Here is a 72,089-nt window from a genome sequence, read left to right on the forward strand (position 1 = left end):
AATAAAACTACATGAGTGTATAACATAATTCCATGGGCTTTTTAAAAAATTTCTTTATTGGGGAATTAATGTTTTACATTCAACAGTAAATACAATAGTTTGTACATGCATAACATTTCTCAGTTTTCCATATAACAATACAACCCCCACAAGGTCCTCTGTCATCCTTCTTGGACCTGTATTCTCCACACACCCTACCCCAGAGTCTTTTACTTTGGTGCAATATGCCAATTCCAGTTCAGGTTCTACTTGTGTTGTCTCCTCTGATCTTGTTTTTCTTTTCTTTTCTTTCCTTTTTTTTTTTTTTTGTAGCACTAGCTTTTCTTTCTTTTCTCTGTTGCCGGATATGATTAGATCTGTTCAGTTTCAGATATCCATCCACTCTCCCTTCCTCTAGTCCTTTACTTGTTTTTCTCCTTTAAGAGATTTATTTCTTTGTTTTAATGAAAGAGAAAGAGGCAGGATGACAGAGACAGTAAAACACTCCTAATCCCTGGCATATGGTGCTGCCAAGGATTGAACCTGGGACCTCCAGGGTCTCAGGTATGACTCCCTGCTGCATAATGTCTATGCATCTCCCCAGCCTTACTTGTTTTCTTACCCTGGCTTTTTATTTTGAGAAGTAGCAAAGCATCATGGGATTCTCTTACAAATCTCAGAATCTTGGAAGTACTATTGGGTTAATTAAAAAATAATTCCTGGGGACTGGGGCGGTAGCGCAGCGGGTTAAGCACACTTGGCACAAAGTGTAAGGACTGGTGTGAGGATACCGGTTAGAGCCCCCAGCTCCTCAACTGCAGGGGAGTCGCTTCACAGGCGGTGAAGCAGGTCTGCAAGTGTCTATCTTTCTCTCCCCCTCTGTCTTCCCCTCCTCTCTCCATTTCTCTCTGTCTTAGCCAACAACGACAACATCAACAACAACAACAATAATAACTACAACAATAACAAAACAACAAGGGCACCAAAAGGGAATAAATAAATAAATATTAAAATGATAATAATAATAATAGTAATAATTCCTTTTGGAAGTACACAAGTATTCCCCCATTTATCAGGATCAGGTGTGTTTGTGGTGTAGTGTGTCAAGCAAATCTGTGGTTGTCATTTCTCCAATAGTATATAGTGACTTTGTCTCTGGGTGACATTTAACTAAGGAATGTATATTTTTGATAATGCTACTTTAATACTTGATTGACTATAGTATAAAGTGACTTAATATACTTAATTGACTGTAGTGTGAATATCACATTTTATCATTTTATCAAGGGGCTAGTGGTTTATAGAACAGTTGTTGCCATATGGGTACAGTTTCTCATCTCCCAGTGGTAGGTGTCTGCAAAACACTCTCACTCCCTAGTCAGGTCTTTGTCCACTGTCATACACCAGAATGCCAGTTCCTTCTTTTTTTTTAATTTATTTTTTATTTAAGAAAGGATAAATTAACAAAACCATAGGGTAGGAGGGGTACAACTCCACACAATTCCCACCACCCAATCTCCATATCCCATCCCCTCCCCTGATAGCTTTCCCATTCTCTATCCCTCTGGGAGCATGGATCCAGGGTCATTGTGGGTTGCAGAAGGTGGAAGGTCTGGCTTCTGTAATTGCTTCCCTGCTTAACATGGATGTTGACTGGTTGATCCATACTCCCAGTCTGCTTCTCTCTTTCCCTAGTAGGGTGGGGCTCTGGAGAAGTGGAGCTTCAGTTCCTTCTTTACCACCTCCCTTCTCCTCCTCCTCCAGAGTCCTTTGCGTTGGTGCAATATACAGCAGGAAACCAAAAACTTGTGTGACTTGCTTTACTGCAATATTTATTTTATTACAGTAGTCTGCAGGTGAATTCACAATGTCTCTAGGCTATGCCTGTGCAAAAGCATGAGTGTGTGCATATAGGCATGTGTGTGTGTGTGTGTGTGACTGTATGCTCTGTTCTTCCAGGTCGGAGCAGTGTCAGTTCCTATCTAATTTCATAAGTAGGTTTCCAATTAATTTTAACTATTTGTTGGCCTCACTGCTCTGGGACTTTCAGGGTTTGTCACCTGAGGCTCAAGATTGTAAACTTAGGAGGGGAGAAACCCAATCTATTTCTGGTGATGGTTGGCTAATGTCTGTACTTTGAAAGCATTGGTGAAGATGTTGGAGATTGGGTTGGCTTGTATGTGCTTTCCAGTTGCTGCTAAGTGGCTTCAGAGCCAGACAGGGTGACTTTTAATCTCCCTCTCAGCCTGCCAACTAGCAGAGAGATACATTTATTAGATAAGATGATGGAACTTGATCTCTATATATTAATGGAGGACTGAATTAAAATAGCATTCTGAGGAAGGGGCTAAAACCAAATCAGGATACAGTCTGACTGGGTCAAATAATCAAGAATAGGATTTATAGGATGAACAATTTTTATATGCAAATTATAATTCAAAGCAGATATTTATAAGCAAAGTATGACACTTATTTTATTCCCATAAATCTAAGGGCTGACTTTGAAATTGCCTCCAGAGTAGATCTATCAGCATTGAGCCTTGAAAATTTGCCTGATAAATCAAAACTATGGTGAAAAGAATCAGACAAATTGTGACACTGACTTGCAGTGTGCAAACACCCGTGACTGTATTACAGAGTGTTCAGCTCAGTGTCTTTCCTAGTGGAGAAAAATGAACTTTGACATTCTCCTGAGACTGAGAGTTCTTCATTCTCCATCTCAAAGATAGAGCGGTAGTCAGTGATGAATGTCTTACTACAATGTTATTTTCTTAGAATCCGAAGTTGCATGGGTGAAAGTTGGACTTTATTGTATTGGTTGGAAACGAACATGCAAACATTTGGATTCCTAAATGTGCAGTGTGGCTGGGAGAGAGCCCTATTGTGCGTAAACAGTGACGAACAATGCTGATGCCATACGTGGCCTTTGCCATGCATTACCAACTTATGCAAATTATTTAAACAAGTTCATTTTTGTTTTTCTTTTCTTCTCCTCCTCCTTTTTCTTCTTCTCCTTTTGCCTCCATAATGCTTGGGCTCTGTGCCTGCACTACGAATCCACTGCTCCTGGTGGCCATCCCCGCCCTCCCCCTATTTTATTGGATAGGACAAAGAGAATTGAGAGAGGAGGGGAAATAGAGAGGGGGAGAGAAAGACACCTGCAAACCTGCGTCACTTCTTGTGAATCGAGCCCCCTGCAGTTGGGGAGCCAGGGGCTTAAACCGGGGTCCTTGCGCGCGGGTTCTTGTGCTTTGTACTATGTGCACTTAACCTGGTGCGCCACTGCCAGATAGCCCAATCCACTGCTCCTGGCGGCCATTTTTTTTCATCTTTATTTTTCCTGCTGCATTAGTCACTCCCTCATTATATGACATCTTACTGTACTTTCTCTTTTTCCTAGCTATTAAATATCCCTTTCAAGTGCTGTGAGTGCAATAATAAAAATAAATAAATCGCCAGTTTATAAGAAGTAGTAGCTTTTATGAATAATCAGTTAAGCACACATTTGTGCAAATATAAGATTTATATTAATCCAGACAATATATTTTGCTGGGGAGACAGTATAATGTTTAGGTAAACAACTTTCAAGCTTGAGACTCTGAGCTCCCAGGCTCAATCCTCAGCACCAACATAAACCAGTGCTTGGGTGGGGTGGGGGTTTAAAAAGTATGTATATATATATTTCACCTAGACATTTATTAATCCTGGCTGGCTCCTTTCTTTTGGAATTAAATGTATGTTTTTTAAAGTAGGTAGATGCATTTAAAATTTATTTATTTATTTATTATTATTGGATAGAGACAGAGAAATTGAGAGAGGAGGGGAAGATAGACAAGGAGAGACACAGAAAGACACCTGCAGCTCTATTTCATCACTTGTGAAGCTTTCCTCCTGCAGGTGGGGACCAGGGGCTTGAACCCGGGTCCTTGTGCACTTAATGTGTGCACTGTAATGTGTGCACTTAACCAGGTGTGCCATCACCTAGCTCGGTAGATGTATTATCTTACACTTTTTGTGTGTGGGGGGGAGGGGGGGAGGCACCATTCCTATTTGCAGCCCATGTATCATACCTTCTGTGGTATTAAGAAAACAGACAGGAACTTCTGTGTTATGGGAAATCTGTTTTTTCATCGAGGATAAAAAACCTTTTCTTATTATGATGCACTTTAATTTTCAATTAAAAATTGCTAGATGAATTTTAATGTCCAACAAATTTAAAAAAAAGATGCAGTCTGTTAGGAAAGGTGGTGAAACATTTAACTGCAGACTTGGAGCTTATTGAAGTTGACAACTATCTAACAGATTTGCACTGTGTTTAGATCATTTTTGCTTTGTCTTCCTCATCTTAGTGTATAGGAGGCTGTTTTGTCACCTGCTTTTTTTTTTTTTTTTCTTGGAAAGTGAAAGACACTGCCTGAGGAACAATACAGAGTATTGGTGAGAGAATATAAAATGTCAAGGCTGCTTTTCTACTGCTTCTCTTAAACAGTAGATGCCACAGAAGTACATTTTAAACAAATGTTCCCTTTCCACGCCATGTTAAAAATACAGACTTACAGAGACCTAAAAAAATACTTGAAAGAATAGTTATACAATAGCAATATGGAAAGCCATCTAAAATATATAAAGTAAGATAGTGTATCTTTTCTCACTTTAAAAACAACTTTTGATACTAAATTCCAAAAAAAAAGTAAGATATCAGAAAACTGGGTAGTCCCTAGGACACTGTAAAAGGCTATTGAAAATTATTCAATAGGTAGGTTAGATAGCATGCTTTCTCTTGTATTTTTTGTTTCCATTTTGAAATTCGCCATCAGAAAACCTCAGTCACCTCTACCTGGCCAACTCAAACTTGGACCTCTGTCTGGAGTCTGGTTATACTGCATTTTGTGAAAGTACTTTTCAGATGTTATTATGTGGCTTGCTACTCTAGGTTCTAAGTTTATTAAGGTAAAAAAAAAACATATCTTAAGAATTTCTTGTATAGTTTTGGTGTAGTGTATTTGGTGATTGTGTTTAACAACTGCTGGGAAACTCACTGTGTACTTCCAGATTAAAAAAGTTAGTAGGAAGGTACTCAACTCTGTTTATATTCAGTATTTATGACCATAACTCTAGAGGACCAGAAGAGAGAAAAACTAGAGGAAACAGTTGCAGATGAAATAGGGGAAATGCAAGAATATTTAATGATGTCTTCACACAAATAAATAAGGACAATAAGAGTCATAAATGCACAGTCTTACATTCTTTTTTAAAAATTTATTTTCCCTTTTGTTGCCCTTGTTTTATTGTTGTTGTAATTATTATTGTTGTTGATATCGTCATTGTTGGATAGGACAGAGAGAAATGGAGAAAGGAGGGGAAGGCAGAGAGGGGGAGAGAAAGAGAGACACTTGCAGACCTGCTTCACCACCTGTGAAGTGATTCCCCTGCAGGTGGAGAGCGGGGCGGGGGGGGGGGCGGTGGGGGGGGGTTGAACCAGCATCCTTATGCAAGTCCTTGAGCTTCGCGCCAGGTGCGCTTAACCCGCTGCGCTACTCTGCAATCTTCCATTTCTATGGCACTTGCTTCTTCTGAAAACACTCAAAATAAAGAGCAGATGATAAATGAAGAAATTGGAATAAATGCAATTAATAATAGGAAAGGAAAACATAAAGAAAAGGTAAATGAATAAAAGAAACACAAAGAAAGTAATAAGAAAGAATAAAATGGAATCATTTATTAATTTGTAACAGTTGTTAGATTTATTGTATGCTGGATTGTCAAATTGATATTTAGCGTTGGTTGGGTATGCTTTGTATAAATCACATGGTCCCTTTTTTTTTTTGCCAGGTAGTGGGAAAGGAATGTCCTAAATTCTTTAGCCCTTATTTTCTCCATTTTTAATTTATTAGGTATTATTACTAATATGGTTACAGATAGTCTATTTGTAGAACATCAAAAATATGAAAGTGTGAGTGATACTCAACTTTAGTAGCTATTTCTCTAATATCACAAAAGCTAATTTAGGTTAGCTTTAGAGAATACTATGGATTTTTACTGTCCTTTTAAAACTATGAGTTTCCTAGTCTTAGGAGGTAGGGCTAAAATTGTAGTCAACAGTTCTGACTGTAGAACTTTGTTATAAAGAAGTTCCATGCAGAAAACATTCCAACTATGCTCTAGCATTCCTCAGTTCTAGCATTGAAATGATACAGGTAAGTTCTGTCTGCTCAATTACTGAATGATCTTACTTATAGGTGGGACTTAATAAATAAGGACAGGAAGGGAGAACACAAAAGGAAATGTGAGCTGTGCAAGGTGTACTATATCAAAGCATGGGGCTCTGGTAAAGGAGGAGAGGAGAGGGGTAGAAGAGAACTATGGGGCCCTGGAACATAAAGAAACTGTACTCATGTGTGTGGTCCAGGAGGTGGCGCAGTGGACTCTCAATCAGGAGGTCCTGAGTTTGATCCCCGGCAGCACATGTACCAGAAGAATATTTGGTTCTTTTTCTCGCTCCTCCTATCTTTCTCATTAATAAACAAACAAAATGTTTTTTTTTTAAAGAAAGAAACTGTACTCACATGTTAGTGACTGCATTGCAAGGCATTGACCCCCTCAGTAAAAAATATTTAAAAAACGAGAAATGTCTGCTGAAAAAAAAAGTTTGACTGATTATATGTAAGAAGCCACAGATGGTCTAAACTGCTCTTTAGTACAGCTTTGGAGGGATGAGGTGCATGTTTTAGATGATATTGAAACAATGTGACCTCCAGCAGCATTCCAGAGATGTCAAGCTTCTTTTATTTTGAAGTCTATTTTATTCAGAAATTATATTAACTTTTGCTGAAAGCCAGGTGTTCCACATTGAAATCTTAGGATTAATGTATTTTTCAAAGCTGGTCTGGACAAATATACCAGTGATGGTCAAGATAAAATTAATTAATTAGAAAGTTTTGCCTATATTTAAAAGAGCTAGACTCTCCTGAATAAAATCTTGTTTACTGTTGAAAAACACTAGGGTAGAGACAGAGTTTTAGTCTAATTGCCTTCTTTTCTGCTGAGAGCATGGACTAGCTGTTTTTAAGATTCATAGATCAACACCTGTGTTTTGGCAAGAATTCTGTTTCTCACACCTTAGGTTTTGAAATAGAGCATAGTACTCTTTCCTTTGGCAGACTGTAGACCTGAGTTCTGGTCTAGCTTTGGCCATTAGTAGCTGAAGTGACTGGTTGGATCATGAAATCTTCAGCCTCAGTTGTCTCGACTCTCAAAGGAGATAACTGTGTCAGCCCTACTTTACCCTGGTAAGATTTTTTTATTTCTAAAAGTCTGTCATGTGTCATGTATTCAGTTGTGATTTTGGCATATGTTATCTTTATCATCAACTCTGAAAAAGACATTATTTATTATTCATTTTATAGCTGTCTTCTTCTTCTAGCGTTTGCGCATTTTATAGCTGTAAGCAGCTGTAAATGGCAAAGCCTTTTGAGTTTACATTTGTGTGTGGTGAAATGATGTAGTAAGTAGTTCAGTTTCATTCTACTGCACATTTCAACCCCATTTCCCCACCTCCATTTGTTGAACATACTTTCTCCATTTAATAGTTTGGGCCCCCTTGTCAAATATTAGATGTCCATAGCTTTCTTTATTACTTACTTATTTTACTTCCAGTGATTTGCTGGGGCTTTGTGTCTGCACAATTCCACTGCTCCTGGTGAACTCTACTTTTTAGAGGTGAAAGGAAGTGAAAGATGGGGGTTGGGGGCAGGTGACAGCTCACTTGACAGAACAGACATATTACAATGCCCCTGGTCCCCACCTGCAAGGGGAAGTTCTATGAGTAGTGAAGCAGTGTTGCATGTGTCTATCTTTCTCTTTCTCCCATCTTTCTCCCTTTACCTTCCCCTTCTGTCATATTGTCATGGCAAGAGACACAGGATACCCAAAAGATTTTTCAGAGAGACTAGAGAGTTCTGTGTTGAACTGAAAGCTTGGAGGTGAACTTTCCTGAAACTGCATTGCCATAGTAGTGAATTCAGGCCAGTAAAAGGCTCTGCTCTTGGATCCATGATATTTTTATTAACAAGGAATAAAAATATCAGGAATTTGAGGTACAGAGGAGTAGGTTTGGGCAGTAAGAAGGATAAACAGTGGGGTATATGATCAAATGGTTTAAAATATAGGGTGAGGTAATTGACTCTAAAGATAGTAGATTTAAACTCAGTATATGAATAACTGCCATTTATCAGAAGCTTACTGATAGCCTCTTTCATATCAAAGGTTATGAAATTAAATGCCTGAGAGCTGCTCCATAGCCCTGCCTCTTAAATTCTATTCCTTAGAGAGAACCAGTTACTAGTTTGATGTCTGTTTTTCTGGACTTCTATGAAAATGCCTATAAAACAAACATGTGCACACACACACACACACACACACACACACACACACAGCATACAGAGAGGGGGGGGAGAGAGAGAATGTTTGAGGAATATGCAGATAATTTATGGAAAAAGAGTCAGGCACTGAATTAGATACATTTGATATAACTGTTCCCCAATGCCCTTCTCTTTCTATCTCTCTCTGTCTCTTTCAATAAATGAATAGTCAGAGAAGGAGAGAGAGATACAGAGAATAGGAGGAGAGACACCACAACATTACTTCACTGCTTGTGAATGGTGATCCCATGTGGTGGTCAGGAGCTTGAATTCTGGTACTTGTGATGGTTAAAAAATGTACACTCTACTGGGTGAATTATCTTCCAGTATTCACCTTCTCCCTTTTGTCCTTGCTCTTACTATTCTCTGTATCACTGGGTCATTGCACATGTGCAGTGTCATTACTCAGGCAATCCTTCTGTTTGGATAGTGAGAGTGAGGAGAAAATGTAGACACTACAGCACCAAAGGTTCCTGTGGGTCTTTAGTACTACCATATGGTGTCGGAGCTTGAATAAGCCACATACATTAGGTAGGTGCCATTCCTGGTGAGCTCTCTTCTGTTTTTTCATATCCTTTCTTGAATAAAGGAAGAAGAAGGTAAGTTGACATTATCTCTGTAGCCATTCAGCTACAATTGGACAGAAACTTGTCCAGTCTCAGCCGCTAAGATGCTGACCAACTATACAGTCTATATCCTTGGTGCACAAATGTCTCAAGAGGAGATGAGAATGCTCTTGTTACCTTGCTTTCTAACACATTTCCTGCTGTAGGAGGCAGAATCTGCAATATATTATATGGGAGACTCAACTTGGATTCTGTCAATGTTCTCTAGTGGAATGAGCTCTTTTCTAGTGATTGAGAGGTTGCCATTTGCTAGTGGATTTCAGACAAGTTATTTTGCATTTATAGGGCCCGGCTTCCTTGGCATGATGTCATCTCTAAACATGAAAATTGTGTCCAAGTGGTGTGTGTGTATGTGTGTACTCGTGCCACCTCCACCCCAACACCTGCCACTTCCCTCCCCGTTCTGGGGATGCTTCTCCCAATTGTTCTTGCCCTCCCCCCTTTTTTCCCCTGTTATCCAAACATCTCTGTACAAAAAAGCAAGAATAAATTTGAATGGATAAGTCAGAGGATGACCTATTTCTGAATCAGATGACTAAAGAGAAGTCTACGGCTTTCGGCTTCCTATTCTTAATACGTAACCCATTTTTCTTCTTGGAACCTGATTTATGGAACTTGCCTACCACCCTAGCAATCTGTTGTTGAAGTTTTCTGGGCTATAGATTGGAAAACTATAGCAGCACAGACAACAAGAAAGCAGCAAGAGGCAGAAGACAACATTTGCAATGAACTGGGAATCATTCTCTAATATAAAGGTAGCAAAAGGGTAGGTCTAATCAGTTTCTGCAAGGATTTCAAATGGCAGATACATAGGAAAAGTTGTTGTAAGTTTCCTAATGATGAAAGAAATACAAGTAAAAATAACACAAGGGGCTGGGTGGTGGTGCACCTGGTTGAGCACATACATTACAGTGCTGAAGGCCCTGGGTTCTTGGAGAACCCGGATGCCTGTGTATCATAACATTATGTCAGCTCCCCCCTCCGTCTGTTTCTCTTTCTTCTCCAAGCCCCTGAACTCCACGTGCAGTGGTGAAGCAAGACTACATGTGTCTCTCTGTCTTTCTCCCTCTCTGTCTCCACCTTCCCTCTTAATTTCTGGCTGTCTCTATCCAATAAATAAAGATAATAATTAAAAAATAAAGAAAAAAAGAAAACAATTACTATAAAAAATAACACATGTCATCATGTCCCCCTACCTCACGGCAGAAATGTAAGTGGTTGCTCATGCCTGCTGTGCCTGTGGGGGTGCAGACATGGACACTCACATGCAGCTTTGTGATACAATATTTTTGAGCATAGTTTGACGTTATGCATGAATATGTAAAATGCATAGTCTCTTTGCTCAACAGATCTTAATCTGGAGCTTGAAACTGTGGAGTAAACTGCACAAGTGTAAAAATATATTTGCAAAAGTTATTCATAGGAAGAACTTGAAATAGCTTCAATGTTCATCAACAGGAAACTGGCAAAGTCAATTACAGCAAATACCTTCCAGGAAATCCTGTGTAGTTAATAAAAATGATGATGCTGAACTTTGCATATGGCATGGAAAATAATTTGATGACACAGAACAGGTTTCAAAACAGAATGTGTATGACACATTTATAGGTAAATGAGGAGTTGCTTATTTAAATCCTTAATAAACAAGGATTTGAGGGTAATTTTTGTGTCCTTAGGAAAACTTATTTTACCTCTTTCACCCTTGCTAAAAATGGAGAATAATAATATTGTTGTAGAGGTTACTGGGGGGAGAAAACAATCGCACACAGGTGAGTCACCTGGGGTAGAATTTGAAGATAATTTTATTTTGCTTGTTATTCAGTTTCTATTTTACTTTCATTATATGAGTAGAAACATCTGTGTTCCTATGTTTACAATTCAAAAAAAGAATACTAAATGGGCCTTGAATAGCTTCCATTGATTTAAATGCAGAAAGAGTCCCAGTTCCAAATATGTAGAACAGTATTTTCCTAAGGCTGCAGTCTGTCTGAAAAAAAGGCCATATTGAGTCATTGTTTTTTGAAGCCAGGAGAGGAGATTGAATGGCTAATGCTGTTGGGAAGCCTAAAATAATATTTCATTCTTGTCATCCTTATGCAGTTTAAGACCAAGTGATTTTGGATAGATCCACAGCTTCCCTCTTGGTTTTGAAGAACAAAGCTCTCGTTATTTTTGCTCTTAAACAACAGAGCTTTGTCATACTCAGGATCATGAAAACTAAACAGAAGATTTCCTGAATGGCCATCACATTTAATGTGAGGAGTGATTATAAATGCTAAGTAGACATAACCTAGCTCCAACCACCTGTGGTGGGCCCACATCATCAGCTGAGGAAGCCATCCAAGACTCACAGAAGCACAAACCAGGTTTGGGATTTACTTCTTCTAGTTTTTAAATTTATTATTATTTTTTAACAGAGCACTGCTCAGCTCTGGCTTATGATCGTGGTACAGGGGATTGAGCCTGGGACAGTTGAGCCTCAAGCATGAGAGTTTTTTTAGAGAACCATTATGTTATTTACCCCTGCCCAGATTGACTTCTTTTTTTTCTTTTCATTTTTTTTTTTTTGCCTCCAGGGTTATTGCTGGGGCTCCGTGCCTGCACCATGAATCCTCTGCTCCTGGAGGCCATTCCCCCCCCCCCCCCGTTTTTGTTGCCTTTGTTTTTATTGTTATTGTTGTTGTTGGATAAGACAGAGAGAATCGAGAGAGGAGGGGAAGACAGAGAGTGGGAGAGAAAGAGAGATACCTGCAGACCTGCTTCACCACTTGTGAAGCAATCCCCTGCAGGTGGGGACCCAGGAGCTCAAACTGGGATCCTTACGCCAGTCCTTGCGCTTTGAGCCATGTGCACTTAACCTGCTGCGCTACTGCCTGGGCCCCCAGATTGACTTCTCTATTGTGCTAAAGTTGGTTAACTCAACCATTTTAAAGTCCTTATTTCTTTGGGGCCTGGTTTTCTTTAGCAATTGAAATAATCTCGTTTGAATTTCTGTATTTGAAGCAGAAAAATGATAATGCTGGTATTTCTTGTGCTATTACTTTGGGGATGTTGGGTTGTTTCAGGTCCTCCTGTATTAGCTTTTCAGAATGGGTGATTCTCTGGAAGGGGAATGAGAACTGAGATGCAAGACTTTACATCAATGGCCAATGGATGCTTAGAAGGACACAGATCAGGCTGACTCTGCCCAGTGTCCTTCTTTCCATTTCTCCTTTTGCACAAAACAGCTCCTGGTTTGCTACCCCATTCCTCTCACGCATGTGAAATTTTGCCAGACTTTGTATTAGTCATTTATATGCATCATCTCCATGTTTTTCAAGGAGTACCCTGTGGATGACTGGCTTCACAAATATCAAGGGTACTAATGAATATGCAGATTTCTGCGCTCCATTCTGGACCCATGGGACCAAGACAGTGTGTATGTGTGTGTGTGCGTGTGTTGTGTGCGTGTGCGTGTGCGTGTGTGTGTTATGGTGGGTGGAAGGGAATCGAGCACTCTAAGGAGCTTTTTCAGTAATTTTGATGCACAAGAATCATTGAATTATTACTTTATCCTAGGCATGCGTCTCAATGCACACTGCTCTCCTTCCATTCCTTTGATTTCTGTGCTTAGACTCTCAGGCAAAAAAGAAAGAAAAAACATTCTAGAACTATGAGACAGCAACATATGTCTTGTTTAGTTGCTGGTGACTACAGATATTTACATTTATTGTATATGGGTTAGGTGAGAAGTATTTCCTTGACTGGTGGTAGCCTGTGCTCTAGACAGGGGAGGGGGAGAGACTTATGAAGCACAGTGGCAGGCCTGATATGAGTGGGTGTAGGTTTGTTCATCAGATGTGTGGCTTTTCATGGAAGAGTGAAAACTTGGCAATCTCTGGGACCCAGGCTTGTGCGCGTAGGACTGGTTTGGAGAGGACAAAGTGGCCCTGCTTGTCTTCTGCATATCTTTGTTGTCATGCTCCAAGGGACCTGAAATGTTTGATGCGGTTCTTTCTTTCTTTTTAGAAACAGTTGAAATGAAGTGCCACTCGAAAGATAACAAAGACATTTAATCATCTTGGCACAGCCTGGTTTAATCTGGCTGTGCTCAAGATGGCATATGAAAGATGTCATTTCAGGAGGGGAGCAGAAGCCTGCTGTGATCCATTTCCTTAGAGGAAGCTGAGCATGCAGGGAAACTATTGGGAGAAGGGGTGGGAGGGAGTGGGAGCCAGAGAGGAGGTGAAAGAGGGAATAAAGACCACTGGTATCACAATTCTGAAGGTTACCCTTCAGCATACCTTGTATTAAAATTCTCCAGCTCCTAATCTCTTCCTGCTTTGTAAATGCCTACTTCTGAGTGCCAGTGTCCTCTGTCACAAGCCTTGATTGCAGTGATACCATAGATGGCAAAATGTACGTGGTAGAGAAACTTCATGTCCAACTGTGTAGTGTGCAAGGGACAGCACAGGGGCTGGGGACAATAGTCACCCACCCTGAATCTGAGACACTGTCTCCCCCTGCCTTCCTTTGCAATAAGGGTGATGACAGCCACCTGACTTACTTAGCACACCCAACTCCCTGCCAGTCTCTCTACAAAGCTTTCACATAGATAGTCATTTTCAGTAACTAAGGTAGGCTTCCTTATATTTCTATTTTTTAGTATTTTAATTTTATTAACGATTTCATATTGAGTTACAAAATTATAAGATAACAGGGGTAGAATTCCACACTGGTCCCACCACCAGAGTTCTGGATCCCTATTCCCTCCACTGGAAGCTATAGCAGTTTTCTCAAGGTTAAAGATGTGAGTTAGCTATTATTTCTACAGTTATCTGTATATTTACAGTTATATACAGTTATCTATATATTTGCTGTGTTGAGAAAGACCTGAGGTGATTCTCTAACTCTAGCAGAGTTAGTTTATTAAATATCAACATTTGAGATATTACAGAAAGTTCTCAATTTTAATGTTTAAAGTTCTTAAAATTTTTTTCTTTTCAATGAGCAGCAGAGTGACTTATTAGAAGTGCCAGGGACTGAACTTGGAACCTTTGGAGCCTCAGGCATGCAATTATGGTGTGCTATCAGCTACAATCTTCCTCTCTTTCTTTTTTTTCATTCTTTTTCTTTATGCCTCTGAGACTTTAAACCTTCATGATTCCTCTACTCCCAACAGAGACTCTTTGCTTAATTTTTCTCTTTTTAAGATAGAGGGTGAGAAACAGGTGAGAGAGGCAGAAAGAGGAAGAGAGCTACTGCACTACTCTATTGATCATGAAGCCTCCCTGTGCAGGTGCTCCCAAGTGATGGTGGCAGGCTCTGAACCTGGGTCCTTGTACTGGCAAAGCATGCACTCTACCTGGTAAGTCATCTCTCAGTCCCCACCAAATACTTTCTATTTTAGCTAGAGATAGAGTGACAGAGGGAAGGAGAAAGAGAGAGAGAGAGAGAAAGAGAGACAGAGACATACCAGTGAAACTTCCTTCAGTGAGGCACATGGCAAAGCAGCACATTATTCAAGTGAATTATCTTACCAGGACCCAATTTCATTTTTAAAACATTTTCTGATAAGCTGAAAATGTTCTCTAATTTTCTCCAATGGTCATTTGTCTTTTAGGACTCATTCCTGTGGTAAGTGGTATCCATTAATTTACCCAGTAAGGAGTAACCACTTTCCATAGAGAGGAAGTGGGTGAGAAGGGTCCTGGAGATGTTTTTTTTTTTTTTTCTTTCTTGGTTTTGGTAGCGTGTCCTTGGGGAGGGGGGGGGGGGGGATAAAGGGGCACATCTACGGTAGCTCAGCCAAGTGTGAGAGTGTGGCTCAGTAGTTCCATGAGGCAGGTAGGTGTTTCTGTGGCAGATAAAGGGCCAAAATATTCAAAGCAAGTGACTGGATGAATGGGTGATTAAGAGAAGAAGTCCTTAGTGCTTCTCCAGGGCAGTTCTCTCACCAAGAAGACTTTGTCTGACCTGCTCCTGTCACTATGCAGGTTGAAGTTTCAGTGTTCTCCTGCTCTGAGAAATCTCCATCACAGGGATGAAAAGAGATAATTAGCTTCAGTGTTCTCTCATATTTAAGCGGAACAGTCAGCATGAGTTTTAGACATGGCTCACATACTTGGTTAATTAGCACAAATGTTCATGATAGGTAACCCTCTTTTCCCCTCCCACTCTACTTTATTTTGGCCAGGACACCATGACTAACAATTAATGACTTCCATTGTTCTTTTGCCTTCATCTGGGAACCTTGAAATTAGACTAAACCTTGCACCAACTATCACATTGTCAGCTTAAATAAAATATTATCACTGTGTGGGGGTAAAGAAGGAACTATTTTATTATCAGAATTGGTGTTGAAAATCACCTGGGAGGAAAGGACAGGACTAATGCAGAACTATTGACTGCTTTCCCCAGTCCTTTTATGGGTTGAAATCTTAACATTGTAGAAGAGAGATTCACATCATGACAGGAGATGTTTGCATCATACTGACAATTGAAAGTAACATTTGCCTGTGAGGCCATATGGTAACATCCTAGTGACATAGTACATGCATGTGTCCTGAATGGCTCACACTCAAGAAAGTCCTATATATTATCTTCTTGGGCAGGACAAACAAAACCACACTAGACCAGAGAAGGTACAAACTAGTAGGCAAAATATTTGGTGACTGTCCCCTATGGCCCCTGAATTTTTGCTGGGGCTCCATACCTGCATAATTTCCAGAGGACCTTTTCCTTCCCTTCCCTTCCCTTCCCTTCCCTTCCCTTCCCTTCCCTTCCCTTCCCTTCCCTTCCCTTCCCTTCCCTTCCCTTCCCTTCCCTTCCCTTCCCTTCCCTTCCCTTCCCTCCCCTCCCCTCCCCTCCCCTCCCCTCCCCTCCCCTCCCCTCCCCTCCCCTCCCCCCTCCCCTCCCCTCCCCTCCCCTTCCCTCTTTACTTTCTCTCCCCTCCCCTCCCATTCCCTCCCCTTCCCATTCCCTCCCCTCCCCCTCCCCTCCCCTCCCCTCCCCTCCCCTCCCCTTCCCTTCCCTTCCTTTCCCTTCCTCTTCCCTCCCCTCCCCTCCTTTTTATTTTTTATTTTTGCCTCCTGGGTTATTGCTAATCTACTACTCCTGCAGGCTGTTTTTCCCATTTTATTGTCCTTGTTGTTGCCCTTGGTGTGGTTGTTATTGTTGTTATAGCTGTTGTTGTTGGACAGGACAGAGAGAAATCAATAGAGGAGGGGAAGACAGAGAGGAGAGAAAGATAGACACCTGTAGACCTGCTTCACCACTTGTGAAGCAACCCCCCTGCAGGTGGGGAGTTGGGGGCTCGAACCCAGATCCTTATGCCGGTCCTTGCACTTTGTGCCATGTGCACTTAACCCACCCACTGCGCTACCACCCGGCCCCCTTCTTTTCTTTTCTTTATATAAGGAGATATAGAGAGGTGAAGGAGTCAAAGACACTGCAGCACTGTTTGACTGCTTGTGGAAACTTCCCTCCAATGCAAGTGTGCCTATGTGGTGGCCAGGGACTCAAATATAGGTCTCAGAAAAGGGTAGAGATGTTTTCTACCAAATGAGTCATCTCCCATTTTTTCTAGCTGATGTGAGAAAAGGCTAGAAATATGTGAGACTCAGCAAATACTTTCTTTTTGGATATCAAATAAGGAAATTTAAAACAAGCATGATTAATATACAGAGGGCTCTAATAGAAAAAGTAGGGGGTTGGGCAGTAGCGCAGTGGGCTGAGTGCACATGGCGCAAAGCGCAAGGACCTTTTAACACGCTTTCCTAATTCAGAACAAAGGAAGTTTATTTACATGGCTACCATTGGAAGAGGAGCCTGACATCATTCTCCTTTCTATCTCCAGCTTTCTTCTACAGGGTGAATCATGTAATTAACCAATAATTAATCAGTTATGTGTCATGTTCTTGGTTAGCGTCCTTGCATGACACACTAAAATGCTGGGTAATATTAGAAGTGACAAGTGTTAACTAGGCATAAAGCTGAAAAGTAAACAGTGACTAGCATACTCGATCAGAGACCTTAAGACAAAAATTTCCTTATAAGTGTTACATGAAATAAGATATATCATTTTTTTTTTTTTTTTTTTTTTTGCCTACAGGGTTATTGCTTGGGCTCAGTGCCTGCACTATGAATCTTCTGCTCCTATGGCCATTATTTTTGATTTTTTTGGATAGGACAGAGAGAAATTGAGAGGGGAAGTGAAAATAGAGAGGAAGAGAGAAAGATAGATACCTGTAGACCTGCTTCACTATTTGTAAAGTGACCCTCCAGCAAGTAGGGAGCCAGGGGCTTGAACCAGGATCCTTATGCAGGTCCTTATGCTTCATTGTATGTGCGCTTAACCTGGTGCGCCACTGCCCGATGCCCAGGACATGTAATGTTAGTAATTATTTTTTGATGTCTGACTAGCAATTTACCTCTGTTTTGGGCATTATATGCATTTACTGCAATAAACTTAATGATAAGAAAAATAAAGGGACAGCTTTCTTTTAAAAAATACTCATCACGTAGAATCTGTTTTAATTTTTTTAAAAATTTTATTTATTTTCCCTTTTGTTGCTCTGTTGTTTTTTAGTGTTGTAGTTATTATTGTTATTGTTATTAATGTTGTCGTTGTTAGATAGGACAGAGAGAAATGGAGAGAGGAGGGGAAGACAGAGACAGCTAGAGAAAGACACCAGCAGATCTGCTTCACTGCCTGTGAAGTGACTCCCCTGCAGGTGGGGAGCTGGGGGGCTCGAACCAGGATCCTTAGCCAGTCCTTGTGCTTTGCACCACCTGTGTTTAACCTGCTGTGCTACTGCCCAACTCCCTGGAATCTCTGTTTTAAACATGTTTTGCCCGTTTAATTTTCACACCAACGCCAGGGGATATTTACTCTGTGGCATTATTTTACACACGAGGGAACTGAGACTCAGAGCTATAAAGTAACTAGTCCAAGGTCCACAGTTTAGAGTCAGAGTGGAATTTGAACCCAGACAGTCTGGTCCAGAGTTTATGATTTTAATCTCCATGTTGTAGTGGTTTTCACATAGCTTGAAACAAAGAGATTATTTTTATTACCAAATATTAGGAAAGTAACCTTCTAGTTCTTTCTTCTACTTAACATAAGTAATTGTCAATTTTTGTTGTATGGTAACATTGAGAAAGAGAAGAATCCAGAAAAATTGATTCTTCTATTCAGGTTTCATTAACAAGAAGAGGAGTTTTGACTGATTGTGAATGTAAAAGGTTGATTTATGTTCATTTTAAGTGTAATGTTTTAGAATCTTATTGCATGCATTAGTAATATATATTATTATACGATATATAAATATGAATGTATTATGTATATATAATATATTATATATATATATTCTTAGGAGAGACAACAACAAAAACAACTAGTGGATCCCTGCCTATCCCCTGCCCTTATGCCAGAGCAATATTGAATTTGGGGTTCACATGCCCAAATAAAATGGTTAATTGTCTGAACCAAGAGTATAAGTTTAATTCCTACAATGACCATGGGCTCACACCTGTATTACCCATGTTTTCACTTAAATGAAAAGCTTTTTTATTCAGACCTTCTTCTGACATTTCTCTAAATATTTCTTTCTCTTTTTGGGTTATGCCATCATAAGATGCTGACTCAAGTGTCAGCATTTGACTGTTAGCAGTTCCCTATCAGTGATCTGGTCCTCCAGTATAGAGTTTCTCTAGTGGGAGTCTAGCATCATGACTACTAAATAATTGGGCAATTTATTCATGTCACCTGGAATGGAATGAACACCCTGCCAGTCTAAACCAATTTTACTTATAGATCTGCTAAGTCTGAACATTACTTATGAGTGATGTCTTTGACTCCATAAACTATAGAGCCAAAAAAAAAAATGTGTATGGGCCTAGAAATGGTTCTTGGCCTAGACTGAGGGGTGATTTTTAGTCAACCATAGCTACTTCGATGCTTGAGTCTCACTGACAACTCCTCATTCAAAAAAGGGTTTGCATTCTTGAGCTATATTTTTCGTATCTGGATCATTTCCACCTCCCTAGGATCATCTTAATACTTGTCTGTCAGGTTGAGATCAAGAGTATGAAGAGGAACTGAATAAACTGTTTAGGTGACTCCTGTAAACCATGAGCTTCAGAGATACTGCCTGATGTGATACCATACAAATATTAATTGATGGTGGTAACAGGTGATGGTCTCTCTAGCCAGAACATGCTAATAATCTGAGTCCTGATGAACTGAAAATGGGGTATGCTATTAGCACACTTCATGTTATACAATTTTAGACATACATCAATAATAGTGTCTGTATTTTGTTTTTATATCTATTTAGATATTTTTATCATCTTTATTTATTTCTGCTTTATTGGGTAGAAAAAGCAAGAAATGGGAAGGGGAATATAAAGAAGGAGAGAGAGAGAGAGAGAGAGAGAGAGAGAGAGAGAACTGCAGTTCTGCTTCACCACTTGTGAAGCTTCCTCCAGCAGGTGGGGACCAGGGGCTCGTACCTGGGTCCTTGAGCATTGTAACATGTATGCTCAACCAGGTGCACCACCACTTGGCCCCGTGTGTGTGTGTGTGTGTGTGTGTGTGTGTGTGTGTGTATTTCACTATTTTTTTTTAATAAAGGAAACAAATGGAAACAGTATAATTAGCCTAGGTCATAATGAGATATACTTTTCTTTGTTTCAATGTGAGATTTTTTTTCCCCTGCTTTGTGACAGCTCCAAGTATTAAATATTTAAATTCTCCTAAATTGCTACGTAGTAGTAACATATTTTAATTTTTATTATTATTATTATTGTAGGAGATCATGGTTATAATATTTTTATTTATATACATATTTTAGAAAGCTCTCTTTATGAGTATTTTTTAAGGCAAGAATGACCTATGAACAGATAATTTAGGTTAAAGGTGAGTCAAAGTAAGTCTATAGTGTGTGTGAGGGTCAGAGATCGAGGGATCACGATATAACTTAGGTATGCTATTTCTTAGTGATTTAGTAATGGTTTATAAGTTTATAAAATTCTAGGGATATAGCTTTTATATCACACCCTCCAAGGAAGTTTATCTTTAAAGTTGTTGAAGACAGTCTTCCTTTGAGAAATTTCTGCACAGAAATACATTTGAAATGATTTTAGCACTCCAGTTTGCGAGGACTGTGTGTTGGAGATTCAGTTCTTACCTTAAGAGTTTATTTTCCATTTTTCATGCTAGATCACTCCTGTTATCTCTGAGTAGAGAGAACAATTTTTAACAACCTGGCTTCCTCGGAAGTTTCTTTTCTTACAAAGTCACCATAGTCAGCAGCACTGTCAAATAAACAAAGGCTTAATTTAAAAAAAAATTTAAACAGAGAAGAAACATTTTTTCCTGACTATTCACAATGGACATTTCAAAGAACAAACCTTGAGAGGAAACTATTAATGGATTATTCTCTCTCTCTCTCTCTCTGCCCTCTGTGTACTGCTATGCTTTCCTTCTTGGTGTTAAATCTCAAGTTGGATTCAATTATTTACAGCAAATAAAAAGTTCCTAAATGTCTCTTCTGTTACTGTTGTTTATATTTCATCACTAAACAAAGCAAGTTTTGTTTCTCAGCTGTTTCCTCTGGGAGCAATAAAGCTGACATAATTTGAATATTGTGTAGGATCTGTTGTCACTTTGAAAGCATAGTGATTGATTTAGTTACTTAAAAGTTTATTGCAAAGATTTTTTTTCTCCTCATTAATGTTACATTTGCTACAAAATTTGTTTATCTAAGGGTGTATGTGATATCGGGGCTACTTGTGTAACAATTGTTTTTTTCTATTTCAGTCCTCTCTTTTGACTTAACAGTGTTTTCCATAGCTTCTTCAATAACTACAAATTTGGTAGTATAATATAACAAGTAGTTGCTATAACTAGCACTGCAAAATGCAATGGGAAGAAATGAAAATAATTATGAAGAAAAATCTGTGTCACCAGAACTCTGTCAGTTCTTATGTTAATCTCTATCCTAACAAGCCCACCTTGGTAAATTTTCATGTCACCTAAGTATCAAGGATCAGAGACCAAGACAGGAACCTATCTTCTCAATTTACTTTCTGAGCTTAGTTGTTTCTTAAGATATGAAAAGCATTTAACTATGCTCATGCCTTCCGACCTCAGACTTCTTTTATTCTTACTTTTGTGCATGACTAAAAAGGCTGCCTATCTGAAAAGGTGATTCTAAGCCTGTTGTGAAAAATTATCTCTTTTTCTACACAAATGATTATTCTGGATTGTTGATTTTAGGTACATTAGTCTCCTTCGACTCATACTTAATAAGGAATGACACACCGAAGATTAAAGTGGAAAACGTAAAAAACTGAAGGTTGCCTTATTGTCTGAGCTACTTTATGCATCTTATTTTTAACTCAGAATCATTTCTACTAAAAGCAAAAAAGATGGAAATTACCTCAGGTTCTTGCTGCTGTGGTTACCCTTCGATTTCCAGAGGCACCCCAAGTCCTTCAATATCGTCAAGGCTGGGATTGCCAAACTAGGGAAAGAGCCTGCTCTACACAGAGTCCTATTTCCCCAAATCATCTGTCCTTCCCTCACACAGTGAAGCTATATTTTTTCTCTGGCCTTTCGAGGGAAAGCACTTCCAGATAAGCAGATCATTGTGCAGAATATCTCATCTTTGTTGTTCTAGTGCAGCCTTTTCAGCTTTCCAGAGCCAGTTAGACTTGTTATGAGAAGCTAAATGATTGGCTGGGACTGTGGCTCAGTTTCATAAATTATAGCCCAGCATACGAAGAACACGAGCAGTAACTATAGTTGCTGTACTTCAGAGGCCTGCCAGTTCCTGCTCTAACGCTTATGTAGTTGTAACTGAGTTCTAACACGGCCTTGGATGTTTCTGTTCTAAATAGCTGACATTGCATCTTCAACACTGTGTGAGTAATCGTACCTTTTTTTTTTTTTTTGAATTCAATAAGTTAATTACATGACCTGAGAGGGAGTGACTATAATTAGTAAGGACTGAATTAGCAAATGATTCACTTTTGAGTTGCTGTTCTATTATGAATCTAGTTCAAGAGTTAATCTTAAAGCTTCTGTGATCTGGATCTGGCAAGGTTATTATTTTTTTTTTGGCTGTTAATCACAGACCAACTGCATTTTGAAGGAAGTTGTTCAATGTATTTTCTAGCCGTTTGCTTTATGGTGTCAGTAAAGTACTAAAGGTCCAACATAAGCAGGTGAAAACAGATTGCTGGTGTCAAAGCAATGACTGAAAAAAAAAAACCAAAAAAAAAAAAAAAAACGCTTGAGTCAGGCAAGTTTCAAGATTCCCCACCCCCAAACCTTTCCAATCTGGGAGGGAGCAGTAAATAATCATCAATCCTTTTAGGACACAGGTACCCAGGAGTCAGAATACAGAAAAAGAAGAAGTGTACAACGATGACAACAATGCTGTACTTCACTGTTACCTGAAGCGAACTTAAGACATTCTAGGGTAACGAGAAAAGCTTTTTATGGGCAAAAGTGCTGCTCATTGGTCCTGTACACGATAGGAAGCTTAATGAGAAACCCCTAGTTTGTTTATAAAAATCTTATAAGAACTACATGAAGTACGCAGAGATACTGCCATAACAGAAGAAAGTATGTGGATTGGAATTCGTGGTTGAATCAGGTCAAATTATTCTAAGGAAGCCGTTGTTAGGTTTGTGTGATTGCTGGGGGGGAGGGGAGAGGTGACTTCTATTGCAAACAAACCTTAAGATAAAGCGGGAGTAGGCTGAAATAAGAAACACCAGCTTTTCATGACCTTCTGTTACATATACTGTGTGATGGAATTAATATTGAGCATAGACTGGTTAGTGTAAGTAATTTTCTCTCAATTTTTAAATCAGTATTGATTTCCCCTGGCCTATCATAAAACAATAGAGCATTTGTCCATGAAACTAGCACTTAGGAATAGCTTTTTTTCAAATATTTAAATGTTTTTTCCCTGTTAGGAAAGTTAGGAAATTTTGTATATTTGGGGTTATTTTCCATTTTGTTCTTAGTATAGTATTTATTTTTTACAGTTATAGATATAAATGCCTATATTTGTGCTGTATTAATGCCTCAAGAATACATCACTTGTACAGTTTTTTTTTTAAATTATAAGTTCTCATGGCAGGGATAAACTTCAAGATCTTTAGTGATTTCTTGCTAACACATAAACATATTATTTTTATACCCATTGGAAGCTTATCTTTGGTTACAACTACTTAAATGACTAATAAGGTTTATTTAATAGGGGAGGAGAAGTATTAGTCTTTTTGGCAAAGTTTTATATTCAGATCTCATTGCAAGGAGAGTTTTGTCTGTTAAAGTTATTTTGAATGATGACCCATTTTAGGTCACACCAAAGGATGGCAGTTTATAATAGGAAAGAAAAATAACCAAAACAAGATTGCTTTTCTGCATCAATCAAATGTAAATAAGATCACTTTTTTAATGAAACAGAACATTCTTTCAGGAACACATTTGCTTTATGGAGAAAAGACATACATTCCTTTATTGAGATGGAAGAGTTCATAAAGGAGTTTCTGTACTGATAGACACTAACGGTAATGGTTGACTCATTGGTTTTTCTAAATTCCTAAGTGACTGTATTAGTGGAAGAAAGTAGCACTTCCATAAAAGGAATGTAATCTCACCTCTGAAGGCTGTTCAGGGTCCATCTGACATAAGCAATGGGAAAGCTGGAAGATGCTTTATCTGAACTAACTTTTGACTTCTAGCTTGTCTCTTCTTTTCATCTTGTAGTCAGTGTAACTTCTTGATACAGTTCTCACAACTCTTCACACCTTTTCCTGTCTTCATTTTGACATTAATTTGCTTGAACCTTTACTGAGATGAATAATAATAATAAAAGACCTATGCTTAATTGTCAAATGTCAGTCAGGTAGCCATACAGCCAGCAGATTGATAGAACAAGGACTCAGGAATTTTTTTTTTCTGGGAGTGTACAAGCAGTATTGACATCTTGCATTGGTGGTTCCTCTAGGATATTCATCTTGTAAGTTGTTCCTGGAATGTCATGGTCCTATCTTTCTTCCTTAGGAAAAGGCAGGACCTTAAGAAAAAGAAATAATAATGGAGTGGTGTCAGGAGCTTTGGAAAAAGGACTGTGGGAAAGATGTTATAGGAAAATAAAATACCTTCAATGAATAGTAGTTGCTTTTCTACCCTCTACTATCCTCTAAAATCAATTTCTTCTGACTGTGGAAGTTCTTTGGCTGATAAGGTTCTGTAGAACTATGTGTAGCTGCCATAGATAGACTGACAAAAGATATACCCCAAAAGGAATGCTTTGCATCATGAATTTGCAGAGCATTTATGATCACACACTGGCATTTGGAAACTGTTGACACTACTTACTAATCTAATGACATATTCAAATTAGAAAAAAAAAACCAAACAAACCTTCTTTCTTGATTGAATTACATTTTCCAGTGTTTTATTTGGTTAATTTTGCTTTTGGAAAGACTTGCTCTTTCCCCAGACATTTTTTTCTAATGTTATATATAGAACTAATCTTACTGTTTAATCTTGCCCAAGAATTTTATTATTACAAGTTGATGTTTTCAGAAGATTGTTGTCTCATCTCAAATATGCTTTACAGAAATCAGAGCAAAATAAGCAAACAAATAAAATACCCTTGAACTTACCCCTCCAAGCCCCTCCACAAACATAGAAAAGAGATGCTTTAGAAATCTTTTCTTTTTAAATTTTTTTAAAAAAATATTTATTATATAGAGACAGAGAGAAATTGAGGTGGGTGGAGTAGAAGGGGAGAAAGACAGAGAGACACCTGCAGCCCAGCTTCACCATTCATGAAAGCTTTCCTTCTGCGGGTGGGGACCAAGGGCTTGAACCCAAGCCCTTGCACACTATAATGTACACCACCGCCTGACCCCCCCCTAGAAGTCTCTTCTTTTGTGAAATGACACTACCTACTGGTGAAAGAGAGCTTTTATTTACTTTAAGAGAAATCACCGATTACATGCCAATTATCTAATGTGTGCAGGTGACATAGTGTCACATTATATCAGTCACTTATCAAAATTGTGTCTCTCTACTTTCAGTCTTCAAGAAGCAGAATGGCATAGTGAATTAATCTTGGAGTCAGTGTGACCATGCTCAGGTCATTAAATTTCTAGGCCCTAGTTGACATTATTATGCTTTTTGGAATAATGACCAAGCTGTGTCCTCTACGTCAGCTCTTTGAGTGAACTGTAGCTAGCTGTTTATTTCCTGATGGCAATATTGGTTAGGCTGAAACAATAGTTTCACTTACAGAATCTTCTGTTGTTGTTTTTTTTAGATGAAATGATAGAAGGTCCTTACCCACCTTTATACCTCACAGTCCACCCAGAAACTCCTGAGGGAGCTTTCTAGAAAAAAAGCAATTGCATTTTTAGTTTGCACACAGCCTTCTGGGACGATTGTGCTGATTTTACAGTGACTGGTGATCGGATAAAAGCACTCTTGAGTAACTTAAACTTATATGAAAAGAGTATTTATCTTTTTAAAACTTCTTTGCTCAGAAAAGTTTTATTGAGATATAGTCGACATGTAATATTGTGTAAGTTTAAGATGTACATGTCTTGACTTCATACACTTATGCAATGCTAAATGGCCACCACCTGGCTGAAGCTTTGGAGCCTCATGTATGAGTGTCTCTTTGCATAACCATTATGCTATTTCCCTTCCCTTATCATTATTTATAAAGATTTCAGTTATCCTCCCCCTTTTTGGTTTCACTTATAAAGGAGATCATATTAGTTTCTTAGTCTGACTACTTTCACTTAAGATAATGCCAGGTTCTATCCATGTTGTTACAAAGATTCCTTCTTTTTATGGCTGAAATAGGTATGCATATATATGCACACGGATATTTATTACCACATACTCTATATCCATTTGTCCATTGGTAAATGTTCAGTATGTTTCCAGTTGTTGGTTATTGTGAATAATCCTGCAGAGAATGTGAGAGTACAGATTATCTCGTAGATAGTGACTTCATTTCCTTCAGGTATTTACTCAGCAGTAGAACTACTGGGTCATATTTCAAAACTTTTTTTGAGGAACTCCCATACTACTCAGAATGACTATGTTAATTTACTAAGTAAATACAACTGATGGACAGACTTCTTTAATTTACTAATGTTTCTATGGCACTCCTCTCATCACATAATCATTACTAGGTTCCAGGTTCTGGTCTTCTGCTAAAGGGGAAAACACCTAGACATTGATTCACACTCTTTTGATTAATGTTTAGTCACGTGGCCCCAGCTAGTCGATGGGAGTCTGGGGTATGTCGTCTTATTTTTGTTGTTGTTAGGGTTTCACTGCTCCAGGATGCCTTTTTTTTTAGATTGAGACGGAGACAGAGAGACAGAGAAGGAAAGAAACCACAGTTCTGAGGCTTCCTCCAATGTCATCATGCAGGTGAGGCTTGAACTTGGGTGATATGCTAAAGGAGCTCACTATCCAAGAGAATTGTTTTCTAATCTATGTAGTTCTACTAGTATGTTTGTGTTTCAGAATAGAAAGTTGGTTTGATGATCAATCAATTTCTACTGTGTTTCTTGTTTTCTTTTCTCCTTCCCTTCCTTTATTTCTTTTTTGTCTTATTCTGCATTATGTCGATATAGAATCTACACCTCTTAATTAACAAGTAAAAATTAAATTAAGACAATGATCATATTTTAAAACTTTTTAATCTTTTTTTTAATTTTCAAGGCTATTAAAATATAACTAAAATTATTGTAGAGATCATTTCTTTAATATGAATGTCACATATTCATGTGTGTTGATTTTGTATCCTGCTTTCTAACTGAATTTATAAATTACCTCCAGTAGTTTTTTGGTGACTTCTTGGGGTTTTCTAAGCATGCTATAGCATCATCAAATAGTAAGTTTCATTTCTTTCTTTTCCCATACACATTCCTTTGGTATCTCTTTCTTGCCTGATTGCATTGATGAAGAACTCCAGAAGCAGTATTGAATAATAGTGGTGATAGTGAACATTTTTTTCTATTTCGAGATTTCAAGTGGGAAGTTTTCATTTTTTCCTCATTGAGAATGATATTAACTGTGGGTTTGCAATATGACCATTATCACACAGGGGAATTTCCCCTCTATTCCCAATTTCTGAGCATTTTAAAATGGATATTGGATCTTGTCAAATACCTTTCCAGATAAATTGATAAGACTGATTTTTAAAATATTTTTGTTGATGTGGTGGAGGTGGATTGCATTCATTTATTTGTGAATGTTGAACCATCCCTGCTTCACAGTGATGAATCTTGGTGAATTATTCTCTCTCTTTTTAAAAAATATTTATTTATTTATTTATTCCCTTTTGTTGCCCTTGTTGTTTTATTGTTGTGGTTATTATTATTGTTGTTGTCATTGTTGGATAGGACAGAGAGAATTGGAGAAAGGAGGGGAAGACAGAGAGGAGGAGAGAAAGATAGACACCTGCAGACAGGCTTCACCGCCTGTGAAGCGACTCCCCTTGCAGGTGGGGAGCCAGGGCTCAAACCTGGATCCTTACTCTGGTCATTGCGCTTTACACCACCTATGTTTAACCACTGCGCTACAGCCTGACTCCCGAATTATTCTCTTAATATATTGTTGAATTTGATTTGCCAAGATTTTATTGAGGATCTCTTCATCGATGTTCATGAGGGATATTGGTCTGTATTTTTCCTTTTTTGGTAGAGTCCTTTCCTGATTTGGGGATCACAGTGTTACATTCTTTGCCTGAGAGTCTATTTTATCTGATAGTAAAATAACTATTTCTGCTCCCCAACTTCAGTTTATGCTACAAAGCAATAGTAATTAAAATGGTGTGGTGTGGGCACTTTAGACCAAGGAAACAGAATCAAGAACCCATAAGTCAACCCATATATATATATATATACCTAGTGTATGACGAAGAGGCCAACACCATTCAGTGGGGGTAAAGAAAGTCTGTGTAACAAGTGGTGCTGATAAAGCATGTAGAAAAGGGAAAATAGATCACAACTTCACACTATGTACCAAAATCAGATCAAAATGGACCAAAGACCTAGATGTTAGACCTGAAACTTTAAAATACATAGAAGAAAACATTGGTAAAACAATGCAGGATATTAACATCAAAGATGTATTTAGAGACTTAACCTCATGGACATGTGGAATGAAAATCAGAGAACAAAAATGGGATTACACCAAATTAAACACCTTCTACATATAGAAAGCAAACTACATGAGAATTACCAGGCAGTCCAGAAATTGGGAGAAGATATTTGGCCAGAAGTTGTTGATATTAAACATCCAAGAAGAAATCATACAGCTCAATAAAAGAAAAAACAAATAACCCAATAAAATGGGCAAAAGAACTGAATAGACAGTTGTTTTTAAAATTTTTTTACTTAAAAAATAAAAAGACCATAGGTGGTGCAGTGGGTTAAGCGCATGTAGCGCAAAGCGCAAGGGCCGGCTTAAGGATCCCGGTTCGAGCCTCCGGTTCCCCACCTGCAGGGGAGTCGCTTCACAGGCGGTGAGGCGGGTCTGCAGGTGTCTATCTTTCTCTCCCCCTCTCTGTCTTCTCTTCCTCTCTCCATTTCTCTCTGTCCTATCCAACAACAAACAACATCAACTATGGTAATAATAATAACCACAACGAGGCTACAACAACAAGGGCAACAAAAGGGGGAAAAATGGCCTCCAGGAGTGGTGGATTCATGGTGCAGGCACCGAGCCCAGCAATAACCCTGGAGGAAAAAAAAAAGACCATAGGATAAGATAAAATAAAATAAAAAGACTACTGACAAGACCATAGGATAAGAAGGGTACAATTCCACACAATTTCCGTCACTGGAACTCCATATTCCATTCCCTCCCCTGATAGATTTCCTATTCTTTAACCCTGTGGGAGCATGGACCCAGGGGACATTATGGGGTACAGAATAGACAGTTTTCTAAAGGAGAGATACATAATACCCAGACACATAAAGAAATGCTCAACTTCACTTATCACTAGAGAAATATAAGTTGAATCTACACTGACACCTATGTGACACCTATGAGAGTAGTATATACATCATCACAAAAGGAAAGGATAGCTTTTAGTGAGGATTTGGAGCAAGGAAACTCTGGTACAATGTTGGTGGGAATGGTGGTGCAGTTGCATTGGAAAACTGTGTGGAGCGTTCTTAGACAAATAAAAGTGGAAATAACTTATTATCCACTGTTAGGCATTTATCTAAAGGATATGAAAACAGTCATTTGAAGAGACAGTTGTATCCCTATGTCCGTAGCTGCAGTATTCACAATTGCCAAAGATGCCTATTGACAGATGCCTGGATAAGGAAGTTATAGGATATATATATATTCCATAGAATACTACTGTGAAATCCAGAAAGATGATGTGTCTTTTGGGACAAATGGATGGATCATAATGATTACGGTGATTATGCTTAGTAAAATAAGTAAGGAAGTGAAAGACAACTATGAAAGGTTTTACTCATATGTGGAATCTAGAGAATTGACACATACGGAATTGTAGGCAAACACACAGCAACAAAACAAAGCAAACAACTAGAAGTAGACAAACTGTCTCTAATACTGTCAGAACTGTGGCGGCTCTCATAGGGAGGGTGGAGGACACAACACTTTGTGGTAGATATGGTGAGGGACTGTATCCTGTAATCTTATAATGCTGTAAACCACTATTAATCACAAATAAAAAATGGCTTGAAAAAAATGTCATATAGTGTAGAAATTTTCAGTGGTAGTTTTTCTTTTTTCATCTCTTTTCATCCTTTACTGCATCAGGTACTGGTACCTTTTGCTTTATCATTTTAGAAAAGAATAGGGAGGAAATGAAAAGAGGCAAAAAAGAAAGGAAAAAAAGAACACCCCCAAAACCAAAAACCAAACAAAAAACACACTAAGGTGTCTCAATTGTTGGGCTCCAAATATTAAACCTTATAATTTCCCAGTATTTGAAATAAAGCAATCTACATGTGGTTATAAATTAATGCCTTGACATAATGTAATAATTTAGAAAATGCTACCTGGTATCTGACTGCTTCATCAACTTAGTAGATTACTCTGGATAAATTATTTAATCTTCCCGAACCTCAATTACCTCATATGGATAATGGAATAGCAACAGTACCTTCCAGGTTCAGTTGTTTTGTATATTCTATAATCTACACAAAAACATGCGATGTACAATTTTATAATTAGTGCTTTATAAATGTCTTTTTTTAATCTATTTGTCATCTCGAGTTGTACCCCTCTTATCCTATGTTTTTTGTCAATGTTTCATTTTTATAAATAACAATTAAAAAAAGATATAAAGTAAAAGGTAGGAGCTGGCTTCTGTAATTGATATCTCATTTTCTTATAGTTGTATATAAAATGAGAGAGTAGACATTTATCCAGGATGTCAGTACTTTCTCAGCTGACAGTAAATAAAAACATGAGTGTATGTTTCACTTCTAGTTAAGAATGGTGTTTTAGGAGATTAGCAAACTGTGGGCAACTGCTTGTGGGCTAAAACTGTGTTTGTAAATAAAGTTTTATTGGCACAATTCACACTCATTATTTATGTATTGTCCTCTATTGTTTTCATACTACAGGGGTAGAAATTAGAGCAAGAGACCACAAGGTCCACACAGTCTATGTATTTTTCAGACCTTTTTAAAACTTTCTTTTTTTATTAATTTATTTATAAAATAAAATGTTGACAAGACCACAAGATAAAGGGATACAATTCCATACAATTCCACATTCTATCTCCCTTGAAAACTTTCCTATTCTTCATCCCTCTGGGAGCATGGGACCAGGATCATTATGGGTTGCAGAAGATGGAAGATCTGTCTTTCTATAATTGTTTCTCCACTGAATATGGGCACTGGCAGGTCGATCCATACTCCTAGCCTGTTTATTTATTTTTAAATTTAATTAATTAATTAATTAATAAAATGTAAGTATTGACAAGACCATAGGGTAAGAGGGGTACAATTCCATATAATTCCCACCATCAGAACTCCATATCCAATCCCCTCCCTTGAAAGCTTTCCTATTCTTTGTCCCTCTTGGAGTATGGACCCAGGGTCATTATGGGGTCCAGAAGGTGGAAGGTCTGACTTCTGTAATTGCTTCCCCAATGAACATGGGCATTGATAGTTCAGTTATACTCCTAGCCTGTCTCTCTCTTTCTCTAGTGGTACAGGGGTCTGGGGAAGTGGGGCTCCAGGACACATTGGTGGGGTCATCTGCCCAGGGAAGTAAGGCTGTCATCATGATAGCGTCTGGAACCTGGTGGCTGAAAAAAGAGTTAAGATATAAATCAGAACAAGTTGTTGACTAATCATGAACCTAAAGACAAGAATATTGCACATGAAGATTTGGGGCCTCTGTTTTGGAAAAAGCTAGTAGGTCTATTTTAGGTATATTCGAAGGGGCTCATGACCTTACGAATTTTTGTCAGAGCCTGACATCTGTCATGCAGGTGACCAAAGCTGTTATCTGGGGAGATGGTGTCATAGTTGGAAAAAAGCACTAGAAAGCTGGATTAGGGAAAAAAGTAGCTCCCAAATATGGGGAAAGTATATGAATATTGTTAACTGTAAACCCCATAGATTTGAGGCCCATAGTCAGCACCTTTTTAAAAAAAATTTTTATTTATAAAAAGGAAACATTGACAAAACCATAAGATAAGAGGGGTACAACTTCACACAATTCCCACCACCAGAACTCTGTATCCCATCCCCTCCCCCTTGTAGCTTTCCTATTCTTTAACCCTCTGGGAGTATGGACCCAAGGTCATTGTGGGATGCAGAAGGTGGAAGGTCTGGCTTTTGTAATTGCTTCCCCGATGAACATGGGCCTTGATAGGTCGATCCATACTCCTAGCCTGCCTCTCTCCTTCTCTAGTGGGGAAGGGCTCTGGGGAAGCAGAGCTCCAGGATGTATTGGTGGAGTTGTCTGTCCAGGGATGTCTGGTCAGCATCATGCTAGCATCTGGAACCTGATGGTTGACAAGAGAGTTAACATAAGCCAAACAAATTGTTGACCAATCATGGACCTAAGGGCTGGAATAGTGCAGATGAAGAGCTGGGGGGGTCCTCCATTTTGTAGATAGCTAGTAGGCATATTTTAGTTAAATTCCAAAGGGCCTGTGGCTATACTAGTTTTTTTCTTTTTTCTTTTTTCCCTGAGCCTGAAATCTGATATGCAGGTGGATCCAAGTTATTGCCTGGGAAGATGATGTCATGGCTGGAAAAAGGAACAGAAAGCTGCATCAGGGAAGAGAGTAGCTCCCTAATATGGGAAAGGGGTATAAATATTGTTGACTGCAAACCCCATTGATTTGATGTGATTTGGGGCCCATAATTAGCTTAGGAGCTTGTGTGGCCTCTGCATTCCTCTAGATCTGAGCTCACATTCTGTGGTCATGAGTAGGAACATTCCATAGTCAGCACCTTTTATAGACCTTTTTACAGAAAATGCTTGCCATACTTTGGTTTAGAACTTTAAAGTTGGTTTATTCTTTTCTTATATTTTTGCTACTATAATGAGTGGGGTATATTTCTGGATTTCTTCTGACTTGTATGAGCAGAAAATGCTACTGATTGTTATCAGTTACTTATATAGCTTACAACCTTACTTTATTGCTTAACATAATTTCCAGGAGTTTATTACTGGATTCTTTTGAAGTTTCTATGTATACTGAAAACAGTGTCAGTTTTACTGGTTCTCTTGATTTGTATCCGCTTTGTTCTTCTCTTGTGCATAATTGCAATGGCTAGAACTTCCAACACAGTTATATAGTAACAGGACAGCAGGCAACCTGGTGAAAGAGGAAAAAAATTCAGTTTCTTACCATTGAATGTAGTGTTGGCTATAGTTTGCTGTATCATAGATTCAACTACATTGAGGAATTTTTACTCTATCCCTGCTTTTTTTTTGAATATTTCAACTATGAAAGGATGGTGGAAACTTATTAAAAGCTATCTCTGCACCTATTGAAATGATCATGTGTTATCTGGTTTCCATTCGTCGATGTAGTTGATCTCATTTATTGATTTATGTATATGACTTGTATACTAAAAACTATGAGTCATGATTCAAAGAAATAAAAAAGATACAAACAAATGGAAAGATAGACCATGTTCATAAATTGGAAGAATTAACATCATCAGAATGACTTTTCCACTCTGAGCTACATATGGATTTAGTGCAACCCACATCCAGGGCCTACCAAATTCCTCCTCCTCCTCTTCCTCCTTCTACTTCTTCTCTTCTTCTTTTTCTTCCCATTTTGAATTGTGATTAATAATGAATTCCAAGATTATAAGAATACAGGCATAATTCCAGGCTACACCACACTTACCACCAGAATTCTGTGTCCTCTGTCATCCCAAAGATAACTAGCATAGTCTCACAGATTCTTAGAAACAGTTGGTTGGCTTATTTTTGTCCTCACAAGTTCATTTATTTAGTTCCCTAGATTTCATGAGTGAAAAAAATCCAGCAGTTGTCTTTCATCTCTACATATTTCATAAAGCACAATCACCTGTAGTTCCATTTATTTTGTTTCAGAAGACATGATATTGTCTTTTTTGATTAAAGAGTAGTATTCCATGATGTTTAAATGCCATAACTTCTTTTAAAACAATTTTTACTGGGGGGATTAATGGTTTACAGCAAACAGTAAATGCAGTTGTTGGTACATGTGTAAAGTTTCTCTCTAAACCCCAGCCTAGACCTTCCTCCACCATCATGCACCAGGACCTGAAAGTCTCCTTCCTTAACACATAGTTCTTTGACTTTGGTGCAATCTTCTTCTAGCATTTGCTCTTCTTCTGTAGCCAGTCAACAGCGTCAGGTTAAGCCTGATGTAAAGTTTCGAGACCTCCTTTGAATCTGGAGAGGTGGCAGTCATTGACTATGTGGGTCATAGTCTGTCTGTAGCCGCAGGGGCAGTTCCGGTCGTCTCTGGCTCCCCAGCGATGGAACATAGCGGCGCACCGGCCATGGCCTGTTCGATAGCGATTGAGGAGGGCCCAATCATAACATGCTAGGTCAAAGCCGGGTTGACGCTTGCAGGGGTCTGTGATGAGGTGTTTGTTCTTTACCTCAGCTGACTGCCAACTCTGTTTCCAAGAGACTGGAACAGAGAAGTTCAGTGTAGGCGTAGGGGACCAGATTGGGTGATGAGATGTCAAGCGTTGAACAGGGTGGGCGAAGATATCCGCGTATATTGGCAGGTCCGGTCGAGTGTAGACGTGGGAAATGAACTTAGATGATGCCGCATCCCGACGAATATCTGGCGGGGCGATGTTGCTAAGAACTGCCAGCCATGGAACCGGGGTGGAATGGATGGTTCCAGAAATGATCCTCATGGAGGAATATAATTTGGAATCGACCAAGTGGACATGGGGGCTGCGGAACCATACTGGGGCACAGTATTCTGCAGTGGAATAGCATAATGCCAGAGAGGATGATCGTAGTGTGGAAACGCTCACGCCCCATGAGGAGCTGGCCAGTCTTGCAATGATGTTATTCTTCGCACCCACCTTTGCTGCAGTTTTTATGAGATGTTTGTGAAATGACAGAGTGTGATCGAGAGTAACGCCAAGATAGACTGGCTGGGCCTCATGCCGGATTCTCGTATCGCCAAGCTGCACATTAAGCTCACGCGAGGCCGACACATGGTGTAGATGGAAAACAGATGATACCGTTTTTGCAGTGCTAGGGATTAGTCGCCATTTTTTACAGTAGTCAGATATCAGAGACATGTCTTTCGTGAGTGTTTCCTCGAGGATGTCGAACTTGGATGCCTGAGTTGCACAGCAGATGTCATCGGCGTAGATGAACTTCCTTGAAGAAGTTTCTGGTGCAATACAACAAACCTAGTCCAAGTTCTGCTTTGTGTTTCCATTTCTGCTCTTATTTCTCAACTTCTGTCTGTGAGTGAGATCATCACATACTCATCCTTCTCTTTCTGGCGTATCTCACTTAACATGGTTCCTTCAAGCTCCATCCAAAATAAGATGAGGAGAGTGAACTCATAATTCTTTTTTTTTTTTTCAATTTTTAAAAATTTCTTTAATGGGGGATTAAATGGTTTACAGTCAACTGTAAAATATAGTAGTTTGTACATGCATAATATTTCACATGACAATATAACCCCCACTAGGTCCTCCTCTGCCATCATGTTTCAGGACCTGAACCCTCCCCCCAACCTCGGAGTTTTTGACTTTGGTGCAATACACCAACTCCAGTCCAGGTTCTGTTTAGAGTTTTGCCTTCTGATCTTGTTTTACAACTTATGTCTATGAGTGAGATCATCCCATATTCATCCTTCTGTTTCTGATTTATCTCAGTTAACATGGTATCTTCATGCTCCATCCAAGATGGGGTAAAGAATGTGAATTCAATACCCTCCTCACTTACTTCCTATTACACTTCCGTCAGTCACTCCAAAGCTAACCTTATCAAAGTGAGGACTACAAAAGCTGAATAAGGGCAAGAGACTGGCATACTTTAATGATGACATACTTCAATGATGACTATTATTGTTAATACATTGCTGTAGCTCTTTCAGTAGGTATTTGATGTATTTAGATGGCCTCTCCTTGGTTGTATAAATGTTAATAATCATTAAGTCCTCTTCATTGACTGGTCCTCTGAGCATTAAGTAATGTTCATCCCTATCTTCTTAAATTTTATTTATTTTAAGGTCTATCATGTCAGATTGAGAATAGCTGTTCCTGCCCTTTTTTTGTGGTCCATTGGCTTGTATGGTTTTCCATCCTTTCACTTTGAGTCTGTGTTTGTCTTGTTGAGTTAGGTAGGATTCCTGCAGACAACATATGGTTGTGTTGTGTTTTCTGATCCATCTTCCTGCTCTGTACCTTTTAATAGGTGAATTCAGGCCATTGACATTTGTTGATGTTATAGATTGAAGATATTATAAAGCCATTATTCTAAACTTTTACAGTGTTCTGCTATATGATATGTTTTTGGTGATGTGATTGTTTATAGGAGACCTTTCAGAACTTGTTGCAGGGTATGCTTGGTGATAGTTGATTCCTTCAAATGTTGCTTATCTGAAAAGGTTTTTATGCACCTCCAAAACTGCCTGGTACTGGTACAAAATATATGCAAAGACTATTGGAATAGATTGGGAGCCTAGAAATAAGACCCCATATTGACAATCGTGTAAATTTTTTTGACAGGGTAGCCCAAAAACATTAAATGGAGAGAGCATTTCCAACAAATGTGTTGAGAGAATTGAGTTGAAATGCACAGAAGAATAAAACTGGACCACCACATTTTAGAGTGTAGTAGTAAATATTTTAAATTTATTTTTTAAATTAATTATTTTTATTAGAGATTTAATATTGATTTACAAAATTACAAGATAACAATTTCATTGTCCCCACCACCAGAGCTTTTGATCCCCAATCCCTCCATTGTAAGCTACCTCCATTGTAAGCTACGGCAGTTCTCCTAAGGTTGCCGATATGAGTTAGCTATTATTTCTACAACTGTCTGTCTATATTTGTATGTATTTGCTCCCCACTTTGGGGTGGGTCCCATCTTCTCTTCCTTTCCAAGTCACACATACACCTACCACTACATCCAAATGTCCACCCCCCACTTTCCTCCTCTGTCTTCGGGTCCTGTTGGAGTTGGAGTTCAGAGCCCTCTGACCATCTTCCCCCACCATTTCTCCCTGACCAAAGTATGGGTAAAAATTATTTTGGGGTGCAGAAGGTGGGATTCTGGCTTCTGTAATTACTTCTCTGCTGGGCATAGGCATTGGCATGTTGATTCATACTCTCTTCCTGATTTTGTCTTTTCCTACTGATGTAGGGCACTAAAGCAGTAGTCAGGATGGAATCATAATAACATCTGCAACTTGTTTGCTAAAAGGTGGTAAGATGCGGGAGGAAATGATTATTAAGCAGGAAACATAAATGAGAAGAGCAGATGAGAACAGAGATATGAGGGTGCAAAGAAGTTAGGAAGTCCATTCTAGGCCTGTTCTTAAGGGCCCACAACTTGTCATAGTTTTTTACTTGTGTTTAATGGCTAACATGCATTTGAACAAAAACATTGTCTGAGAAGATGGTGTCAGAGTAGAGAAAAGGGCCAGAACGTTGGATTAGGGCTGAGAGTAGCTCCCATTCTTGAAACAAAAAATCTGTGAATAAAATGAACTGTTTGGGGCCAGGTTGTAGCACATCTGGTTGACTGCACATGTTACAATGCACAAGGACCTGGGTTCAAGCCCCTCATCTCCACCTGCAGGGGGAAAGCTTTACAAGTGGTGAAGCAGTGATGCAGGTATCTCTCTGTCTCTCTCCCTCGATATCTTCCCCTACCGTCTTGATTTCTCTCTGTCTGTATCCAATAAGTAAAGATAATAAAAAAATTAACTGTTTAACCTCATCCACCTGATCCAGGGCCCACAAATATATACATATATTTCTGTTTAGCACAAGAGCCTATGTAACCTGAGTCCTTATTGGTTTGAACTCGCAGTTCATGACTACAGCCTGGAGCATTGCAGGTTTCACTCATTTCAGGACCAGTCTTCCTCGAGGGGCAGGGCAGGACAACCCAGCCTCCCATTCGGAGACTGGGGCAGTCACTACTGTCACTGCTTTATGATGAGGGGAAGGTCCTGGGAGGACCCAGAAGAGGGCTTATGATGATGTTCCTGATGGAAGAGACCATTGATGACCACCACATTTTACACATACAAACATAAGCTCCAAATGGGTGAATGATCTGGATGTTAGGCCTGAAACCATTAGATATTTAGAGGAAAACATTGGTAGAACTCTTTTTTTTTAGTTTTTTAAAAAACATTTATTTATTTATTCCCTTTTGTTGCCCTTGTTGTTTTATTGTTGTAGTTATTACTGATGTTGTCATTGTTGGATAGGACAGAGAGAAATGGAGAGAGGAGGAAAAGCTAGAGAGGGGGAGAGAAAGATAGACACCTGTAGACCTGCTTCACTGCTTGTGAAGCGATTCCCCTGTAGGGGGCTGGAACCGGGATCCTTATGTGGGTCCTTGAGCTTTGTGCCACGTGCGCTTAACCGATTGTGCTACCTACCGCCCAACTCCCAGTAGAACTCTTTTCAATGTAAATTTAAAAAACATATTTATTGACTCAAGTCCAAGTATAAGAAAAACAAAATAAAAAAGCAAACCAAAGGGTTACATTAAACTGAAAAGCTTCTGCACAGCAAAGGGAACTATCACCAAAACAGAGAGAGCCTTTCTATAGAACAGGAGATTCTTAGATGCCTTACATGAGACAAAGGCTAATAATCAAAATCCATAAAGAACTCATGAAGTTCCAAAACATCAACAACAGCAACAAACCCATTAAAAAAATGGGGCAAAGACATGAACAAGAAAATCTTCATCAGCAAAGAAAGCCAGAGGGCCAGAAGACATATGAAAAAATGTGCAAACTCATTATCAGGAAAATGCAAATAAAAACAATAATGAGATACCACTTTCCACTTGTGAGAGTGTCATACATTAGGAAAGACAGACTCACTAAATTTTGGAAAAGCTGTGGAGGGAAAGGAACTCTTCTATACTGCTGGTGGGAATGCAAATTGGTCCAACCCCTGTAGAAAATATTCTGGTGACTCGTAAGGAACTAGAAATATGCCTACCCCATGGGAGCCAGGTGGTGGTGCAACAGGTTGAGCAGTGTGCAACAGGTTGAGCAGTAATTGCAGTGTGCAATTACTCAAGTTCAAGCCCCTGGCCCCCACTTGTAGGGGGGAAGCGTCACAAGGGTGAAGCAGGGCTGCAGGTATCTCTCTGTCTTCCTTTTTTTAAAAAATTTTTTTATATTTATTTATTTTCCCTTTTGTTGCCCTTGTTGTTTAACATTGTTGTGGTTATTGATGTCGTTGTTGGTGGATAGGACAGAGAGAAATGGAGAGAGGAGGGAAAGATAGAGAAGGGGAGAGAAAGATAGACACCTGCAGACCTGTTTCACCACCTGTGAAGCGACTCCCCTGCAGGTGAGGAGCCGGGGGCTCAAACTGGGATCCTTATGCCGGTCCTTTAGCTTTGCGCCAAGTGCGCTTAACCTGCTGCGCCACCGCTTGACTCCTTCTCCCTTTCTATCTTCCACTCCCTCTCAATTTCTCTCAGTTGCTATCCAATAATTAATAAGGAAGTAAATAAAATTTATAAACAAAAAATAAAAAAAGTCTTTAAAAAAACATACCTACCCTGTGGCCCAGCAATTCCTCATCTAGAGGAATATTCAAAGGAAGCAAGGATGCCTATATGAAGAGATATATGTTTACCACTGTTCGTAGCAGTACATTTTTCATATCCCAATTTGGACCTTGAGAGCCTATTTGGAGGTTCTAGCAGGCGAGCGCAACTACTCGTATACCCTCTACTGAAGACCGTCTCTATTCGGGGGAAGGCCGTCCTCTTGGACCGCATGCGCAGCTTCAGCAGGGACACACATGGAGCAGTGAGGGAGGAAGGGGACACCCGCCTAGCCAGCCAGATGAGCCGAATCAACCCTGGCGGTCAATGGGGTGACAGATGTCACAGCCAGATCGCCCTCACATCTGTCATATCCCAATTTGGAAGCAACTCAGATGTCCAATGAGAGATGCTTGGCTCTGAAAGTTGTATATATGCAAAGTGGAATACTACTCAGCTGTTAAAATGATAACATCATCTTCTTTGCCTCCTGTTGGTTGGAAATTGAAGGATCATGATATGTAGGAGAAGCCTAAAAATAGAGGGCAAATCCTGGGAATCTGGGGAAGGAGAATAGGAGTTAGGGTGGAGGGGGATGTTAGAGTCCTGGTTTATGATGGTGGAAAAGGACTCAAGTTGCGGGTAAGTATTCTACAGACACCCATCAAGGATACCAGCACCTGCGCCCATGTGTCAAGGGTGATACTGTAAACCACTGACCAACTCTCCAATAAAGTGAGTTCATTAAAAAAAAAAAAAGTACTTTAAATAAAAGACTGGACTAAGTCAGAAATAATGAAATGGTACTTCGTTTAGTTGTGTCAGTAAACCTGCCATCCAACTATCTGTAGTACTGTGTATCCTAAATATATTCTTGATATAAAAGAATTTATTGCAGAAGCTTATGTTGCATAAAGATAAGCAGCCCACAAAAGCACATTTTGAACAGTCAGAGGAGGTGAAAAATATGAGTGTCAAGTAAACTTGTGTAGGAGCCCTCACTTTGTGATGTTACTGTCCCAAGTATATATATAACTGGAGGTAAAATTAGGTGGCCTTTTGTTCTTTAGAATTTTTTAAAACCTTTTTTCTCACCCAATCGTACAACATACATGTCTCTACTATTTTTCTTACATATTATCAACCTGTTCATCCTTCTTCTATATCCTTATATGCTTCACCTTTTTTTTTGTAGAAAAAACTTTTTTAGCTTCTCAGTGTTGTGCTGTTTAGAATCATAATATACAGAAAAGACTGTAAGTTAATTGAGTAATTGAGTCATCTTACAGCAGGAAAACCTCAGAGAAGTCATATTGCCAATTCCTACCCCCACCCCTGCCCCACCCCTGTAAAAAGAAAGAAAAGAATCTAGACCCTGTTTGCTACATACTATACATTAGGTATTTTCCCAATTTTCTTGGGGGGGGGGGCGTTAAATGGTTTATAGTATGTTTGTTGCCACATGGCTACAGCTCTCGTTCTCTCATTCCTCCCCTGTGGTAGCTGTCTGTAGAACACATTCATTCCTGACTTAGGATCTTTTTCGTCATCACATATCAAGACTCCAAGGACCTTTTCTCCCCCTCGCAGACCCTCTTTCCCCAGAGTCTTTTGCTTGGGTGTAGTACCCCCCATCCAGTCCAAGTTCAAATTTCACTTTATGTTTCCATCCACCCCCACTATGTTGAAACCCTAAAGCCTAATTTGGAGAGGGAGTCTTTGGGAAGTGATTATGTCCTGAGGGCAGAGTGGGATTAAGTAATGCTCTTTCCACCATTTGGGGGCAAAATGAAAGGTCTTTAATCTGGAATAGGGCCTTTACCTGACTATGCTGGCACCCTGAGCATGAACTTCCTGTCTTCAGAACATTGAGAAATAGATTTCAGTGTATAAGCCACCTAGTCTCTAGTATTTTGTTACATCTGTCCAAGAGAACTAAGATACCACACAGGAGGAGCAGAAATGTCTAAGCAAGGGCATATTATGACTTGGACCATATTAATACTCTCAGCTTGGTCCAAATTCCCTCTCAGACAAAAATATCTATGTTTTATAGAACTGCATATAAAATGGATTTTGTATGAAGTGAAGTTGTCACCCATGCTCATGGCTGTGAGTGTGAAGGTGGTAGGGTAAGAGAGTCTCTTCAAACAGCATCTGTACTTCTTGATTGATTGCCTCATCATTCACATTTCCAGTGTGAAAATTTATGCTTTAGTGTAGACCTTCTGGGGAATTAATGTACATTAAAAAGAAAGAAGGTTAACATTGGAAGGGGGGAAAAAGGCAGTTCTTACGCCATTACAGAAGTCTGAATAATTAGTAATACTAAAAAGCAATATGAAATGTCTCAATAGAAGCAAGTTACTGATTTTTCTAATCTACAGTTCATTGCATGAATTTGGTATGTGGGCAAAAAGGTTGTTAACTTAGTTTTTTTTTTTTTAATTAAAGAGGGAATAGTTTCCTGTAATGAGAGTAGAATGCTGTTGAAGCCTCAAGTCCCAGGTGATAGGGCTAGAGTACAATTACTGAAGGGTGAAGAATGTGCATATCATTCCACTTAATTTTAATGAACTAATTGACTACTTTCTAGATTGGGGAGAGAGGGAGCGATATCATAGCTCCACTCCACTCCCCATGTAGCTCCCTTATGGTGCCAGGACTAAGAACCCAGGGCTTCCTGCATGGTAAATCAGGCACTCTACCCAGTAAACTACCTCCTCTCCCTTCCGTTTTGCTTTTGTTAGACTAGTAAAACCCACAAAGAAAACCAACACTCCATTGGATGCTAAGACATTTATACTTACAAAACATCTATCTACTTTCATAAAGTGTAGGGACACATTTTGTTGAACACAATTCCTCATAATCTTGCATTTTGAAATCATTTTGAAAATGTTAATTGGAAGATTAAGAACTCTTTTGCTTAGGTAACTAATGTCATCTTAACTCCTTTGACTTACATAGTAAATACCTTATTATTTTGGTCTTGGATTTTAATTTAGGGGAACTCCTCTGACCTACTTTTAAAATCTACTTTTAGGGAGGGAAATTATAGAAGTTATGTCAGTATCTCATTGCTTTGTAACAAATTTCCCAAATAGTGTCTTAAAATTACGAGCATTTATTATTTTCATGAGTACATAGGTATAGGAGTTCCGCTTCTCCGAGCCAGAATCTGATTATTTTACACGAGCTATTGTTACTAACCAATTCTAAAGTATTCCTGAGTGCCCAGGCTATGGCACACCCAGTAGAGTGCATATGTTAATGTGCTCTAGGACCTGTGTTTAATTAAGCCCATGGTCACTCCCTATGGGGCCAAAACTTCATGAATGTGGCGGAGTGCTGCAGACGACTCTGTTTTTCTCCCTGTCTCTGCTGCTTTCCCATTCTCTCCACTTCTCTTTGTCTCTATTTAAAAAAAAAAGCCTCTGGGAGTGCTGAAGTTGCCATGTAGGCACTGAACCCCAGAGATAATCTGGTGGAAAAATAAAAATTCTTGATTGGAAAAATTCAATACTCTCCCCTCTATTTCTCATCCCCGCTATCACCTGGCCAGTAGACTAGCCCAGGGTCTCTTGGTACAGGATAGGCTCAAAAACTAGGCCACCTCCATAGTGCAAGAGGGTGGGTGGTAGGACAAATATGCTTTTCAAAGCTCTTTTCATGTCATATTTGCTAATACTACACTGGCTACAGCACATTATGGTGGAATTTAGGGTCAGCAAGAAATATAAAGTTATGAGTTGAAGGGAACACATACAGATAGGCCATGAGTTGAGGCTCCCTATGTAATTTCATTATTTTTCTCCATCTTAAGTCTCTGTTTGGGCAGTTCATAAACATTTCTATGAATTGAGTGGATTTAAAAAATCCTAGTTATTTCCCATCAATTATTATTTAAAAAATATTTTATTTATTTATTTATTCCCTTTTGTTGCCCTTGTTATTGTTGTTGTTATTGATGTCATTGTTGTTGGATAGAACAGAGAGAAATGGAGAGAGGAGAGGAAGACAGAGATGGGGAGAGAAAGATAGACACCTGCAGACCTGTTTCAATGCTTGTGAAGTGACTCCCCTGCAGGTAGGGAGCTGGGGGCTCAAACTGGGATCCTTAGGCTGGTCCTTGTGCTTTGTGCCACCTGTGCTTAACCCACTGCGCTACCACCTGACTCCTCCATCAATTATTTTTAAAGCCTAGTGAATGAACAGATTATTACCAGAGGCATACATTAAAGAAATAACTTTATTAGGGAGTCAGGCAGTAGTGCAGTGGGTTAAGCACAGGTGGTGCAAAGCACACTGTAAGGATGTGTAAGGATCCCAGTTCGAGCCCCTGACTCCCCAACTGCAGGGGAGTCGCTTCACAAGTGGTGAAGCAGGTCTGCAGGTGTCTGTCTTTCTCTCCCCCTCTCTGTCTTTCCCTCCTCTCTCCATTTCTGCCTGCCCTGTCTAACAATGACGACATCAATAATAACAACAATAAACAACAAGGGCAACAAAAGGGAGTAAATAAATAAATCTTAAAAATTACTTTATTAACATACTTCCTTTTAAAATAAAGCCAAATTAAGCACCATAAATTCTTATATGATGAGTTCTTTTTCAGTTGTACCAGTCTTCAGACCTGATCTCTATTTTTGTCTTCAAACAATTTCTGTATTCTACATTCTATGCTCTAGCGATATCTTTGGAAGTACAAGGAATTTTGGTAAGTGGGCTTTAACTTCTTTTTTTCTTTATTGAGGGATTGACGGTTTACAGTTAAGAGTAAAATATAACAGTAATAGGTACATGTGTAACATTTCTCAGTCTTCTGTATAAAACTCTAGCCCTCCACTTAGGCCCTCCACCATGAGCTCATGTTCCAGGACCTGAATATTCCCTCATGTCCATTTGTAATACATCAAACTCAGTCCAAGTTCTGCTTTGTTTTCTCCCTTCTGGTCTTATTTTTCAACTTCTGCCTATGAGTGGGATCATCCCATATTCATCCTTCTCTTTCTGGCTGATCTCACTTAATATGATTCCTTCAAGCTCTATCCAAGATGAAGTGAAGAAAGTGAATTCATCATTCCTAATAGCTGAGTAGTATTCCATTGTGTATATGTACCACAACTTTCTCAGCCACTCATCTGTTGTTGGACACCTGGGTTGCTTTCAGGTTTTGGCTATCACAAAGTGTATTAATATGAACATAGGTATACACAAATCTTTTTGCATGTGTGTGTTTGGTACCTTAGGATGTATAGATCCCCAGGATAGCTATTCCAGGGTCACAGGATAGGCCCAATTATTATAGTCTTCTGAGAGTTCTCCAGACTGCTCTCCACAGGGGTTGGACTAATTTACATTCCTACCAGCAATGCACACATTTTGCTCCCACAACCTCTTCAGCATTTGTTGTTGCTATCTTTTCTGATGTATGACATTCTCATAGGAGTGAAGTGTTGTATATTTATGTTTTATTATTTAAACAAATATATATACTTTACTCCCATTTCTTTCCATTTTTTGTACTGTTTGATCATGAAGGGATACTGGATTTTGCCAAAGGCATTCTCTGCATCTATTGATATAATTACATGGTTTTAGGTCTTGATTTTATTGATGTGGTGGATCACTTTGATTGATTTACATATATTAAAGCAACCTTACATCCCTGGGATAAACCCCCCTTGGTCATGGTGTTGTATCCGGTTGGCTAGAATTTTGCTCAGTATTTACCATTTATGTTCATCAGAGATATTGGTCTGTGGTTTTCTTTTTTTGTTGTTTCTTTGTCTGCTTTTAGTATCAGGGTAATGTTGGTTTTATAGAAGGTGGAAGGGAATATTTTTGTGCCTTTAATTTTTTTTTTGGAAAAGCTGTAAAAGTAGAGGTATTATGTCTGTATCAATTGGTGTTTGCCTGTTGTCCTCATTCTTATTTGCTTCTAGCTTTTTTTTTTTTTTTTTCTTTTCCCCAGGATTTCTGTTCTGGTTCATTTCTGCAATACTTCTTTTTGGTTTGACCCTTCTATTTGGTGTCTTTTGAAATTTGTGTCCTGGGTGTTGCTGTTTACATATGGTGTGAAGTGGTTTTTGGTCAGTTGGTTCCTAGATCCCTGAAGCTGGTCACCTTTGGTGTTTTTCAGGAATGGGTAGAACTGTTAGTCTCATGTTGACACAGCTCCTTCTGGAAGATGAGAGATAGGATCTCTTGTGTTCATATTGAAGAGAGCAGTGGGTGATTAGAATAGCAGATAGTATCTTCTTATGCTGAATACAACTTCTACAATATCCCTCCCTCACTACTTTTCAATCCACTGATTACACTTCTCTAGACTGACTTTGTGTCTATATAAGGTACTTAAGAGTTCACAGTTGTAAATTTTAACAGTTGTTTTTTGTTTTACCTTAATCCATGAGTTGAAACATGGTGGCTGTTAAATCCTTGTTATGCTGCTGGGTATTTGACTGCAATTTATCTTCATTGCAGGCTATGGGAGCCTGAGTCAATCTGAGGATTTTTTAACTACAAGTAGATTTTTTAACTTAATCACTAATTTGAGATTAAGAGATAAGGGAAGAAAGAGAAGACAAGAGAAATAAGCTAAGAGAGATAACATAGTTAAGGAAGGAAAACAGAGGCTCAAAAAGGGAAATGTTTTGCTTACACAAATTGGAGTTGGACCCCAAAATTCTCTCCCCTATTATACCATCACTAAATCTAGATTCTGTGAAGCACTGGATTGATAGCCATGGCATCAGAGAGAGATGAGCAGTAATGAAGAACCAGAATGCTAACTTGGTCTTCTTGAGCCCCTGGCAAAGTCTTTTGACTGTTTCACTTCCAGTTCAAGGAGCCAGCCCTCATCAAGTATGGCTTCTTGAATTCTAAGAATGTCTTCCCCACCCCTTTTCCACCCACTGGCCACTGTCTGAACTCATCTGTGGCTTAGTGAGTTTCTGAGGAAATCTTGGTTGTATTTTGTTGAGTTTTTTCATGCTTCTAAATCTTTCACATGCTCTTTTATTTATTTATTTTTCTTTCCTGTCACTGTCCACTCTGGAGAAAACTCAGACTAAACATATTTCAAATAATACTGATTATCCACTGTTTATGCAATTATTAATAACTTTAATCAAAAAATAGCAGTTGGGTTTCTTCTCTACTATATTAAGCATTGTAATAGAGCAGTGTAAAATACAGACAAAAATGTAATTCTTTTTGGAGTTTATAATCTCATGGATTTGACAGACATTAAGCCATGATATGAATACCTCATTTAGTATTTGCTAGTGATAAGTGCTATGAAAATGATTAGAAAAATAATTGGAGTGTGATGAAAGAGTAGGTAGGTAGGTACTCAAGGAATATCTCTGAAGTGAATGGCCAAGTTTTCATGATTTGGAATGTATAATGCAAGCAATGGAATTAGCAGATGCACAGGCTGTTGAAATACAGCCCATTCTTCTGAAGTCATGCTTCCAGTGGGATGTGGTGGGTGAGAGAAGCAGGGAATTTGTAGTACACAGTAAACTCTTTTCATTTCTTTATTCAAATTGAGATGAAACCTCAATGAGGGAAGGAGAAAGATGCAATGTGCTGTTTGGCTGCTGTGGAGAGCAGGCTGTCAGAAGCAAAAGTACAGCTGGGAGGATTTTGGAGATTAGAGCAAGCTCACTGGAGAGAGATGCTGGGGCACTGCCTTGGGAGAACAGCAGGGGAGATCTGAGAAGATGGCAGCCTTTGGAATCTCTAAAGTGTTTCCTTTACATAAGCTAAATTTAGATGTTAAGATCAGCTCTGTAAAGTTGAACATATGGGGAAATAGTTCCCAAAGTAGTCCCAGCACACTTCCAGTGACATTTGTGGTAATTGTAGATGGTAGTTAACATGAATGGGCCTTTACATTTAATAGTTACTTGAGAATATTACATGTATTAGGAAAGATATGAAATCTGTAATTTCACAGTGCTTAGAACAAGAATAAAGCGTTATAGATATTCTATGATTAAATGCAGAAATAACAAAAGTCATGAGGTTGCAGCTAACTCACTACATTAAAGATATGAGAGGATTATTTTACAGTTAACTTTTGAGGGTAAATAAAGGTAGACTTTGGGTAGTGTGTGAATAGGATTACATGCTACTGTTTATTGATTATTTATTGAATATGAGACTATACTAGACACTTCATAGTTAATATTCCACCAGACTTTTCACTAAAGTCTTATGTAATTTGAGTGATACATGTTTTTTATATTCCCATTTAATAGGTAAAGAAAATGAAATCCAGTCTACGGACATACCACCTTGACTATGCCTGATCTTGGAAGCTAAGCAGGGTTGGGCCTGATTAGTACTTGGACGGGAAAAAATGAATCTCATAGGTAATAAATAATGTTATTGGAAGTCTCTGAGTTTTCAGATATTGCAAGATTACAAAAGCAATGTTTAATTCTAGTAAATTCTTCACAAACAGGAAATTAGTCTGTTTTATACTCTAATATATCCTTAACACCTGGAATAGTTGTTTTTTCTTTCTTGGAGGATTAACATTTCATAATCAACAGTAAAATACAATAGTTTGTACATGCATAACATTTCCCAATTTTCCACTTAACAATACAACCCCCATAGGTCCTCTGCCATCCTGTTCCAGGCCCTGACCCCTCCTCCCCCTTCCACCCCAGAGTCTTTTACTCTAGTGCAACACACCAACTCCACCGGAATAGTTTCTGTACTAGACATTCAGCCAGAACTTAATGAATACAGGGAAAAGTGAATGATCTTTTATTTAGCTATGACTCCGGACCAGTGAATATTTAAGGATCTATTTTAAGAGGGGGGGGGGTGGTACGCCTGGTTGCGCACCCATGTTACTGTGCACAAGGATTGAAGCTTGGCATTATATCTTCTCCATTTCTTAAAAAATTCTTGCTTATTCTTCTGGCTATAATTATATATGCAACTTCCAATCCACAGCATTGGATCTTAGCTTTGTTAGGAGACAAATCTGCTAACAAACTTGGAGCTACACCAGGGCTACATAATTTTGGAAAAGTCAGTTAAGCTCCCTTGAACTTCAGTCATTATTGGTAAGATAGAGTACAGAAGGATCCCCCCCTCTTGTTATTAGTAATTGATCAGTGTTTTTACAAGATTATAACATTTCGGTGGTTTACTTTCACAACTATACATGGTCAGTATAAGTTACCACACCTTCCAACAAATTCTGTATTCTCCTTCCTTATCCTTAGTCATCAGAAGTCTCACAAAGTTTGAGGGGAGGAGTAAGAGAAGGAAAGAGGAGAGAGAGGGAAGGAGACAATGAGAGAGAGAGAGAGAGATTGAGAGAGTGTGTTTTAATCATCTCTATGCCATATATGAGCAAAACCCTCTAGTAGCTGTCCTAGAAGAAAGATTTGAGTTCTGATCTGATAAAACCATACATGGGCCAGGAGAGGAAGAAGATTAGGGAAGAGCAATTTTCAGGGTATCATCTTCACTTGAAAGTCAAGCAAAATTCTGTTTCTGTTCCTCTGGAGTATTCTCATTATTCCTTACACTTTGTACTTTCTAAGGAATTAAAGAATAATCTTTTCAGGAAGATTTCTCTAAAGGCTTATACGTTTTTCCTTGAAAAATTAAAAAAATTGTCAACAAAAAGAGAAATATTGAAAAAAGGGCACTCAAGCACCTGGTTGGTTAGAGCTCCACTCAGGAGCTTGGCGGCTGGGGCACTGCTGCAGACCAAGCTGGAAAGTTTTGCTGAGGGGTGGTTGCTGCAGGTGGGGGATGTACCCAGCTGACAGAAAACAAGGGGCTTTGGCAAAGGAACAGCAGCTGTTAGAGGGTAAGTTGAACCAGGGAGGGTGTAACTGAGTTTTTTTGGTTCTTCACAGAGATGGAGTCTGTGGAGGGTGGACAGCAGGTTGAAATCAGTGGTTAGGGCTTAGAGCAGAGCTGTTGTCTCCTGTGTGTCTGCTCATGTCTGCCTACTGCCCCATGTCCTTGGTCAACTTGGGTAGCTTAAGTACTTTTTAAAGATTATTTTATGCATGGAACTTTGCTGGTGGGTGCAGTGTAGATAGATCCATAACCTGTAATTTTATGATCTTGTAAACCATTATTAATCACAAATAAAATTTTAAAAACCACACCCACATAAAAAAGGGGAAAAATGGTCAAGGGGAGCATTGAGTTTATCATGCAGGCACTGAACCCCAGCAGTCATCCTTGTGGAAAAAAAAAGAAATAAAAAGAAATTTCACTCTTATAACTACAGTCTTGTAAGACAGCATTTCTAAAAATACAAATAAACTAGGAAGACAATCACAGATGAACTAAGTAGGACAGACTAACAGAGTTTATTTGTTTGTCTATTTTATGATAGAGGGAATGAGAGAGTGAGACACACACACACACACACACACACACACACACACAAACACACACACACACACACACACAACTAAAGCATCACTCAGGTCCATGTAATGCCCCTGATGGAACTCCAGATGTCATGCTTGAGAGTTTCTATTCACTGCCATGCCTCCAGGGCCACTGGTTATTTTATTATTTATTTATTTCTTTTAATATTTGATGTACTTTATTTTAATGAGTGAGGTAGAGGGATAGAGATACAGAGATAGAGACAGAGAGACCAGAGCATTGCTCAGTTCAGGTTTATGGTGGTGCTGGGGATTATGGGAACCTAAAGCAGTGGAGTCTTGAGCATAAAAGCCTTTTATGTTACCATTATGCAATCTCCCCAGTACTCTTATCATTGTCTTAGAGTATTGGAGCTGGAGGGTTAGGGTTGACAGCTCAGTACTGGCATCTCAGAGAAGCATGAAGGAAAATGAGCAAAGCCCCCAGAGGTTCCAGGACTGGGAGAAATGTGGCTTATAGAGAATGGAGAAGGTTCCTGCTGTCTTAGAGTTTAAGAAGGCAATAGACAGTTATTATTATTGTAACCAAGTTATTTGGGAACTTGGTTGACTTTGAAAATCCCATGGTTAGGATTTAATGTATCATACAAGATCTTATGATGATTTATTTCATTTAATGCTATTTACAAATAACTGTATTTTACATACACTGATAGGACTGGTTGCTTCTGGTCTCCCAGGCCTAAGATTATAGATGATTTAATAGTTCAAAAAAAGTTATTGTTAGAAATGCATTAACAATTTAAGCCCAGTGCTAGAATTCAGTTTATAAATTTGAAACCTTAAGTGCTTAGATTAAAGGAATATTTACTCAGAACTGAAATCTATGGTTTTAATGCTTGAGCCATTCAATCCATTTCCCCCTTTCATATTGATTAAATAGTGGTTTATAAGACTATATGTTAATAGGAGTGTATATTAACACCATTCTTGTCACCAAAGGTCTGTGTTCCTACCCGCACCCCCTGTAGTAGAGCTGAAAATCTACCCTCTCCCACCCGGAGATTTTTACTTTGATGCAATACTCCAAACCCAGTCAAATTCTGCTTTGTGTTTCCATTTCTGTTCTTCTTTCTCAACTTCTGTTTATGAGTGGGATCATCCCATATTTGTCTTTGTCTTTCTGACTTATCTCACAACATAAGTCCTTCTAGCTCTATCCAAGATGGGTTGAAGAAGGTGGATTCATTATTCTTAATAGCAGAGTAATACTCCACTGTGTGTATATACCACTACTTTCTCTTCTCCTCATCTGTTGTTGGACACCTGGGTTATTTCCAGGTTTTGGCTATACTGAATTGTGCTGCTATGAGCATAGGTGTACATAGGTGTATATCTTTTGGGGTAGGTATGTTTGATTGCTTGGAATATATCCCTAGGAGAGGAATTACTGGGTCATAAGGAAGGTCCATTTCTAGCCTTGTGAGGGTTCTCCAGACTGCTCTCCACAGGGGCTGGACCAAGTGACATTCCCACCAGCAGTGCAGGAGGGTTCTTTTGTCCCCACAACCTTTCCAGCATTTGTTGTTGTTGTTTCTGATATATGATATTCTCACAGATGTGAGGTATCTCATTGTTGTCTTTATTTGCATTAAAATGCAAATATTCTATTTTTGTGTTACTGAATTCTCACTAGCAAGTCTATGTTAGTAGGGGAGATAGGATAATGGCTCTGCAAAGAAACTCTCATGTGTGAGACTCCAAAGTCCCAGGTTTAATTCTGTGTACTACCATAAGCCAGATCTGAGCAGTGCTCTGGGAAAAATAAAAATGAAAATAAATAAAATAAAGGAAATCTATGAGATAAACACTACAATTATTGCTAATCGGACTCATGCTCATGGTTCACCAAAGACCAAACAGTGGTTGGTGTGGAAGTCTCATCATGTTCCACATAGCAGCCTGTCCTCTGGTTCTCTCTCTGTCTGTGAATTCCAAACAGGTCGTTGTAATGGCCTAGAGATTCAGTGTAGGGATAAGAGCTTCAGGCTATAGAGTTGAAAGTACACTACATAAAGTTGGCTGTTGAAGACTTGGAAGGTAGGCAGCTACAAAGGGAGATTCTGTGGAAGGAAAGACTGAAGGCTGAGTGAGTGAGACTGGCTGGGAGCAGAGAGATAGTAGGAAAAAAATAGGAGGGTGTGGTTTGCATGAAAGGAAGAGATATAAGAATTTTAGAAGGACTTGCCCATTCTTTGGGAGTTAATGAAGGAGAAATTCAGAGCAGAGACCTGAGATAGTAATGACTGGGTCCCTTGTGCCTTCAGTGAGAACAGTGACAAATAGCAGAAGCTATTTGCAGGAACTCAAGTAGAGAATGGAGAAAAAAGAAAGAAATTCATTCCTTGGGGGGAAAAAACCAACTTCTCTTTAAAGAAGTTTAGCAATAAATTAAAAAATAGAACGTTGGGAAAGGCATTATTAAGAAAATGCCCCCCAACCCTCCCCAAGAGAGCAAACTGCTTTTGTCATCTAGAAAGAAAATGACAAAGGATCCACATTCAGAAAATTGTAGGGAAGATGACAAAAGCAGGCTGGCAGGAAAGGATAGATACATGTCTTTGGGGGTCAGTCTCTGAAAGAACTAGGGACATTGAGACTGAAGGGAGGAAAGAGGCACCATGTGAGGATGTTTAACGTGGAGGGAGAGAAAGGTGAGACTGTTCACTTAAAATCACCACTGTCTTTGTAACATGTACAACAGAGCTATTTATTGAGAAAATCAGAAACAAATTTGAGACTATGAAAGGATTGGAGAAAGTCAAAATGTTGTATGATTCTACAAGCTATTATTATGCAAATTTCTCTAATGACACCTCAGAATTGCCTCATGTAGAGAATTTGGTTGGAAATTGATGATTATGGATTGAAAATGTCAGAAGAAATTGATTAGCAGGCTGGTCAGTGGCCCATGCGTTGAGCAGATATATTACCAGGTGCAAGGACTCTTTGAACTCCCCACCTGCTGATATCTTTCTCCCTCTCAGTGCCACCTCTCCTCCATTTTATCTCTGTCTATCAAATAAAATAGAAAGAAAAAAATTACTGGATAGGTTAAATTAATCCCTCCCAAGCATTCCCTATGAAGTGTTTACGACAGAGAAAGTAAAGTTGTTTCTAAGGTCTAGGGAGTTAAGTCAAAGTAGCCCATCAGATGTTTAACATTTCCAATGTGTTGAGTTTTACTCTTAAATTATTAAAAATTTTATGATATATCTGTTATTGGTTTTAAAATATTAAGATATTTATTATTAATAATATAGCTAGTGTATATATATATATTTTTTTTCCATGACTAGGATTATATTGGAGTGTAGGGAAACCTCAGATAAAAACAAAAAAGTTGAATCAACTGAAGAAATCAGGGAAGGGATAGGATAAACTGAATAGGAGGCAAAGAGTAGAAAAGGTGGAAAAAATTGAGGTAGTGGCCAGAGAGAAAAATGTCAAAGCAATTCTAAGTGATAATAGGGTTTAAATGTGACCAAGCAAACTCTTGGTTAGATTGCCTTAGGTTATTTTAATCCTGTTGAGTTGTTTCTAATGTAAAACCCAAATAAATTTCTCTCATAACACAGAAGAAAAATTAATGTTTAAAAAGGAGTTTTTGTAAAATGTTGAATCAGTCATTTGTTTATAAGCACCGTCTTGAAGTTAGAAAGAGGGAGAGATTAATAGAGTCAATTTAAATCCCCATAGGGAAAATTTGGTATCTGTCTTGTCTTATAACCTCCATTAAATATGGAAGCAAGAACTGAAATGAAAGCAGTTTTCAAATCATTGATAAGAAACCTTCTTATTTTTATTTGTTATGTTCTTTAACACAAGCAGATAATTTGTGGACTTGGCAGTAATTTCAGGAGAAAAAAAAACTGTCCTTTAGGATGATCTTGTTGTTATGTTTCAAAATGAAGTTGCAGGAAAACATTTCTACTTAAACTACCGCATGGGTTTTGGCAATGGAGAACACCACAGCAAATGAAATGATCTGATCCCTAGAGTTTTGAAAGAAGTAATTATGCTGTCTGGTGTTTATATCTTTAATTAGCTTTAGTATTTCTTTATTGCCACCAGGTTTATTGCTAGGGCTGGGTGCCTGCAAGAGGAATCCACTGCTCCTGGTGACCTTTTTTTTTTTTCTTCATTTGATGGGTCAGAGAGAAATTAAGAGGGGAGAAGGAGATAGAGAGGGAAAGAGAGCAAAAAAGAAAGACACCTATAGTACTTGCTTCATTGTGAGGCTTCTCCCCACCACACACACAGGTAGGGAGTAGAGGCTCAAATCTGAGTTCTTGTGCATGGGAATAGGTGCACTTAACCAAGTGTGCCCTCACCCAGCCACAAAGCTTTGTGTCTTTTTCATGTTTTTAAATTAGAAAAGCATATAGCGAGGGAGTCAGGCGGTATTGCAGCGGGTTAAGTGTATGTGGCGCAAAGCACAAGGACCGGTATAGGGATCACGGTTTGAGCCCCCGGCTTCCCACCTGCAGGGGAGTCGCTTCACAAGCGGTAAAGCAGGTCTGCAGCTGTCTATCTTTCTCTCCCCCTCTCTGTCTCCCCTTCTCTCTCCATTTCTCTCTGTCCTATCCAACAACAATGACATCAGTAGCAACAACAATAATAACTACAACAATGAAACAATAAGGGCAACAAAAGTGAATAAATCAATATTAAAAAAATTTAAAAAAGAATACAGCTAGTACGTGTTTATAGTGAAAAGGAGGTAAATAGTAGGAACAGAAATTCCAAGCTGAGTGAAGAAAATATATCCATGCACATTCTTTTTTTTTTTTTTTTAAATTAGTGATTTAAATTAGTGATTTACCAAATTACATGTCAAGGGGTATACTTCCACACTGTTTCCTCCATCAGAGTTCTGAATCCCAAGTCCCACCATTGCAAACCATTGCAGTTCTCCCAAGGTTACAGATATAATTTAACTATTATCTCTACAAATATCTATTTAGATTTGTACATAATGACCCTTTTTTTTCTCCCAGGTCTAGTCCTTCCCCTCCAAGTCACTTATGACCCTATCACTACTTCTTCCAAATGTTCCTCCCTTTTTCTCCTCTTTCTCTGGGTGCCAATGGAGCTGGAGTTCATAGCCCTCTTATTCTCTTCCTCCTATCACTTATTCTCTTCCTCCTATCACTTCTTCTTGGGAGTATGGATCAAAATTATTTTTAGGAGTGCCAAAGGTAGGAGTTCTGGCTTCTGTAACTGCTTCTCTGCTGGATATGGAAATTGGCAGCTCGATCCATAACCCCAGCCTGTTTCTATCTTTCCCTAATGGGGTAGAGCTCTGGAGAGGTGGGGTTCCAGGACATATTGGTGAGGTCATCTGCCTAGTATAGTCAGGATGCAATCGTGGTAGCATCTGCAACTTGGTGTCTGGAAGGTGACAGGGCATACAGTGAGACTAAAGGGTTAATGAGCAGGAACCAAAAAAGTAGGAACAGAGCAGATGAGATTAGGGGTCTTAGGGCAGAAGAAAGTCAGGAAGTCCATTTTAGGCATGTTTATAGGGGCCCACAACTATGGTAGTTTTTGCTTGTGTTGGATAGCTAACTCGAAGTTGGATAAAAACATTGTCTGAGATAGAGAATGGGAAGGCTATCAGGGGAGGGGGTGGGATGTGGAGATCGGGTTATGGGAATTGTGCAGAATTGTACCCCTCTTATTCTATGGTTTTGTTAATGTCTTCTTTCTTAAATAAATAATATATATATACATGTATATGTATATATATATATATATATATATATATATATATATATATATATATATAAAACATTGTCTGAGAAAAGGGCTAGAAAGTTGGATTAGGGCAGAGAGTAGCTCCAATTCTTGAAAAGGTTCTGTGGATAAAATTAACTATTTACCTCCATCCACCTGACCCAGACCATATATGGCACCAGAGCCTCTGTAGCCTCTGAGTTCCTACTGATCTGAGCTCGCAACTCATAGTCACAGCTGGGAACATTGCAGGCTGCACTCATTTCAAGACCAGTCTTCCTCTAGTGGCAGGGCAGGATGCCTCAGCCTCCCTTCAGAGACTGGAGCAGTCCTTACCATCGCTACTTTGTGGGGAGGGCAAGTGCCTGGGAGGGCCTACAAGAGGGTTTATGGTGACATTTGTGATGGAAGTGACCAGTGGTGGTCCATGCACATTCTTAAACTTTGTTTCGAACAACTTAATGATAAATTTCTGTTTACACAATAGAATTGCGTATCTATTATATATATGCATAGCTTATGTCTAGTGATTTATGGACCATGAGCATTTAGCCTCACATTTAAATTACCATAGGAAAATTACGGAAAGTGTAAGTGAAAAGAATAATAAAGGAAGAGAAATGGGATGTAAGTTAATCAAACAGTAGTGCATTAAGGATGAGTTTATTATGGGATATTTCTTCTGTATAGCACATGTTGAAGGAGGAAATGTTTTCTACATTTGAGTCTGGTCTTTTCACTGCTCCATATATTCCCACGCGTATCAGCGTGATTGATGGGAACTGGAATAATACTGTGCTTAGCACTGACGTGCTCTCTTGTGTCATGATGAGATTTTCAGCTGTCAAAATCAGAGGGCTCTCGGGTGAAGGTCTCCTCTCTGATGTCTGTGGCAGTATCTTCAGAGACAGGCAGCAGCTGCTTACAGGGGAAGTGGCAATCAGTGCACTAATTGCTTTACTGAAGTGGATAGCTTTGAACCTTAGAAAACTTCTAGGGGCGTAGAACAATTTTTACCTGCTCTGCTCTGTGACAGTGAATAGTTAGTTACCTATGGATCTTTCTGTGATGACAACAGTCATATTGATTACTGAATTCTTGTGGTCAGTCTTTCCACTAATCAAGGAGGTATTTCTACCTGAAAAAATTGCTCTAATTTTACTTTTAAGTTTGGGTTTATTTCTGGTTACACTAGGCAATTTTAATATACAAAATACAAAATTCAAGTTGATCAATTACTATAATTTATATATTTTTATGTTATATTTTGGATGAACCAAAAACAAGACTAGTAGTTTTTACCATCATACACCAGAATCCCAGAATACATCCATCTCATCCCTACCCCTCCTTCCCCAGAGTCCTTTGCTTTGGGGCAATACACCACACCCAGTCCAAGTTTCACCTGTTTCCCTGACTGTCCTTGTTTCTTAGGTTCTAACTATGAGTGTGATCACCTGGTATATGTTCTTCTCTTTCTGGCTTGCCTCACTCAACATGATAGCGACAAGTTCTGTTGAAGGTATGGCAAAGGAGATGACTTTATCACTTTTAATAGCTATATAGTATTACACACACACACACACACACACACACACACACACACACACACACACACACACACACACCTTTCTTAACTACTCCTCTGTCATTGGGCATCTGGATTGCTTCCAAGTTTCAACTATTACGAATTATGCTTCTAAGATCAGAGGTATGCATAGGTCTCTTTGCATAGGTGTCTTTGTTTCCTTTGAATAAATCTCTAGGAGAAGGATTTTTGGGTTGTAGGGTAGGTTCATTTCTAGCATTCTGATGAGTCTCCAGACTGTTTTCCCCAGGGACTGGACTAATTTACATTCTTGTAAGCAATGTAAGGGAGTTCCTTCCCCTGCCCCCCCAAACCTCTCCAACAGTTGATGTTTCTGTCATTTCTTTTTAAGTTTTTTTTTTTTTGTTATCTTTATTTGTTAGATAGAGAGAGTCAGAAATGGAGAATGGGGAGATAGAGAGGAAGAGAGACAGAGAGTCATCTGCAGCCCTGCTTTACTACTCGTGACGACCTCCCCCTGAAGGTGGGGACCGGGGCTCAAACTTGAGTCCTTGTGTGTTGTAACGTGTGCGCTCAACTCAACATACAGCCCTATGTTTCTGTCATTTCTAATGTATGAAATTCTCACAGGTGCCTTGCCTCTCAAATGGTGTCTTATTGCTTTTAGTTGCTATTCTCTGATCATCAGTGACCTCAAGAGTTTTTTTTTTTTTTCATTTGTCTGTGGCCCTTTGGAGAAGAATCATCATTAATTTACCAAAACCCCAAACAGTCTGACTTCACAAGGAATATGAAAAAAAAAGGGGTGAGAAGGGATTAAGTGAATTCAATGTTACTTCAGTAAAAAAAAAAGTTCCCATAATTAACCATGTTCAATATGTCTTCTTTATAAATTTACTTTTCCTGAGAAAATGCTTTACAAGACTGTAATCTCCCCCCCCCCATTTTGTTGCCCTTGTTGTTGTTGTTGTTATTGTTACTGTTGCCATTGATGTTGTTGATAGGACAGAGAGAAATCAAGAGAGGAGGGGAGGCAGAGAGGGGGAGAGAAAGACAGACACCTGGAGACCTGCTTCACCGCTTGTGAAACAAACCCCCTGGAAGTGGGGAGCCGGGGACTCGAACTGGGATCCTTACTCTACCGATCCTTATGTTGCCGGTCCATGTGCTTTGTGCCAGGTACGCTTAATCCGCTGCGCTACCGCCCACCCCCCTTGCAAGACTGCAGTCTTAAAGGTACAGTTTCACAACTTTTCAATGTCCACCTGCCTTACTCACTACTAAATTGCCACCTCCTTCCACTGGTGTAGGGCAGTGGGTCTCCAATAACTTTTTGAGTCCTTCCCCTCTTCTCCTTTTGAATCCTTGAATCTGCTGAAATAGTCCGTAGCTCATTAGTGCTTCACACTGTATAGCATGTCTTCCTAACATATTCAGTTATTTTTATTTTTAAAATATTTATTTTAATACGAGAGCTATAGATAAATAGAGAGAGAAAGACTGCATAACTCTAGCTTATGACAGTGCTAAGGATTGAACCTGGGACCTTAGAGCCTCAGACATGAAAGTCTTTTACATAGCCATTATGCTATCTCCCCAGCCCTTTTATTTTATTTTCTACATATTTAAAATAGAAAGTGTGAAGTGATTTTCAGAACAGATACAGACTATTATACTTGGGTCTGCAATGATGGTCTCGTTTATTAATGATATAAAGAAATAAATAGCTATTTTGAAAATGTATTACTGTAAAGTTTTCACAAACTTGCTGAACATGTATGTTTTTATTAGTGGGTAATGCTCAGATAGTTGTTCATGAAAGAAAAGAAGTAGAGACATCTTCCAGGAAGGTTAGAGTGGGTAGTTGGTTGGAGCTTGGCCATGTCAGGAAAGCACAGCTATGTGTGGTGCTGCATGTCAACATGTAACGGAACATCTTCCGTTATTTCTGGGAAGACTCCAATGTAGGAGCAGATTGGGCAAAACAGAGCACTAGGGTATGACAGCATTCTTGTGAGACAGTTCCCAGACCTGTGTTGTTCCAGCTGAGATATTCCAGCATTTAGAAGTGTCCCACCTTTGTCCTAACGCTACAGATTCAAGTCTTCGCTAATTTGAGAATCTCTTAGACTAATTGTAATATGTGACCACATTTAAGAATTTCTAGTGTAAATAATGATTGTCAGGAGGATAGAGAGTCTAGAAGACACATGAAACAAAGAGTGTATGTGTTGTGTGTGTGTGCGCGTGCTGTGCAACAGTTGTGAGATGAAATCATACTTCTGGGATTTTCCAAGAAGCAGCAAGGGAGACATTAAGCAGGTGCCAAGGATGTGGCCTGAGGCCTTACCAGAAAACTCCCTCCTCTAGGGTGTGAGCTACTGGAAACTACTCACCAGTTCTGATTAAGTACTGCATTCCTAAGCACAACACAGTGTTGGAGCCAGAAAAAGCCATCACAATGTTTTCTTTTAAAGTTCTGTTTACTATTAATCCTTGATTTTTGTTTTTAACGCATGCAAGCATCTTCGTATACAATTTTCTTTTGTGTGTTTGCAGCTTTTTAACAGCTCTCTAGCTTCTATTTCCCCTGTATTTCCTGTGTCTTTTAATAGGATACCAATCTGTTAAATGCAACAGATTGAACAACCTTTGAAGATAAACAACAGAAGCTGGAACTACATATGATACTTTCTATTATATAGCCAAAGTCTGCTGTACAGGGAAAAGAGTGATGCTTTATTTACTTCTTGAATGCATTTAGCATAAGCACTATGGCAAAGGGAAAAGTGAGCATGATGGGAACGAAAAAGACAAGATGAATGTGTCCCAGAACCTCACCTCTCCAGAGCCCTGTCCCACTAGGGAAAGATAGAAACAGGCTGGAGATATGGACACCCGTGTCTAGCGGAGAAGCAATTACAGAAGTCGGATCTTCCACCTTCTTCTTCTAGCGTTTGCCCTTCTTCCGTAGCCAGTCAACAGCGTCAGGTTGAGCCTGATGTAAAGTTTCGAGACCTTTGAATCTGGAGAGATGGCAGTCGTTGACTATGTGGGTCATAGTCTGTCTGTAGCCGCAGGGGCAGTTCGGGTCGTCTCTGGCTCCCCAGCGATGGAACACAGCGGCGCACCGGCCATGGCCTGTTCGATAGCGATTGAGGAGGGCCCAATCATAACGTGCTAGGTCAAAGCCGGGTTGATGCTTGCAGGGGTCTGTGATGAGGTGTTTGTTCTTTACCTCAGCTGACTGCCAACTCTGTTTCCAAGAGACTGGAACAGAGAAGTTCAGTGTTGGCGTAGGGGACCAGATTGGGTGACGAGACGCCAAGCGTTGGACAGGGTGGGCGAAGATATCCGCGTATATTGGCAGGTCCGGTCGAGCGTAGACGTGGGAAATGAACTTAGATGATGCCGCATCCCGACGAATATCTGGCGGGGCGATGTTGCTAAGAACTGCCAGCCATGGAACCGGGGTGGAACGGATGGTTCCAGAAATGATCCTCATGGAGGAATATAATTTGGAGTCGACCAAGTGGACATGGGGGCTACGGAACCATACTGGGGCACAGTATTCTGCAGTGGAATAGCATAATGCCAGAGATGATGATCGTAGTGTGGAAGCGCTCGCGCCCCATGAGGAGCTGGCCAGTCTTGCAATGATGTTATTCCTTGCGCCCACCTTCGCTACAGTTTTTATGAGATGTTCGTGAAATGACAGAGTGCGATCGAGAGTAACGCCAAGATAGACTGGCTGGGCTTCATGCCGGATTCTCGTATCGCCAAGCTGCACATTAAGCTCACGCGAGGCCGAGGCATGGTGTAGATGGAAAACAGATGATACCGTTTTTGCAGTGCTAGGGATTAGGCGCCATTTTTTACAGTAATCAGATATCAGAGACATGTCTTTCGTGAGTGTTTCCTCGAGGATGTCGAACTTGGATGCCTGAGTTGCACAGCAGATGTCATCGGCGTAGATGAACTTCCTTGAAGAAGTTTCTGGGAGGTCATTGATGTAAATATTAAATAGCGTAGGAGCCAGAACAGAGCCCTGGGGGAGGCCACTTGAGACAAGTCTCCATCTGCTAGACTTGTCACCCAGATGCACCCGGAATCTTCTGTTTTGGAGAAGAAACGATATAGTGTTGGCCACCCATAGAGGCAGGCATCTTGAGATCTTGACTAGGAGACCACGGTGCCAAACTGTGTCACAGGCTGCTGTGAGATCAACAAAGACAGCACCTTTGTCTTCCACCTTTTGTTCCCTAAAAAGAATTTTGGTCCATATTCCCAGTTGAGGAGAAGTGATAGGGAGAAGATGACCAGAGGGCTCTGAACTCCCTCAGGACATAGAGAGAGAAGAGGAAAAAGAGAGGGACATTCAGAAGTAAGTGTAGATGTGACAGAAAGAAAGAGAAAATGGGACCATGGAAAAAATGAGCAAATATATACAAGTATAGACATATATTTATAGAAATAATAGTTAACCCATATCTGCAACCTTGGGAGAACTTCTGTTGCTTCCAATAGAGGGAATGTGGATACAGAATTCTGGTGGTGAGAATGGGGCAGAATTATATCCCTATAACCTTGTAATTTTGTAAATCAATATTAAATCACCAGTAAAATTGATAAAAAAATTTTTAAAATTGTAAATAGGGAGACATATATCTCCATATTTATATTTAAATTTTATCTGTAACACCAAGGAGTTTATGGAGCTCTGGGTTAACCTTAAGGGCTGGTGAGAGATGACTGTAATGAAAGCCTTTACCTGTGCGTGTAGCTGAGTGTAATTAGGATGGCTTGATATCTCAGTTTCAAAGGTTGTGTTGACTTCACCTCCTGACCTGATGATATCTTATTTGCTATGTTCTCTTTTCCATTCAACAGTGTCTTGGTTCAGATGATGACTCACATGGTCAGTGTGAATATTGGAAAGAGAAGTTTCCTGAGATCACTGAACAGAACTCAGTTTAGTCTCTGATTTATCCCATTTTAGTTTTTTTTCTAAAAAATATTTTGTTTATTTTTTATTTATTGTATAGAGACAGAGAGAAATTGAGAAGGGAGAGGGAGATAGAAAGGGAAAGAGACAGAGAGACACCTGCAGTTCTGCTTCACCACTCCTGAAGTTTTCCTCCTGCAGGTGGGGACCAGGGGCTTGAACCCATGTCCTTGCACCTGCCCCCCATTTTAGCTTTTTTTTTAATACTTTTTTTTTATTAATTTATTATTGGATAGAGACAGAAATCGAGACGGGAGGGGGAGATAGAGAGGGAGAGAGACAGAGAGACATCTGCAACCCTGCTTCACCACCACTCATGAAGCCTTCCCCCTGCAGATGGGGACCAGGGGCTTGAACCTGGGTCCTTGTGCACTGCAGTGTGTGCGCTTAACCAGGTGTGCCACCGCCTGGCCCCCCATTTTAGCTTTATCACTAATGTTTTCAGATCTAGGAGGATCTTCAGATTTTTTTTTTTGACTCTAGGGTTACCACTGGGGCTCAGTGCTGACACTATGAGTCCACTGCTCCTGAAGGCCATTTTTTTTTCCAGTTTATTGGGTAAGACAGAGAGAAATTGAGAGCAGATCCTAGGGTTCTCATGTCTTTTTCATTCTTGTGTTTCAGATATCCTGCTTCAAACACATCCTCAAGCATGCCAGGAGAATAGGCAGACTATGTCAATCATGAACACTGTTGTAATGGATACCACTTGTAATTATGGCCATTTGACTGTGGTCCAGGGGTATCATTCATCTGGTTTGACAGAAATCCCTTATCTTACCCTCAGGCTAGCTTTTAAAATTTTAATTTTTTCATTCCTCTTCTCTTCCTCTCTCTCTCTCACTCCTCTCACTTCCTCTCCTCTCCTTTCTTTTTTAAATTTTTTTTATTTATAAAAAGGAAACATTGACTAAACCATAGGATAAGAGGGGTACAACTAGTATATCCACAGGCACTTCGGAATATTACTAAAATATGCATATTAGCTATCTACAAAATGGAGGACCCCCCAACTCTTCATCTGCACTATTCCAGCCTTTAGGTCCATGACTGGTCAACAATTTGTCTGGCTTTGTATGTTAGCTCTCCTCTCCTTTCTTTATTGCTACCAGGCTTATAGCTGAGGCTTGATGCTTGCACAAGGACTTCATCACTCTTGAGCCCATTTTTTCTGTTTCTTTTCTTTCTTTCTTCCTCCCTCCATTCCTCCCCCCTTCCCTCCCTCCCCCTTCCCTTCCTCCCTATCCCTTCTTTCTTTCCTACCTTCCTTCCTCCCTCCTTTTTTTTTTTTTTTTTTTTTTTTTATAGAAGCAGAAGGAAACTGAGAGGAGAAGGAGGATAGAAAGGAAGAGAGGAGAGACTTTGTTTCACTGCTAGTGAAGTTTCCACTCTGCAGGTGGGGACTGGGGGCTTGAACATTATACATGGTGGTATGCCATGGTGGTATGCCACTACTCTTTGAAGTGTGTCAATGGTAGGTTACCTAGCCTGATTTTTAAAAAAACTTTATTTATTGTTTATTTTGATTAGACACAGAGAAATTGAGAGGGAAGAGGGATAGAGAGAGAGAAAGGGAAACTCCTGTAGCACAGCTTCACCACAAGTGAAGCCTCCCCCCTGCACTTGGGGAACTGGGACTTGGATCTTGGTCCTTGTGAATGGTAATATGTGCACTTAGCCAGGTGCATCACACCTTATTGCCTTGCCCTGACCCCCCCCTGTCCCCCCCCCCCACTAGCTTAGTCTTAAATGCTACATATCTAGAATAACAACTTCAATTTTCAGGTTGAAAGTTGGCATGCTTTGTCAGTGGAAATCTAATGAATGTTTTCTTTGCTTGTTGATATGTTCCACCAGGTGTGTGGGTGTAAAGATAGGAAAACTGTTTGCTCAGCCATTACCACTATAGTTTGATTCATCTGCGTATCGGTCAAATGGAAAGAACTGTGATTAAAGAATCAAATCTTTTATAATTTTTGGTGCTCTTCTGGAATAATTTTTAATGAGCACTTACTCTTTCTTCTCCAATATCTCCTTATTAAGATTGAGCTGGTTCACAAGCAACATGGATTTTCCCCTGAGATAGGAGCATATTTTTATGTATTGCTGGACATAGTGTCATTGTATACAGAACAGAGGTTTGATATTGCATAATTTTGAAATTGAATTTCACAAAGAGTATATATTGCATTGTGCAAAGTACTAACCTTATGTGGTCAGTTTTTTTTGTTTTTTTTTTTTCTGTTCTCTCAATCGTTATAAGTGTGTGGAGAAAATTTGTTTTTGAAGAGAGAAATTGAAAAAACATGTTGTTTTCTACACTTTCTTTTTAAAAATTGTTTATTTTCTCTTTTGTTGCTCTTGTTTTATTGTTGTTATTGACGTCGTTGTTGTATAGGACAGAGAGAAATGGAGAGAGGAGGGGGAGAGAAAGACACCTGCAGACTTGCTTCACCACTTGTGAAGCGACTCCTCTACAGGTGGGGAGCCAGGGCTCCAACTGGGATCCTTACACAGGTCCTTGCGCTTTGTGCCAGGTGCTCTTAAACCCCTGTGACCACCCCCTTGTTTTCTACACTTTCTTCATTTAGAGTACTCATTTTATTTTTCTTATGAGAAGCTACTAAGAGGGATGAAGGTAGATAGCATAATGGTTATGCAAAGAGGCTTTCATGCCTGAGGCTCCAAGGTTCTGGGTTTAGTACCCCACACCACCATAAGCCATAGCTGAGCAGTGCTCTGGTAAAAAAAAAAATGCTACTAAGAAAATTCATAAATGAGGACCAGGTAGTGGCACACCTGGTTAAGTGCACACATTTTAGTGTGTGAGGACCCAGGTTCAAGTCCCTGGTCCCCACCTGCAGGGGAGGAAGCTTCATGAGTGGTGAAGCAGGGCTGCAGTTGTCTCTCTGTCTCTCTCTCCCTCTCTGTCTCTTCCTACCTCTTGATTTTTGTCTCTATCCAATAAATAAATAAAGATAATAATTTTTTTGAAAACCCTCAAATTGGTAATCAGATTGAATTAAAAAGGAATATTCATAATTAATTTTTATGTAATAAATCACTTGGGGGCAGGGGAAATAGTGTATGGGTTATGTGGAGACTGTCATGACCGAGGCTCCAAAGTCCAAGGTTCAATCCCCTATGCCATCATATGCCAGAGTTGAATATGGCTCTGAGGAAAAAAAAAAAAAAGTACAACAAATGCAACTTTTGTATGAGATATGTTTCAAGTTATGGTCTGTTTTGTTGATTATCTCTCTTGCATTATGAACATGTATGACTTTTCTACTTTATTAGATGATTTAATATATGATTTATGGGGAACTAATATTGTGAAGTACTGCCACAGTGACTATGTATTACTGGCTATTTACAACCAATAAAACTTGTTCCAAGTCACATTTACCTTGGGCAATTGTTTAATACAAAGGTATTCTTTGTATTCAGGCTTTAAAGAAACTGGTTGGTCTTTATTTGGCCACAGTCAGGAACTCAACTGAGCAATAATTAATATTCAGATATTTATTATATTTTTGGTTTTCAGTGACAGTAGAGTAAGGAGGGGCATATTTTAAGTTTTTTTTTTTAAATATTTATTTATTGGATAGAGACAACCAGGAACTGAGTAGAGAGGGAAGATAGAAAGGGAGAGAGAAAGAGAGCTCTGCTTCACTATTCATAGAGCTTTACCCCTGCAGGTGGGGACTGGGCGCTCGAACCCCCACCCTTGCACACTGTAACATGTACGCTCAACCAGGTGTGCCACCATGTGGCCCTTGGCTATATTTAGATAGCGGTACGACTATCAGATGGGCCCTGATGTACAGTGTATGTACTTATTATATTTGTGCATTGCTCATTACTATTCTCATCTTTGACTATTGGAAACTTGCACTCTTCATAATTTAATTTATCTCTAATGATTTCAGCCTTTCATGGCAGCCCAAAAACCAGACTTATTAAAGTCCGGATGCATTTCAAATTCTCTTTTATCAAGCCTGAGAGTTTCATAGAGATTCTATTGATTTATGTGTGGTGAAAAAAATATAAGCTGTGGGAATTTTGATGTGCAGTGAAGCCTGGGGAAGTATAGGGTTCATTCCAAAATGTTGCAAAGAGATACAGTTTAAGCAAGTAAGTGTGACATATACTTTAAATAAATCATTTTGCAAAATAATTTGCAAATACAAGCTACCTAGTAAAAAATAAAGTGGCCCAGAGCTTTAACAAGTCTCATAAATGCTCAGTGGAGAGTGTGAGGTTTATGTACTCAACCAAGAATTTGCTAATGAAATTAGTTAATGGAGTAAGAGCTCATCTTGTTCTGAGAAATATCAAAGTGGAGAGCACCTGACATGAATACTCATGTCAACCTGGGCAACACCATGTTGCATGTTCTCCCATACCTGCAATTTGATTTGTATCTTTGCTGAAATTTTTTTTTTTCATTTTGTGAATGATACTGAGAAAAGTTCAACAACTTCTTATTAGTGATAAAGTCCTAGAACTGAAATTAGAAAGTACATTTTCTGACGTCAAATTTAGATAGTTTGCTATGCAAAAATGATTACACATCATCAAAATAACTATTCTACCTGGAGCCATATACAGATTTAATGCAGTTCCTATCAAGATCTCACCAAATTTCTTCTGTAGAATAGAATGAAAGATAGCAAAGTTCATCTGGAGACAGAAAATACCTAAGACAGCCAAAGAATCCTAAAAGAGCAAAAATGGAGACATTATGCGCTCTGATCTGAAAACATACTACATAGCCACTATAATCAAAATGGCCTCCATTGGAACCAAAATAGACCAGTGGAATAGAACTGAGATCCCATAAATCAGCCCCCACATTTATGGTCAGCTAGTTTTTGACAAGGGAGTGCAAAATATCAAATGGATAAAGGAAAGCCTGGGGGTGGGGTGGGGCTGGGTTGGGTGGTGGCACACTGGGGTAAGTGCTCATAGTTCTAAGAATAATGACCCAAGCAAGGATCCTACTTAGAGCCCTTGGCTCCCCACCTGCAGGGGGCTCACTTCACAAGTGGTGAAGCAGGTCTTCAGGTATCTTTCTCTCTCTTTATCCCCCCCTCCTTTCTCAATTTCTCTCTGTCCTATCCAATAAAATGGAGAAAATGGCCTCCGGGAGCAGTGGATTCACAGTGCAGGCACCACGCCCCAGCAATGATAACCCTGGGGATGGGGGGGAGACAAAGACAGAAAGAAAAAGGAGAGTCTGCGTTGGGTGGTGACACACCTGGTTGGGTGCACCTATTACAATGCACAAGGACACAGGTTTAAGCCCCTGGTCTCCCCCCACTTGCAGAGGGAATGCTTTGTGAATAGTAAAGCAATGCTACAGGTATCTCTCTGTCTCTCCATCTCTATCATCCCCTTCCCTCTCAATTTCTGGCTATCTCTATCCAATAAACATAATTAAAAAATCCAAAAAAAAAAAAAGAAAGAAAAAAAGAGTTTATACAACAAATGGTGTTGGGAAAAGTGGGTTGAAACATGCAGAAGAATGAAACTAGATCACCATATTTAATCATATAGGCAAGCTAACTCCAAATAAATAAAAGACTTAGAAGTTAGTCTAGAAACCATCATATACTTAGAGGAAAACATAGGTAGAACTTTCTTCCATATCTTTTTTTCAACATCTTCACTGATTCAAATCCAATTACAAGGAAAATAAATGCAAAAGCTGACCAATAAGACTACATCAAACTGAAAAGCTTTGCATGGCAAAGGGAATCACCTGCATAACAAATTACCCCCCCCCTACACACACACAGAGTGGGGAAAAATCTTTATGTGTCATAGATTAGACAGAGGAGTGATAACCAAAAACACAAAAAGATTTCACCAAATTCAACAGTAAAAAAAAAAAAAAAAGAAAACTTATTTAAAAACAGAGGGAAGGTATCAGCAGAATCTTCTTCAAAGCAGATCTCCAAAGCACCAACAGACATATGAAGAAAACCTCAAAATCAGTGATTATCAGGGCAATGCAAATACAAACAACAGTGGAATACCACTTTACACCTGTGAGAATGTCACACAATAGAAAAAGATGAATACCAACTGTTGGAAAGGTTGTGGGGGGAAAGGGACTCTCCTACATTGCTGATGGGAAGGTAAGTTGGTCCCATCCCTATGGAAAACAGACTGGTGATTCACCAGAATGCTAGAAATAGACCTACCTTTATGTCCCAGCAATTTCTCTCTCGGGGATTCACCCAGAGAAAACAAAACATGCCTATCCCAAAAGACATATGCACAGCAGATGTCCATAGCAGCACAGATTATAATAGCCCAAAGTTGCAAGAAATCTAGATGCACAACAACAGATGAATGGTTAAAAACTTGTGGTACATATACACAATGGAGTACTATGTAACCATTTTAAAATGATGGGGTCATCTCCTTTACAATTTCGTGCTCAGAACTTGAAGGCATCATGCTGAGGGACACAAGCCAGACCAATACTCTCAATTATGGGTGGAACTGAAGAATAAAGGACAGTAAGGGAGGGCACAAGGCAAAGCTTGGATGTAGTGTATTGCAACAAAGCAAAGGACCTTGGAGAAAGAGAGAAAGGGGCAGGATGAAGGGACATTGGGGTCCAGGTGTGTCTCCTAGGTGCCAGTCAAGGTGAGATAGGAGGCTGTGCCTGTGTGTTAAAGACTATACTGGAAACCACTATCCCCCAGGTAAAATTAACTGAAACAAACAACAACAACAAAACAACGACCCAGAAATAATTACACACAAAAAGGGAGTTAGACACCTGATATTCCCCAAATCCCAGGTTCAATTCCCAGTGCCGCCACAAGCCAGGACTGAGTATTGCTTTCGTAAAAAGATAAAGTAATTAGGGGCACTGAACGGTGTCCACCTACAGCTGAGTGCTGTTCTCTAAACCTCTCCCCTTACCATCTATCTAAAAAAAATTGCCTAATAACTTCCAGTAGTTTTCTGCTGGATTCTTTAGGTTTTTCTATGTATACTATCATATCATCTGCAAATAGTGAGAGCTTGATTTCTTCCCTTCCAATCTGTATTCCTTTGATTTCTTTTTCTTGCCTGATTGCTATGGCAAGAAATTCCATTACTATGTTGAAGAGTAATGGAGATTTCTTCCAGATTCTTTAGCTTGGTGGCATATCTTTGTAGAAGTTTTGCATGATTTTCTGGATTTCTGTGGTGTCAGTTGTGATATTTCCTCTATCATTTACAATTCTATTTATTTCAGTCTTCCCCCTCCCCCTTTTTTAAGTGAGTCTGTCTAGGAGTTTGTCAATCTTGTTTAATTTTTTCAAAGAACCAACATTTGGCTTCATTGATCCTTTGAATGGTTCTCTTATTTTCGATGTTGTTTATTTCTGCTCTAATTTTAGTGATTTCTGTCCTTCTGGTTGCTTTAGGGTTCCTTTATTCCTCTTCCTCTAAGTCCTTAAGGCATGCAGTAAGGTCGTTTATTTGAGCTTTTTCATGTTCTCTAATGTGTGATTGTATGGCTATGAGTTTCCCTCTCAGTACTGCTTTTGCTGTGTCTCAAATATTTTGATAGCTTGTGTCTTCATTTTCATTAGTTTCCAGGAACATTGGTTGAGTGCCTCTATGACCCAGCAGTTCTTAAGCAGCATGTTGTTGAAACTCCAAATTCTGTGACTTTTAGTGGTTTTCTGTTTGTTGTTGAATGTTAGCTTTACTCCACTGTGGTCTGAGAAGATACTTGGAATGATTTCAATGCTTTTGAATTTATTGATACTGTCATTGTGGTCTAACTTGTGGTCTATCTTTGAGGATGTGCTGTGTGGATTTGAAAAGAATGTGTATTCCTTTTTTTTTTTTTGGGGGGGGGGAAGAACTGTGAAAATGTCCAGGAGGTCTAATCTGTCCATCTCTTCATTTAATTCTCTTGTTTCTTTGTTGATTCTATGTTTTGTTGATCTAAGTGTGAGAATGGGGTGCTGATGTCTCCCACTATTATTGTATTACTATTGATGTATTTTTGTAGTTTGGTGTTTGATTTATTTAGATGGTCTCTCATTGGGTGCATAGATGTTAATAATTGTTAAATCTTCTTGGTTTATTTATCCTCTAATCATTATGTAATGGCCTTGCCTATCTTTTATTACTGTATTTAATTTAAAGCCTGTGGTGTCAGAGATGAGGATGGCTGCTCCTGCCTTTTTTGTGGCCATTAGCCTGTATGATAGTCTTCCATCCTTTCACTATAAGCCTGTGTTTGTTGTGTTGGGTGAGGTGGGATTCTTGCATGCAGCATATGGTTGGGTTTTGTTTTCTGATCCATCCTCTCACTCTGCACCTTTTGATGGGTGAGTTTAAGCCATTGACATTTATTGATATTATGGATTTAATGTATTGTAGTGCCATTATTCAACAATTTTTTATTTGACATTATTCAACAATTTTTTATTTGCTCTGATATATGGCAAGTATTATGGTGATGTTTTTGTTTATAAAAGGTCTTTTAGACCCTCTTTCAGGGCAGGCTTGGTGATGGTTGCCTCCTTTAACTGTTGTCTGTCTGAGAAGGTTTTGTCTAGTTTGAATGAAAGTCTAACAGGATATATTATCCTTGGTTGAAACCCTTTTTCATTAAGGACTCCATAGATATCTTGTCATTCTTTTCTGGCTTTTAGGGTTTGAGTGGAAAAGTCTGCTGATAGTCTTATGGGTTTTCCCCTGTATGTGACTTTTTTTTTCCTCTTATAGCCTTTAGGATCCTTTCTTTATCCTTACTTCTTTTTATTGTAACTATGATGTGAAAAAATAGCAACCAAACCAAAATAAAAAGAAAGAGAAAGGAGAAAAGGGATATATATAAAAATTCTAGGGATAGCAAGAGGAGCAAGGGAAGTAGAAAAGATACACACACACACACACACACACACACACACACTCCACTCCAAGTTAGATTTCTTCCCCCAAATAATTCAGAAATGAGTATCAGTGAATTCAGAAAGCAAAAGAAGGAAGAAAAGAAAAGAAAAAAGCAGTGAAAGAGTTTTTTTTTTTAAATTAGCTAGGAGGAGAGAAAAAAGAGAGTGGAGGTAAGAGGAAGAGAGAAACAAGTTCCTCTCACAATGGATAGGACACCCAGTAACCTATCAATGGAAAAAACACAGTTAATTTTGGTCAACCTGAAGGAGGAGGAGGAAAAAGGGACACATGTATATAATAATAGTAATATATACAATAATAGTAATAATAGTAATAATAAGATAGAGTAAAAAAAAATCCTAACAATCAGTCTGCTGCTTGGATCAGTCTGGATTGGCTGCAGGCAGCCTGAGTAAATATAGCCAATTGAAGGAAGTATCAAACAAACAAACAAACAAAAAACTCCAGGTAGTCTTCCCAGGCAGGAATGAAACTCTGATTGGTCAGGTATCTTGGCCTCTTTTACTTTTTAAACCATATCTTCTGTTCCTAATCTCAATTTCAAAGAAAGCTTATGGCAGATGAGACTTTTGAAAGTTTTAGAAGGCATGAGGGAAAATCCTTTTTAGCTCTTGTATTTGTATTAATTTGCTACTTTATAATGAGAGTAAGCCTTTACATTTCACACAGATTATGTCTCTACAACTGCATTGTATTCCTGTTAGGGCATGCTTCTTAATTTTTCCCCCTGTACTTTGTCCATTTACAAAGCTGGCTGGCTGCTTCTTATATTTATGATATTCCAAGAAGCTTTTTGTGCTCTTGTTGACCTGGTTCTATTTTTGTAATATAAACACTCTACTGGACTATTCCTATATAATAGAGAATGATGTCTTTCCAAGATCCTGTTTATAATGTTCACTAACTTGTACTGATAACACTCACTAACTTGTTGGGCATGGTAGATTGTTAATTTAATTAACTGATTCACTACTGTCAGAGATAGAGCCTTGAAAAGATGAAAAAAATAGTGAGAGAACAGGGAGACATAGAAGTATAAAACACTTTCTTAGAAAAGTGGATCTTCTTACATTCTTATGAAGAAAAATTCAAATGTT

The 72,089-nt window shown here is 39.1% G+C and overlaps 1 long non-coding RNA gene across 1 annotated transcript; it reads left to right on the forward strand.

Moving 5' to 3' along the window:
* The first annotated feature begins 21,835 nt into the window (after window positions 1-21,835).
* Window positions 21,836-47,701, forward strand: LOC132538694 (uncharacterized). Its single transcript, XR_009550048.1, has 4 exons — window positions 21,836-21,934; window positions 26,410-26,483; window positions 43,924-44,025; window positions 47,579-47,701. It is a non-coding gene; the product is annotated as an uncharacterized LOC132538694 (long non-coding RNA).
* The last annotated feature ends 24,388 nt before the right edge of the window (window positions 47,702-72,089 follow it).

Source organism: Erinaceus europaeus, chromosome 5 (assembly GCF_950295315.1).
Source record: "Erinaceus europaeus chromosome 5, mEriEur2.1, whole genome shotgun sequence".
Taxonomy (NCBI): Eukaryota; Metazoa; Chordata; class Mammalia; order Eulipotyphla; family Erinaceidae; genus Erinaceus; species Erinaceus europaeus.